Here is a 71,635-nt window from a genome sequence, read left to right on the forward strand (position 1 = left end):
CCACTGCAGCGCAGTACCTGTAATGCCTGCAGCATGTTCTAATCGCTCTAATAGGATATTATGGTCAACAGTATCGAACACTGCACTAAGGTCTAGCAGGACAAGCGCAGAGATGAGTCCACTGTCAGATGCCATAAGAAGATCATTTGTAACCTTCACTAAAGCTGTTTCTGTGCTGTGATGAACTCTGAAACCTGACTGAAACTCTTCAAATAAGCCATTCCTCTGCAGATGATCTGTTAGCTGTTTGACAACTACTCTTTCAAGGATTTTCGATAAGAATGGAAGGTTGGAGATTGGCCTATAATTAGCTAAGACTGCTGGGTCTAGAGATGCTTTTTGAGTAAAAGTTTAACTACAGCCAGCTTGAAGGCCTGTGGTACATAGCTGATTATTAGAGATAGGTTGATCATATTTAAGATCGAATAATTAATTAATTTAATAAAATTTCTTTGAGCAGTTTTGTAGGAATGGGGTCTAAAAGACACGTGGATGGTTTGGAGGAAGTAATTATTGAAGTTAACTCAGAAAGATCAACTGGAGAAAAAGAGTCTAACTTAACATCAATGGTACTAAGAGTAGCTGTAGATAATATTACATCTGTGGGATGATTACTGGTAATTTTTTCTCTAATGATAAAAATGTTATTTGTGAAGAAGTTCATGAAGTCATTACTAGTTAACATTAAAGGGATGGTTGGCTCAAAAGAGCTCTGACCTTTTGTCAGCCTGGCTACAGTGCTGAACAGAAACCTGGGGTTGTTTTTATTTTCTTCAATCAGTGACGAATAGAAGAAGAAATCTGAGAGGAATTGCTCAAGAACCAGAACATCTAAGATATCAGATAACGGCAAAAAAGTTTTAACCCTCTCAGGCTCAAATTAAACTTTTTGTTGCTAATGCACAACCAAGTCCTGCAGTGGTACTTCTGAGTAAAAAAAAACTATGTATGTGGGGTAATCAGGTTGTTAGTTTTCAACTGTTGCAAATCGGCAACGCCTGCCTCGAGAGGGTTAATAACCCAAATAAAACATAAATGTGGTAACATTGACCAGCTACTAAACTATTACCAAATAAACTAAAGCTAACAACCCTTCACAAATCACACAATTAACACAAGTATAAAAATTCAACTTCAATTTCATTTTAAATTCACACTTAGCTCATACAGTAAAGGTAAAATTGCTTTGATTAAATGGCCTTTTTGTAGTATAAAGGATAACAAGAATCCTAAAAAGAAGTACCAGCCATAGTAAAAATAAATTAATTAATTAAATAAAGGAAAGGGTGGAATTCACACTTAAACTGTGCTTGGTTAATCCAACATCATTAAGTTGTTCTCTGTTTTGGTAGGTGCATTTACAGACTGCCTAAATGTGTGCCATTTGAAGAGCACAAGGACCCCAAAGTGCTCTCACTCCCTTGAGTGGAAAGCAGACACCGTTACTCATTTCCTCCTCCGAGAGGAGCAAGCAGCCGTGAGAGCTGAGGTTTGACACTGGGCCACAGGAGACCAGCTACCTTTCCCTCAACAATGACCTCCTAAACCACTGCAGGACTCATGAGGCCGCCCTGTAGTTGGAACACGTGGATGACATTTATTGTGCAGTGGAATTCAGAACTCCATCAGTAATCTCATAAGCTATATACGTGCAGGGATAAAGTTGTGTGTGCATGAGTATGTGAGTGTGTGCAGTTTCAGGTCACTGTCTTTTACAGAGGTGAGCCAGCTTCTGACACATGCTTCATTACTGAAAGAGAAGTCTAGCTTTACAAAGACCCTTTTGAGTAGAGCTGTGCCATTGTGAAAGCTTGTTAACTTTTACTTGTTCCACTCGGTGACTGTGCTTCTCATGCGTCCCGACTGATACAAATACACAGTGTGTGCAAAGGTGATGAAAGCAAGGAACTATTGCAGATAAAGTGATTTTGAGTGAGTGTGTTTGTGCATCTTTGTTTGCCTGTTGTGTGTGCAGAGTAATGACGCACTGTGTCTGATGGGAAAGTCACATCTTAATGATGGATGGTCGATTATAGAGAGATCTTTTGCTCATCCCGGGCCCAATGTGCTCCGTTATTAGCATGCATGTAAATGGATCATACCCAGCAGCCTCTTCGCTCTCACTTGCTGTCGCCATTAGATATGCAGCCCTGTCTCTCCATTAATAAAGCATAGTCACACTGGAAATTAGTGTGTGTACTTGTAGTGCGTCTGTGGATATGTGAATGTGACAGACAACAGCTTTCAGCTCACATTAAATCTTTTGGCTTGATCAAATGTCACAAGAAAAAGAGGGAAAGCATGAGAGATGAGTATTGTGAATATTGTGTTTAATCAGTTTTCTGTCCTTTACATTATTTAGACTCTGTGTGTGTTTGTGTGTCCGTTTAAAAATATCACTAGACATGCACCAGCCATGTTTTAGGTACACCTGTTCAGCTGCCTGTTTATGCAAATATCGAGTCAGCCAGTCATATGGTAGCAACTCAATACATTTAGCTATGCAAACATGTCAAGATTACCTGTTCAGTTCAGTTTGAGGATCAAAATGCAGAAGAAAGGTGATTAAAGTGACTTTGAACGTGGCATGGTTGTTAGTGCTAGATAGAATGAGCTCAGTAGTTCAGAAATTTCCCACCAGCAAATTTTGATTTAGTTTCAGTCATAGTTTTTTGACTTAGTTTTTATTTAGTTTTAGTTGACATGGTCTTTTTCACAGAATGGTCTGAAGCATTAGAAGTCTACACTTGGTGCCACTCCTGCCAGCAAAGAACAGGAAACTGAGACTACAATTTGCAGACAATAGAAGAGAAAATTGTCGCCTGCTCTGATGAATCTCAATTTCTGCTGCAACATTAGGGTGGTGAGACAGGATTTGGTGTAAACAACAGGATTAGTTAATTAGCTTTTAGATGGAGAAATTAAACTCCTGATGGCTCCTACCAGCAGGATAACGTGTCATGTCACAGAGCTCAAATCATCTCAAACTGGTTTCTTCAACAAGACAATGAGTTTGTTGTACTCACATGACCCATATAGTCAGATCCCCTTCCAATAGAGCACCTTTGGGATGTGGTGGAGCAGGAGTTTTGCATCATGAATGCACAGACGACAAATCTACAGCAACTGTGTGATGCTATCATGTTACTATGACCAAAATCTCTGAGCAATGTTTCCAGAACTTGAATCTGTGTATAATAATTCAGGCAGTACTGAAGACAAAAGGGGGTCAGATCTAATAAAGTGTCCAGTGAGTGTATATTGGTGCACAAGTCAGTGATGGAAAATAGTAAGCATGCCTTACAGTGTGCCTGTGTGTGTTTGTGTGAGTGCCTGGATGTAGAGGGTACAGTTTTTGCCAAAAGGCATTTCCTAATTTACTACCTGGCAATCCTCAGTATGGAAGAAGCGTGCCATCCAGAGCCACATAAATCTCTGTAATGTAGAGGTTATTGCAGTTTTTATGTTGAAATTCTGCTTGCCTTTGAATGTGACAAACAATGTTTCCTTTAACAACACAATCTGTTCTACACAACTGCCATTTGTTTTATGGACTATATACATGGAGAGTTACACTTACAAACAGCAGACAGACACCAAGAGCTATTGCTGAGCACAATGAACTCTCTCCCTCCCCGATAATCTACAAAGTGACATCAGCACATTATTTAAGAGGAAAAAAGTGAATCATGTAAAATGTCTGGTAGTATTTACCACCTCATATTGCTATGATAAATCATTAAAGAGCATCATTGAAACTGCTGCAAGAAACAAGAATCTTCCATAAATCTGTGAATAGAATTGTGCGTATACATGTGCGCACACCAGTGCACGTGTATATGGCTGCATTTGCATCATTAGATTACAGCGTAGTCTCCGAAACCCTCCTTAATGATGCTGATGCGTTTCCTTTTGGGGCACTTGCTCCCAGTTTGAGCCAAACTACACATTACTCTACTCTAATAACCTTTTTAACAAGTCATTAGCTGTTTTCTGTGACCAAAAGCAACCAACAGCATCCTCTTTTACGCTTTGATTGAAGTATCTTGCGATAGATCTTCTTTGCCACATAAAGCGCATCCCGGGATGCGCTCTAGAAATACTTGGACTTAAACAAACAACACGAAAATAGAGCCAAAAACATTTTTTTAAACAAACACAAAGTACTTGACAGCAACTTTAGCTCACACTCAGTATCTTTATGTGCAGACTGCAGTATCAGCAGGCGTCATCCAAACGCTTCGTAGCATTTAAGTGAAACATCAGCGTCACGCAGCTGTGGCTTTAACACCATTCTCAGCTGGACGAAAATATGTAACGAGAACATGGCGAGGTGTGCGTTGTTGTAAGCGGCATTCTTTTACACCTTGGGAAATAATGTCGGGGCATATACAGCAGGAAGCTTAAGGCCTCTTTGGTCGGCAGCCACCAGCAGCAGGGAAGGATCCTCTGTTTGGCATTCATGTTAAGTGTGTGCTTTGCCTCCCCCCAACATTTCAACCTAATAGTTTGCGTGTGTCTGCTCATGTGGTGAGGGAACTGCTGTTTTTTAGCATGTGTGTGTGCGTGTGTGTGTGTGTGTGCACATGTGTTGCAGAGTAGAACAGAAGAGAAGAAAAAGGAGAAAGAAGGAGATGGAACGGAGGAATAAGAGGTGGTGAGCATGTTGGAGAGAGGGTGAGAGAAAGGGCAGTAATGGGTTCAGTCCCAAAGGTGAGGGCTATAATCCATCAGTAACCTTTCCTCCCACATGCTCTGCACATCTGCACATGTAAGTACACATAAACTCACTAACTGTGACTAGCTCGTGTAACCCCTACCGTCAAACTCCATCCACCCCACTGTTGGTTGTTTGATGAAAACCAGAATGCCCCACAAGATCACACAAATCCCCCCCCCTTTAACTTTCCAACAACTTTAGCTTCATAGACCAAACTCTGTCTGTGTTGACAATATTTAATGCCCAGGGATTATCTTCAGGGTTCAACAAAGATTTTTAGACCGCTGCTGTCTCACTGAGGGTTTACACAAGCTTTTGATAGATATCCCCAATTCTATTAAGCAGCTGTGTACTGTGGGTTTAGTTGTACCCTCTGGAGTGCTGCATCACTTTTTAGTGCACTGTAGTTTTATGTTAATTGTAGCAGTCTTCGTCTAGGTGCCAGCTGGGAAACCGAGGAATATCCAAAGCTGTCATCGGCACCTTGTTCTTAAGCCCTAAAACACAGAGTGTTCATAGACAGTCATCTTTCCTTTTAAAGGTAAAAATGTTTGTCTCTCTTTGCTCCGGTCGCCAAATAATATGTTTGAAAATTACCCAGGAATGAGAGATCTAAGCCAGCCTACTACATTTTATAAACACTATGATACAAGTGAGGAAGCCAGAAAAAGTGGAAAACCACATGCTTAATTATAACACACAGCTGAAGCAATCCATTTTCCTTTTACCAGTGGAGTAAGTAGAATAACCCAAGATTGCATGATTCTGTTGGAATAATTCATTTTTTGTGGTTGCCACGTTGTTTAAAGGGTGTAGAGGCATTGAAACTTGGCTGGCTTTACAAGTGAGAGAAATGAGAGCTTTCAACCTCCGGCCAGGTTTTGCCTGGAACAAGGCAATCTTCTTCGCTCACAGAGCCTGCATTTTTAATGAGAACATCTGCTCCGGTGGCCCTCTGGTGGAACCGAGGCTTGCTTAATCACACAGTCGAGCCCCTCAAGTCTGTTGCAGTGGGATCTGCTCAGCCCAGTGATCAGACAGAGCTCACCACTTTGCACTAGAGCAAAGTCCTTGCTGGTTGACTGGGTGGAGAAGGTGTTGGAGGGGGCAGAGCAGAGGCACTACATTTGATGCAAACTTTATCCAGGGGAATTGTAGCTGAGACAGTGAAAGATGCAGTCAGAGTAAAAGCCTAGTGCTGCATGTGAGGTCTGTGTGCTATAAGTGGGCTTCTGACTCAGAGGAAATCTGTTTCTCTCATTTGCTCAGTAAAGATCCATTTGAAAAAGGTGTCGTAATCTCACGGGCTTGGAAAATTTACATATTCTATAGGTAATACAGTGGTTAGTGCTGTCACCTGAAGCAAGATAGTGCCAGGATTGAATCCACCAGCTGGTTATGCTCCTTCTATGTGGAGTTTGTATGTTTACCCTGCACGTGTGTGGGTGCTCCCTGCATGCTCAAGCTTTTTTCCGTATACCAGAGATATACATGCTAGGATAATTGGTGATTGTAAATGGCCTGCAAGTGTGAACTTGTTGTCTGTCTTTTTATATTAACTCTGTAATGGACTAAAAGAAAAAAAAAAAAAAAAAAAACTCTGTAATGGACTGGCGATCTGTTCAGGGTGTACTTTGCCCTTTACCCTGTGACAGCTGGGGGCTCCTGAATTCGAGAACTGGATAGGAAAATGGAGGGATGGATAAAACGATGTTGACTGGTACATAAAGTGACAATTTCTTTTTCACTAGTGGTCAAAAAAATATGTTTAGTAAATGAGAACTGTTTCAGAAAGCATCTGCAATAGTGTGAGAGGTTACTATGGAGAATAGAACACAACTTCTCAATATCTTCACCCACCTACGACTATACAACTATACGCAGTTGGCAAAACAATTTTATATTTCAAAAACTAACTCAATTGGGTGGCACAGGTGGTGCACCGGTTAGCATTGTCACTACACAGAAAGAAGATCCTGGATTCAAACCAGTCTTTGAAGGGCCTTTCTGACTTTCTCTCATATTCCAAAGAAATGCATTTTAGGTTAACTGGTGACTCTAAATTGGCTGTAGGTGTGAGAGAGAGTGCGAATGGTTCTCTGTCCAGGGTGTACCCTGCCTTCCCCCCTGTCACAGCTAACATAGCCTCCAGTCCCCCAAGACTTGAAATGGATAAATGGATGTATAATTGTATTTTGTCTCTCATCTAGGATAATAAATCATTATATTTCTATCCATAAATAACTGCATATTATAACTGAAAAACTATCACACATAAGTACATCACTAAAACCGTTGGGCTTTAGCTGTGCCTTTTGAGATTTTTTTTCATCTTCTAAAAGCATCTATTATCCCGTCTGTAGCTACTGTACGAGAGAATTCAGTAGAGACTTTCACAGCCTAGAATAGGTAATTTTAACAATTACTTACAGCAAATTAAATGCAAAATACTGTAAGATATTTTTCAAGTACACTGCAGCATCTTTTGTACTTTATACTCTCTCATGTTAAAGAACAGTAATTAAAGAACACAGTTAAAAAGGAATTGCTTCACTCTTCTTTCTGATGAAGAAAAGCACTATAGTTGCATTAGATCACTGGAGTGCCTGCAGTTGAATGAATCTGAGATGTAGGGTTAGGGTTCGGGATCTGTAAAAGCATGCCTTTTTTAATTTTGGTGTGACTGTGGTGCTGAGTAGATTTGTAGTCACATAACCGTTACATAAAGAGAACATTTTTCTTTATAAATTTTGATATGTCCATGTGCGTTCGCTCACAACACACTTTGTGAATGTGTAAGTTTCGAATGTGTGTCAGTGAGAGAGACCCTCTTAGCACACTGAGTACAGTGAAATATGAGCTGTTGCGATGGTATGAAACTTGTAGCCTCTGGTTGAACCTCCAGTGAGGCCCACCTCTGCCTCCACCACCACCAATTAGGATAGCACACATAATGCAACCTGAAAGATGCACTGAGCCTGGCAGCTTTATAAACATCCTCCCTTGTCTACGGCCAGTGCTCACAGCCCCGTCTTCTCTGCTCAGCTTTGTGCGTGGGTGTGGGTGTAAGTGTGTGCATCAGGCGTGACTGTGTACGTGAGCGCCGAGAGTGATAGATCCTCCCTCCCAGGGATGCACTCCCATCCTGACAGGGGGTGTTATAGTTATTGCTCTCTCTCCCTCTCTCTTGACTACATTATCTTATCTGATTACTCTCTGAGCCAAGATGCGCAGACATGCTGGAGACTGCAGTGTAATATAACATGCCTCTATATGAGTTGTGGTTGCTACATGAGATATGCCACCGCACACATCATACTACCGGTAACATCAGACTTGTCTGCTTGCCTCAGAGACCTGACAGCCTCATTGTTATTAACCATGCACAAAAACTGAAGCACAGACAGCCCAGCATGTCAATGCTGCAACAAACCTGTGTAATTACCCCATAAATCAAAGCAATCTCTGGCCATGCTCTGGCCAATTTATCTGCAAACCTAGATTTAATGTGTACAAGGAGGTTGCCTTGCCCCTTGACTTGTGTGCACTTCACAATTGAATAAGGTGTTCTGCGAGGGCGTTTAAACCACAGCAGTGAATGATGCCTCTTGCTTATGCAGTCTCCATATCTTCAATTGAAAGATAGCTTTCCCAGCTTTGGATAATAAAGCGGCAGTGAAACTGTAGCCTACCATCAGTATACAGCACTATTAAATAATCCACAGTGTTTTCAGTGGCCTGTGGGGACAATGTAGAGGATGGTATAAACATTAGAGTCAGGAACAACCCTCCAGTAAGCTGTTTTTACGGCATGCGAACAGGTGTGATCCCTGCCTCTCTGCTTTCACACAACTGTGAGAAGTAATAAGAGACATCAAGCATAGGATTGTGCTACAGGCTGCAAGAACACATTCTGCTTGAAGTATATCCAAATGATAGTCTTCTTAAAGCGGTATAACAGGGTATGAATACAGTCTGAATATTAAATAAACCAAAAAGCTTTGAGTTTTGTTGCAAGCATGCGGCTGACACACTGGCATACTGCAAGGCCTATCACGTGGTTTCATCAGACGTACCGTAAAGTAGAGGAGTTAACTTTAAATGAGCCACCGTGTTGCACCAATCCATCATTCACGGAGCAGTCTTACTAGTTTGAGGTCAGAGGAAAAGATCAGTTGTTTACGAGAGCAGAAAATCCAGGTCAGACTGAAAAAAGAAGGAGGATGTGAGATTATAGGATTTAAAGTGATAGAAAGACACCTATTTCCACTGACACATACTCACTGCTAGGGTGGTCTTCTACGTAGAAGAGAGACACGCCTTCTTCTCACATTTCTGTAGATGCAGTTAATAAAATATTCTCAATTTCAGACCGTACTTTAAGTGATAATGGCATAATGGCATTCACTCACTCCAGCTTGAAAGCTTGCTTAAAAAGCTGAAACACAGTGACAACTTCAGCATTTTTCATCTTATTTGCATGGTTTGATACTTTGTTTTTTTTATTCTCTATTTCAGTGTCAAAGTAAGCAATGAATGTTGCTTTAGATACTTCCATGAAGTCTTGTAGAACAAAAAGGAAAGATGATGCCAGATTTGGAAGATTGACAGAAAGGGTTTACAAGCAACAGTGAGATTAGATTAGATAGTCCTGCAAAGCGAGGTGGGTGTCTCTAGGCTGACATGGCTTTACCAGAGAAATCCAATGGACCAGTAAATTTTCAAATTAAAGCGCTGCACTATGCATATTAATTATGCCAAGATGGAGAAATATTACCCCAAAGTTTCTTTCTTATTGTTAAATCTCCATTAGTTACTTCAGAGTAAGAGTGATCATCTGGAATTACACCGATGTATCACAGTAGATTATCCTGCTTTATTTTATACTGTTTTCCATTTCCAACAGTCTGCTTCACAGTGGATTGGCTGTCACAGAGATTTCCTCCCATGTTATGAATGCAAGCCTTTGTTGCATGCATCTGTAAGATAGATCTAACCTTTGTAATAGTATCTTTGTCTTTTGTTGCTAGACTTCCTCCAGGGTAACCCAGAGGTCAGTCTTTGTCAAGTGGTTAAGATATTTAAAAACGATTTGAAAACTAAAACTATTGCAACTGATGCCATGCCCTACATGTTAAATGCAAATCCAATTTGAGACCAAACAAAACTAAGTTAACAGCTAAACAGCAAAACCAAGAGTTTAGTAATTACAGAAGAAATACCTTAGAGACATCAGAATGTGGCCCCCCTTGCCTAAATCTGTCATTACTGTAAATACTTCTATATGTGCATATGGAACAAAAGAAACACAGTACACGCAAAGACATAAGACTTTTTTTCTTCAGGCTAGACCTATACAATTTTAAATTAGCTCGACTCCTCCACAGATCCCCTGGAAACATTCCAGAAGATTATTTTTTAAAGACAACAACAAGTCATTAAAATGAAAGATCATTTAATATTCACTGTTTATTCTTCTGTATTGCTGTGCTGTGAGAACGCTTTAAATTAGCCGGAGAAGCGGATACCTTTGGGTGCACTATCGCGTGCGTGTGTGTTGCAAGACTGCCAGTCTTTTGCTCAAATGAGCGTTAATGATACATCAGTCAAAACTACTCCACAACTTAACAGTATAGGGAATTTTAATACGTGTATAGTGTTGAGTTGTAACTATACATTGGCATTTTTACTAATGACTCTTAGGGATACATTTAATAGAAAGATTATACAGAAATGCGAAACCTGTAAAATGTTTAATAGAAAATCCATGGCGTTTAACAAAAAGGATGTAATCCACTCCATATAACTGCTGATATAAATGTCAGGTCAAAACTGTTGTTTAACAATGATGTTTTCAGGCTTTTCATGCTGGTTTATTTAAGTATTTTTTAATACCTAAAAAATACTGACAAAGAAAAAAAATTTTCAGCTAAATTTTGCTGATTTTGCTTTATATTCTGAGCGATTCGGATTTTTAATACCGAAATGAATTTTCTAAGAAGTTCATAAAGTCCTGCAGTTGTCTTTTTAGGCACTACATTAAATCTCTGGCAAGGAAACTTCTCGCAGGAGCATCATACCCACCTCAGTCAGATAAAAACTGGCCACTTTAAGTCAAACATGATGCTGCATCGAATAGGCAGGATTAATCATCTCCCTGCAACAGAGCTGAGCTGCTCCATCTTGGCCCGCAGGAGACATCAAACGTACTCCCCCTGCCCGCCTGCCTACTGTTTCCCCTGGAGAGACAGAGATGGGTTAGAGAGTAGAGACTGGCCTCTGGTAGTGCAACTCTCTGTGGAGTCTATATTGATTACACCTTCCACCAGCGGCTAGCTGGAGCTGTGTACTCTGACAGCTGGCAGCACAGGGCGAGATGGATAACTGCTCGAGTCGGGTTTTAGCCAGCTACATCATCACTTGGCTCTGTAGAGGTAGTTAGGAAAGCAAAAGTTTCTCTTTTTTTTCTTTTTCTATCTACTGTTTTTTTTTTCTTTCTTTCTTTTTACTTCTTTATAGTGTGCTTTACCTTGTTTCTTGTTTCAGTGTTTCTTGGCTTTTCTGTTATGGCACATATTTCATCTCAGGCACGAGGAATCCACTTTCTGTTGTACCTGTGAATGTCTACTTATAAAGTCGTAGAAAACACAAAGCAGGATGAGGCCTTGGCTATTTCATCACAACGTCCTTTCTCCATATCTTATTATACGTATGCTTGACTTCAGAACTTACTCGCTAAAGTTTTCTTTTCAGAGATGGACAGCTTTAAAAGTGAGTAGGTCTTAGATTTATAAAATCATGTCTACTGTTAAACCATACCCCCGAGGACAACTCATTAGACTCTGTTTAGAAGTCAGAAGGATTGAGTTGTGGGAAGAGTTGGGAGGTGAATCCAGAGTAAATCCCTTTTTTCCTGTTAGCTCACTGTCCCTTCAGCTGGCTGCGAGGTATATGGTGTTGATTATGGAGATGAGAGCCATAAACTCAATATTTTCCGTGCTGAAGTGAGAAGACTGTAAAGCAAGCAAACACACTCTCCCTCTCACACGGGCGAGCCAGAGAGTGAGCAAGCTAAATGGGTGTAGAGGGATTCAGATGGCTTAGTCGGGATAGGAACTGGGATCTAGTGGTATGTTTCTCTTATTTGTGTCTCTGCCTCTCTCCCTGCTTTTCTCTCTCTTTTTATCACTGTGCTTTCTCACCCCAAAGGCCTTATTTGCAATCCTTTGCTTCTCACGCTGCAGTCTGTGACAACAGCACAGGTTAAAACATAAGCCTCACCAAAATCTCAGTTATTTCATTTTAAAAAATACACTGACTTAAAACCATTATAAATTAAAGGCAAATTGTTATGTAAATTGCACAGTTTGGTGTACTTTTGCAGAGTTTAGCAAACATTTGCTCTGCTTAATGATTCAGAATTATTCTGATTTTCTTTGTCAGTCTGTGCGTTTGTAATTCCTCACTTCTCCGCGAGTGCAGCTTCCCCCAACCAGCTTCTCTGCTGTTTGCTGATGCCCGACGAAGCAGAAGACATGCCTAAACATTAATGGAACTAAAACAAAAATAAACCATTTTCATGTATAAAGAGAGATGCGCATACAAAGCTGCGTAGAACTTGGCAGTGCTGCCTTTCATTTATTCCTCTGGGGAAGAAGGACGGTGTTTGTATGAAAGAAAACATGGCACACAAGGAACATTCCAAGTTTGCCACAGGAAATCAATTTATTTGAGAGGGCAGCCGGGCTAAAAATAGGGAAGCCCCAAAACAATAGTGTTGGAATTAATTGCCCAGATTTTTGTGAGAAGGCAAGAAGACTCAAGAGAGCCAAAGTTTGTTCTCCGTCTTGTTTTCAAATGTGTGTTATGGAAATATTAGTCTGGTCTAGTTGTCATGTTATTTTGTTTTGGTATATTTCTGCTTGTCTGGAGCTGTCAAACAGAACTGAATCTCAATCATTTTCTTCCCCGACTTACCACTTGTCAACACATCTGCCAGCTGCCTTATTTGACAGGATATGATGATTTATCACAAGTTCTCCGCAGTAAATAGACAATAACTGTTTTGTCACACTCCACCGAGTTCTAACTGGGTTTTTGGGAGTGTGTGAGGGAGTGCTGTAGGGGCCTTATGGGGGCTGATGTGTCGTTTTTAATGAGATCTCACAGCAGTGTTTAAATATTTAACCGTTCCTGGTGAAGCCTCCCCAACAGCCGCCAGGCAAAACTGGTGAGGTTTCATGCAATCATCACAAACTATACTGAACCTATCCCCCGAAAACATCAGAAAATAAGCACAACCTGAATACATAATGGCATTATGAATACACAGCCTGCTGTGCCTAATACCTGCACCTATCGACAGACATGCCGTCTTTGCCTCTGCAAATAAGCAACATGACAAAGGGTGAGCGTGATGATGAAAAGCTGTTGAATTATACATCTGTTTTTTGATGGGATATTTTCAAAACTTTTCTTTCCTCCCCCCCACCCAACAAAGTAATCCCCATTTTGAGCTTTTTCTGTATGTTTCTGAGAAACATTTCACCAGCGATCAGTTCAACTCCTACACTCTTCATGTTTTTACATCCCACCGCCCGTCAGTCACAGAGAATGGTGCTGGGGTGTCTGCCACCACCTGCTGTGTTCAGAGAGACGTTTCGATGGTGTGCTTGCATACGCGGTGTTTGTGTGTACAATAGTGGAAGTGTCTGAAGGGCATGTTATGTTAGGGTGAGTGACTGTTGAGGAGATTGGTCTGGATGGACAAATAATTGTATTAAGATTTAGGGTCAAAAAAGACTAAAAATCAATCTGTTTGTTTTGTTAATCATCTAACTTGGTCTGATGACATAAACTGGGTGATGAAATCAAAATACTTGTCCTTAAAGGTGTTTAAATAGCTCTAAAATATGAGTTTATGAGGCTGTACTCTGATTTAAATTTCCTTATAAATATAATTTGGATTTTTTTTATCACAAATGTAAAATAGGAGACTTTAGTTGGTATTTGAAGCCGCTCGTGTGCTGTATTTGGAGGTGCGAGCAGTAGCAAGGGGAATCTGGAGGGACCTGAGCCCACAGATGGCAGCGTACGCGACATCTCCCATCACTCTCAACACTTCCACCCCCTTTTCCTGCATCCTCTCCTCTTTCCAGTCTTCCCCTAGGCTTCTCTTCCTTCTTTTATCCCTCCCCTCCCCCCACTGTAGACAGCCCATCCCTGCCAGACTTAGCTCTCCCAAAATCCACCACCACTCCATCCGGTTGCTGCTCTGAGGTCTCACTGATTGAAAGGAGCATTATTACCTCCCGCTATCCTGCCCATCCACTGTGGAAAATGTTGCTTATTTGACAGTGGATGCATACAGATATTGCTATAGAGGGTCTTTAGAGTTTGGCAGACACTTGGTGCCAAATCATATGCATGACTCCTCTTGCCATGCCGCTTCATGTGGCTGCCAAATGAGGTTCACTCTGGTTTTTGTCAAGGGACCTAGACTATTATTCAACACCCCCCCACACACACACACACACACACCCCAACAAGCCACACTCCTAACATGCACACACACCCACACACAATATGAAAACCTGTGCTTCCTCAGTGCCCTCTTTCCCTCTCCCAACCTGTACCAGCCCTATGCCCTCCCACTCCCCTCCTGCCTATGCCTTCAGTCTCCATACCACACTCATTATTAATGATCTAAGGGACAGCTTTCATTTGATCTATTACTTAGGACGGGACGGCGGCTGCTGTGCTGCTGCATCCCTGCTGGATCTTTAATTATTTCATGGAGGGCTTTCCTCCTCTCCGCTGCTCCTTCTCTGTTGTGCAGATGAAATATTGAAGTTGAGGAGTGTAGTGCAAAGTGGCCCCATACAGAGTAAGGTGTGTGTCTGTGTGCGTGTCTCCTCTGCTTTTGTAAATGTACAGTGCATTTGTGTGCACAGACATATATCTGTAAGGCCGAGTTTCTGCCGCTCTCAGATGGATCTTAGTTTTTCATTATATGAGGCTCCGACTTTTATCTTGAAACTTTAAGTAGTGAAGTCACAGATTGGAAGCAGATTGCGTTAGTTATTAACTTCTTCCTCGAACTGCAATTCAGCTTTGAAATATTTTCAGTGGGTGAATATGTGAGTTCTTGTTGTTGTCAAGACTCCAGAGTATATTCTGGCTATCTGACAAAAGAAATAGCCACAAATGTTTCCAAAAGGAAAAAGAAAATGCTACGACAAATGTGAACAGAATTATTTCGCTGCATGTGTAATGCGATGTGATTATGGGCCATAAATGTTGTATTACGGCTGTGTTGAGGAGCAGTAATGGCATGATATCACCGCTAACTTTTTGTTGCCAAAAATATCAGCGCTTAACAACATCTGACGGGGAAATGTGGCTGACACTGCTAGCGCACACAGCTTTGCATTCAGGTATGAAATATGGCAGGAGGCCTAATTGGCTTGCTCTCCCAACTTCATACATTTTGGACTCTCTGTGTTAATGGTAATCAAAATTCCACATGGTCTATACTACATTCATTCTGTGCCATACAGAACATCCACTGAGGCACGGGGGAGCTAAGGAGCTTATGAATTCAGCAAACTGTACACAGCTGCCTCATGTAGGAAACCATACTCTATAAACATAATGACTTAATTTTAGTCTGTGTGACGGCATGCGATGGTAAGATTTGCATCCGCAGCACCTCTGCATTCAGTAAAACACTGAATTGCTATAACTGGTAGAAAGAGTGATTCCATGCACTTATGTGGGGGACCAATGAAATGACATTGATATACAGTGCTCCATTAATTGCCATATGAATAGGGTCTGCATTGCTTGGCACTCTGCTGATGCATCGCAGTAAAAGAGATGGGTCACTCTGTCTTCTCCACCCTGCAGCTTTGCCAAGCTCATAATTACTAAAACCCCCAATTAATCTTCCCATCACATAGGCCAAATATACACTTCCTCCCTATATAAATGAGTTACAGTATATGCTCTTAGTAGATGTGCATGATTGTGTGTGTGTGTTTTACAAAAGTAGGCGTGTGTACATTTACGTGTGTCAACTTGAAAATGCCAGTGCTTATGAGAGCATCAAGTACAGATAGTGCCATGTGATCTTAGTGCATCACTTGTGTCAGTATCACACAGCTGAGTTCATGTTCTTGCAAACAGAGCAGGACATTGTGCTCATGTTCATAGCCAGTTATATAAGCAACACAAACATGCAGCTATACACAGTTTGTAGAAGAGAAAACACAAACAGATGTTTAGTGTCATTTTCTTTTAATTCAAAAACTTTTTTTAACAAGTGAAGATATGTTATCCGAAGATAGACTGGGTTCTGCATTTATTTTAACAAGCTAACATTCAACGTACATTTTAAGATTTGTTTTTTCTTATTTGTGCATTTTGATTCAATCTGCAGTAACTCGTCGCCCTTATATAAATGTTCCTATCCACTTTGCGAGCGTCAGTCTGCAAAAAAAAAAAAAGTGCTGCTACAAGGTATCTGGAGGCTACACAGTGTCTAATTTCTGAGAGGTCACAACAGTCGTTAGATGTACACTTCTTCCTGACAATACATTAGTGTGAGTATGTGTGCGTGTGTGTGTGTCTACATGAATATGTATTTCTGATTGTAGCATGCAATTCTGGCCCCTGGCATTCAACCTTTACACGTTATGAATAGAATCTCTTCTCCACACTCCAATCTGCCCACTAGTCTGTCTGCAATCACATTTACGATGCCTTACTGGCACCTAGTGGTGACGGGATGCACTGCATACACTTGATGCTTGACTGCCAGCAGGGGCGATGGAGAGTTGTTTACAAGTGGCATTTGCCCCTAATTAAAAGCAGTACTTGTTGGAGCACTCGGTCTGCAGAAGGACTAGCATCCACAGTAACACAAGCTGGGCCGCTGATCCTCCGATAAGCCTCCTCCACTCTGCGCACACACACACGCAAACATTGGTCAAGGAGTGAAGGAGGCGTGCAGCACAAGACAAATTTTAGTATTGTGATTGCTTACAGCTTTGCTGCACAGTAAGGTATACAATACAGTACATTTTTGAGAAACAACACAGATGGCTCAGAGTTCTGCTATTCCTGTTACCAGTGAAGAATTGTCCTTTTGATAGTGGCGGGCCAAGTCTGCAGAATCCCTCACTCATTCACAGGCTGACTGTCAACTCCCTCCATTTTCTAATTCTGCAGGCCCAACATCTGGCTGTCCCGTGTGGAAAGGCCATTATGTCAGGACAGAAGACGAATGAAAGTAGCCATCGACCTGTCTGTGTAGCAACTAACTAGGCCGGCAGTGCCTGCCAGTTTTGACCAGCTTAATGGAGCACAGCAGCTCAGCAACTAATCACCTACTCTTTCTCATCAGCTGCCTCTCCCATGGGACCGTAATTGATTGTTAAGTGTTTGATGGATCAGACGAAGACTGAGCTGACTTGACTGTGAATCCACAGTCGGGTTTGTACTGATCTTCGCTTTCATGCTCTAACACTCATACTTTTTCTTCTTTTTCTTTAATATAAGTATAACATAGCGGAGCCTTTCATTTTTGTCTGACGTGCCTGACATCACCAAGTCTGGGTACCTAGAATCATCATACTTGTCCTCAATCAGATTAAGAGTGCCAGCAATATGCACAGAGAACTACTTTAAAAGATCCATATTAATGTTATCACAAGTTCACAACCAATTATTTACGCTTTCAGTCTAAATGGGCATTTTCACTTGCTTGATGAGTGTTCTAATGCAAGTATAATGCTAACTGAGTAAATAATACATTATGCATAAGCACTCCAACTACCTGAGTCTGAACAGCTGGTTATGATCCAGCTCTTCCTCTTCATCAGTCTTTCCTTGGCCTCTGTTTCTCAGTCTCCTCTTCCTTTCCTCGGGGTCAAGTGTGAGTAAGACCACCAGGCTGGGCTGAAACAGGTCGCTAGGCCAACAGTACACCTCTGAACCTTCTCCTGGAAGGTTGCACACTGGACCACTCACCGCTGTGGCGATGGCATAGGCCGCTGTGCTGTGCCAAAATCTGGGGACAGGTAATCAGTGGTGAATTGAAAGGTGAATGACAGGTGGAAGTCGCATCAGGTGACTTGGTAGCCACTGAATATTGAGTTGTATAGATCTGGATCTCAGCGGGACCTACAAGTTCTTACAAAAAAAAAAAAAAAGGTCACAAAACAGGCAGACCTCACTCCACCTGCAACATCTCAGCTGTCTTTACCTGTCAACAATGACAGGTGTCTTCGCGCCCTTTAGGCCTATTTGATCTGCTGAGATGTAGTTCCCCAGAGCATAGAAGGCCCTGCGGATGAGGGGTGGCTCCTGATCAAAGCGGGCTCTCCAGGGGGAAAGGCACTCTGGTGGGGATGGCAGAAGAGTGGCCCCCAGTGTATCCTTCAGAGACTCAGTCAGAGTGGTCTTACCTGTGATACAGAGAAGGACAGGAAATAGATTCACCTCAAAACCAAAGAAAACAAAGGTCTGAACATTTTCGAATCACAAAAGGAGGAATTCATCCTTTTTGTTCATATTAAAAGAAACTGCGGTGGCCCTTGAAAAGTTCAACTAAAACTCCCTCTTGAACCACACAGTTGAGGTTTCATGAAGGTTTGAAAATAGTATTAGAGGAGCGAGCTGCACAGTAAACCATTTCAAAGTGATGTAACTTTTCTGAGGTCATGATACATGATATTCCATTAACTGAAGCTCCCTGGCAGATAATGGCTTTAGCGGAGAACAACCAGCCACCACTTTAGGATGACATCTATGCATCAGACTGATCACATATTTATTTATGAGGTAATGGCATTAACCTGTGGCATCCAGGCCCTCTATGACAATAACAGGGAAGTCTGGTTTATTTCTGGCCTCCACCCTGCTGGGCAGCAGCTCCAGCACAGCCTTAGCTTCTGGGATGATGTCACCACACTGCAGAACAGACAAATCAGTTAAGCAGGCAGGAGTGAGTCATAGACTGTGCTGTCAATGAGCGCACACAGTGCTGTGGGCCACCTGGCCCTCCCTGATAGATAAACGTTAGAAGCAAGAGCTCTGGGTCTCTTGGTATAAACTGCTATCCCTACATCCTCCACAAGAGTGCGCCCGTTTGCCAAAATCTTATGCGGTATACTAAAATAAACATAAAACAGTCTTGTAAACATTAAAATGAGAAAATACGTACTTTTTTCATCACGTCATAGGCCTCATCAAAGCTGTAGAATACATCTGAATTGATAATGTTGAGAGTAGATGGGTGATATTCTGGCGCTTCTGAGGGTACCACATAGTATCCCTTTGCCACATCCATCACCTGGCTTGCTGTCTCTGACCACATGTGCTGCGTCCACTGTTGGCCGTCTTCAGCTGGAGAGTACGAACAAACTAACACTGGGTCATGTTGTATTAAATCACTCAAAAGCCGCTCTATCGGGGAGGAAGTGTCAGAATTCCCTTTTAAAAAGTAACCTTTAACGAGAGAATCCCTGACTTTTGGTAGAAATGAAGACATGGGAGACAAGCGACATTCCGGAGGCAAGTCCCTCAGCAGTTTGTCTTTCAGCTCCCCGTAAAACTTCGCCGTTTTGATTCTGTCTCTGCTGCAGTAAACAAGGACAGAGTAGCACTTGTCACGGTTTTGAACTTCTCTGAACACCCTCGGCACGTCTTCTCCCAGGTGCTTTTCCTTAACAGCAAAATAAAAAGGCGCTCCATTTAACTCCACTGAAAAAACACGAGAGCACCACCGTGGAAGAAGAGACATTGCGTGTTTTGACATCTTGTACACCAAATGCCCTTATCTGTTTCCAAAATATGTCCCGAGACGCATCGTGTGAGCTGAAGGGAAAACGATAGTAACGGCGCCAAACGGAGAAAACGAAACTTTTCGTTTACTGTGAAACGCGTTTATTATTGAAGCCAACGCCTCGCAGGGGCAGCTCATTCTTTCCAGGAATCCAAGTTGTGTTTCTTGAACGTGTTTAATGAAAATGAGAGACACCAAGAGACTGGACAAGTAGCGAGGCTGTGAAAACAACTGAATGCACCCAGACTCGAAACAGAAACTGTTTTAACAAAGAAGCATTTATCACTGAAAGTTTGACCATTAGAGCTAAAGATCTATAAGTCCTGCACTATTTAATGGCATATCACTACTGTACATAAAGGTCTCTAATGAAGGTTTAATGGACGAATGACACTGTGAAGAAATGCAAAGAATGCGTTGTCATGACGCGCGTAAATTATTTCTTGCATCTCAGCAGGATGGAACCAGGCTAGGTTTCGTTTTCGTTGTTTGTAAACAGAAACTTTTGAGTCGCTCAGCTGACCGACTCCCCTCACGCTCTATATAACATGAGCCCTGCGGGTTTCGGCTTATGACGCGCCAGCAGCAAGTCTGACAGCACAACTCGTCATTTAAAAAATGGATTTTTCTCCTGCTGTCTCGTCTCCCAGGCTGCTTCTGCGGCGCTTCATCAGCACCATCTACTGCATTTTTGAGATCGCCTTTTCAAAACTCACTTACTGGACAACAGGAGCCTGCAAGGGAACAAACTCATTCGTTGCTGGTGATAAACTGGACCAAAACAAAGACCAAAATCCAACGATCCCAACGAGCGTCAACTACCACTTTACGCGCAAATGTAATTATAGATGTGGATTTTGTTTCCACACTGCAAAAACGTCCTTCGTCCTACCCCTGGAGGAAGCTAAGACGGGGCTTAAACTTCTAAAGGAATCAGGTGATTTGACAAATTAATAACAATAAGCTTTTTTTTTGTCAAATTGCTGTGCATGCTATTAAATTTATGTCTTTTTTTAAGGGATGGAAAAGATCAACTTCTCTGGCGGAGAGCCCTTCCTGCATAATAAGGGAGAGTTTGTTGGGAAATTGGTCCAGTACTGCAAACAGGACCTTCAGCTCCCAAGTGTCAGCATTGTCAGCAATGGAAGCATGATCAAAGAAGAATGGTTCCAGAAATATGGTAATGTAGCTAAGTTATTAACAGCTTCTTTTTTTATGGGTACATTCCAGCTGTGCCATATACCATAAAATAATTTACATTTATGATCTCTTTCATTTTAATTTCCTCTTCTAGGTATCTATCTGGACATTCTAGCTATCTCCTGTGACAGCTTTGATGAAGCAACCAACCAGCTGATTGGCAGAACTCAAGGCAGGAAGAGCCACCTTGACAACCTCTTCAAGATCTGCAGCTGGTGCAAGGAGTATAAAGTGGCACTGAAAATCAACTCCGTCATCAACATCTTCAACTATGACGAAGACATGACACAGCAAATCAATTTGATTAATCCTGTCCGCTGGAAGGTAAAAATGAAAAAATAAGTAAATAAATATGTTTGTACGGGGTAATCATGGATGTACTGAACGTCTCGTTCTTGTTTTCAGGTCTTTCAGTGCCTGCTGATTGACGGGGAAAACGCAGGCGAGACAGCCCTGAGAGAGGCAGAGAGGTTTGTCATCAGTGATCAGCAGTTTCAGGAGTTTCTGGACAGACACAGCAGCGTCTCTTGCCTTGTTCCTGAGTCTAATGAGAAGGTATAATTCTCAGACATGTGCAGCAAGTATGGCAAATATGTTTAATGCAATAACCATAATGTATTCTGTGGGAAACATGTTTTTCATCCTTTTTTTAAATTTTTTGATTTAAGTAAGGGCGTACAATTAGAGCTTGGTATGCCTAGAGTGAATAAAATGTGAATATTATTATAGTAAACACACACAATGCACAGTTAAACAAACAAACTATACAAAAGTTGACTTTTGAACACCACTGTCAGTTAGGAATTTTGATGTTGTTTTCTTGTTGTTGTATAGATGGCCACCAAATATAAGGGGATATTTTGGTATAGACTTTTGGTATAGTTTATAATGCTATGATAACTTCTAGAATATCCATGTTTCATATCTGTGTTGTGCTCATTCTGCATTACTCCTCAATTTTGCAGCACTATGGCATGAAAAGTAGGAACTAAACATATATATTAGGTTGAAACATGAGCTCAGGTCATCCTGCCTAAAATAATTCTTTGTTGTGCTGTAATTAATGGTTGAAAATCCAACGTTAGGATACACAAAAATTAAAATTTGTGGTCTTTTTTGTTTTAATAGATGAGGAACTCCTATCTGATCCTGGATGAATATGTAAGTACTTCAGATTATTACTAACTGGTAGTGCGGCTGAGCCATTTTATCAGATGTTTAAGTAAAAAAATGAACTGTATGTTTGAGTTATATGAATGTGGATTGCTCAAATTAAGTAAAAAGGCTTGAATTTGGTATAATTGTTTAAATTAGTAACTTGCTAGGCATTTTAGCTGAAGGAAACTTACTTCATATGTTGATTTTCTTCCTTTTTTTTGTTACAGATGCGTTTCCTGGACTGTCGAGAGGGACGGAAGGATCCTTCCAAATCCATCCTTGATGTTGGAGTAAAGGAGGCGATTTGCTTCAGCGGCTTCGATGAAAAAATGTTTCTAAAAAGAGGGGGAAAGTATGTGTGGAGCAAAGCTGATATGAAGCTAGAGTGGTAAAACGCTTCTTCAGCTTGTGTTTGATGCTCCTTTGCTAAGTGTTTGCATTGATATGCTCTACAGTATGATCATTTTGCACTAGGAATGTAAATATTCAGATATATCTAGGCGTGTGTGTGTGTGTTCTGGGGGGGTTATTTGAAGGTTACGGTCACCAAATAGAAGGTGATCCAGAAGTATTGTTCTTCTTTATTTTTTATTAAATATCTAAATATCTGTCTTTTATGTTAAGCACTTTGGTATACCGCTGGTTTTTAAATATTCTCTATAAATAAAGATGTATTGTATTGTATTGGAAATATATTGTACTGTTTATGATTGTTGAACAAAGTAACATTGAGTGTTATATTCAAATTATAATTTTACACAACAAATTTAGATTGAAGGACAACTTGTCAATGATGTTGTCATAATTTATTTTTTATGTGGTTAAGTAACAAGGCAAAATAAAGTCATTTTTTCCACAATACAGTGGCTTGCAAAAGTATTTGGCCCCCCTTGAACTTTCCCACATTTTGTCACATTACAGCCACAAACATGAATCCATTTTATTGGAATTCGCTGATCAAAAATGCAGCCAAGAGGCCCATGGTGACTCTGGACCAGCTGCAGAGATCTACAGCTCAGGTGGGGGAATCTGTCCATAGGACAGCTATTAGTCGTGCACTGCACAAAGTTGGCCTTTATGGAGGAGTGGCAAGAAGAAAGCCATTGTTAACAGAAAACCATAAGAAGTCCCGTTTGCAGTTTGCCACAAGCCATGTGGGGGACACAGCAAACATGTGAAGAAGGTGCTCTGGTCAGATGAGACCAAAATGGAACTTCTTGGCCAAAATGCAAAATGTGTGGCGGAAAACTAACACTGCACATCACTCTGAACACACCATCCCCACTGTCAAATATGGTGGTGGCAGCATCATGCTCTGGGGTGCTTCTCTTCAGCAGGGACAGGGAAGCTGGTCAGAGTTGATGGGAAGATGGATGGAGCCAAATACAGGGCAGTCTTGGAAGAAAACCTCTTGGAGTCTGCAAAAGACTTGAGACTGGGGTGGAGGTTCACCTTCCAGCAGGACAACGACCCTAAACATAAAGCCCGGGCAACAATGGGATGGTTTAAAACAAAACATATCCATGTGTTAGAATGGCCCAGTCAAAGTCCAGATCTAAATCCAATCGAGAATCTGTGGCAAGATCTGAAAACTGCTGTTCACAAACGCTGTCCATCTAATCTGACTGAGCTGGAGCTGTTTTGCAAAGAAGAATGGGCAAGAGTTTCAGTCTCTAGATGTGCAAAGCTGGTAGAGACAGACCCTAAAAGACTGGCAGCTGTAATTGCAGCAAAAGGTGGTTCTACAAAGTATTGACTCAGGGGGCTGAATAATTACGCACACCCCACTTTGCAGTTATTTATTTGTAAAAAATGTTTGGAATCATGTATGATTTTCGTTCCACTTCTCACGTGTACACCACTTTGTGTTGGTCTTTCACGTGGAATTCCAAAAAAATTGATTCATGGTTGTGGCTGTAATGTGACAAAATGTGGGAAAGTTCAAGGGGGCCGAATACTTTTGCATGCCACTGTAACTATTTGTCACTGTACATTTTAAACTTTTTTTGATACTATAATTTGTTTTCCTCTTAAGGTAGAACAGAAATAAGAACACACTTTTATGCAAAGTAAGATAAACATGGATAGCGCTGATATGAAAGAACGGTGGTCTCCTCTCAGAGCAAGAGGCCAGACCACGAGGCTAACAACAACAAAGCCACACCATTGTGTGGACCTTCCAGGCCTTGGAAAATTAAGTACACTGATCTTATCTGTTGTATAAACCTAGCAGACTGTAGCTGGTTCCAACAAGATCAGCAATACTTTTCTACTTTCAATTTACTGAAAATGTTGTATAGAAGTTCAAATAGCTTGAATGGTTTCAATATTTCTGTCACTGCCTCTATCTGGATATGGTTTAGTTGTTTTTTTTGTCAAACACATACTTTACAATGTCTGATTTATGTTTTGCAACACTCACACATAGCTGAACTGAAACTAATGTTATTGCAGTTCACTGCAGCTGACTGAGTACTGAGATGTAGGTCACAATTTAGATTGTATAAAAGCTTGTGTATGAAAACACGTTTTTCTATTTGTAATTCTTTTCATTTTTAGGTCTTAAATTTAGGCAAATAAATAAAATTTTGACTGGCAGACAAAAGATTAATGGAAACAAGCATGTATACTAGTTGAAATTAAAAAAAATTTAATTTAAAAAAATGCCATTTTAAGCCACAGCTTTTCTAAATTAACAGCCTTGTCAATTATTAAAATCACTTTTTATGTTACTGTAATGGCTAATGAACCAGTATACACATTTAATGCATTTAATCAAAATGACATTTTTAAAGCTAAAATATAATTACTGTTGTTAAAATGTTGTCAAATTTACTGTTTCACAAAAAGCTGAAAAATAGTGATTCACACTAATAGTCCAATATGCTTGTATAAAAAACGTGAATTCCGTAACAACTGATTAAATCAATTGTTAGTTTTAAAAAGTTCTTGACAAACCGTATTTTCTAATTTTTTACCCAGATAAATGAGTACATAAAAGACATTTGTTAGGCAATGTGTATGCAATGTAGGCTGTAAAGGCAAATGAGAAAACGCTTAAAGGCGACTGCAGTGTTTTGACAGCAGGGGGAGCTGTTATTTGGATAGGTGGCAGGTGCTGAGCTCTCCTCTAAGGGGCACCGTAGGACAGCAGACGGAAAACCTCTCACAAACAAATGGCGTCCCTCCAGTGCGAAGCAGCTGATTTCCTACCGAGCAAGGCAGGAGGAACGGCGGAAAGATAAACAGGGCGCCACCGGATCTCTTCTCAGCAAGGTTGTGTACTGTTTTTTTTTGTACGATTCGTGTGGCAGGGTGACGACTGGATGTTGCGCATTGTTCTGTAATCGAGAGTAAACCGCTGTTCCGGTGTACAAACAATCCTCCTGTCAAGCAAAACAAAAAGAAGAGTGTCAGCTGCGGCTCGTGCTTCCCGCCGTTTGCTTATTTTATCTGCGCTTAGGCTTTTTTATGATTTGACTCGAGGTTTTTTGGTGTCAGTGTTTGACCAGAGCTCGAACTCAGGCGCTGTAGGCGACAGTAGCAGGTCAAATGTGTCCGCCCCGACGTTTCAGGGCTACATATTGAATATGGGCATCACCCCTTCAGAGGTATCATCCTCCTCCTCCTCCTCTACCACCGCCACCTCCTCCGCCTGACTGGTTGGCCGCCTGTTCGTTAATCCAATTCAAGAGATCATCTCTTCAGCCCTTCCTGAGGTTACACTATCAAGACGGCGTTATCTCAGAAAGCCAGGTAAGGTTTTGCGCTTTTACTCAGTGTGAGAGAGCTGCTTGAGCTGTCACTGTCAGCACACGGCTGTCGCATATTTCCGACATTCTCCCTCTCTCTCTTTTTTTTTTTTTTTTTTTTGTTACTGCAAGATATGCTGTAGCTACCTGGCTTACAGCCAGCTGACTGATGCCGATGCCTGACGAGATAGCTCCCCTCTGTGTTAGCGAATTTTGACATAAAGAGTTGTAGTTAGTTGGCAGAGCAGTGGTCCTAAGTAGCTGTTGCTGGCACTTGCTTGGAGTTTGTGTAATTGGGTTGTTTCCCACATCCTTCTGTCATATTCGTCTCCTATGCCACAGCTGCAGGGTGCATAACATGCTCGGAGATGATTGCTCCACTGAGCCCTGAAAAGGTCACTCAGCGCTTGCTATATACACGTAAAGCAGTCCTTTCAGGGTGCAGCTGGATTACATGCATTGCTGTGAAACCAGGCTGCTAGGTAATCAAAGGATTTATGTTGTAATCAAGGCTCTGAAGTGCTAAAATACTCCTTTGCTAATTTCTTTGCTACCTGTACACCTCTCACATGGTGTCATCTCCCCTCTGAGGGCTGTCAGTAAATCTGGGGAAAATCTTTTTTTTCTTAAACAACCATTTTTAGTAACGGAAGTTAGTATTGCCTGTGTTTTATTAACATTATCTGACACATCAATGTGAGGAGAAATTGTTTTACTTCAGCATTGTTTTGTGAAATCAAATTCCATTTTTGACACCAATCCTGTCATAAACAGGCTTTTAGGTGCCCTATCAATGTGCTGGAGAAAAAAATAATAATTTGCTCACTTTCTCCATTATTCTCGGATACAGCTTGCTCCCATCAGGGAATAAAATACATCAAGCTGCTATTCCTCTCTTCTGCAGCAAATTTGTCCAAAGCGAGCTATACTGTAGCTTGCTTTGTACAACACGCTCCTTGGAATGACCGGCAGCTTTCAGCCCACTCCCAGAGGAAAGTGGGGTGCTGAGTTGACTTAAGAGCCAGAAGGAATGAGGTCATGATGTCGAGAACCCAGCCTGCTATTGAAGTCAACAGACTGTCACAAACAACACACCCATGAATGCACATGGAAACCTATACGTAACAGACATGTATGAAGGGCACTTCATACATGTCTTTTTATATAGACAAGGAGGTGTTATGATTGTCCTGTTGTGCTACAAGGGCTTCACACAGGGCAGACACTTTCTTAGAAACGGTTTCGTGTTTATCCAAGCTTTGCAGTGGTCTGTTTGACCTTGGCATTTGCTACGTACTAAAAAATATGCAGCGATCTTAGCAGGATACATCATTGCTGTGCTGCAAATAAGGCAATCTGGGAGACTTGGGAAAGCCCTGGGTTGGGCATTTATGCATTCTTTAAAGAGCATGTCTGCAACGACTCATGGCTGATTATTTGAGCTATATTGAAGGCAATCATATACTAAGGGTAGTGATTCCAGTGTGATCTGTAGGTTGGACCTTCTGGTTTAATAACAGAAGGGTCTCTGGGAAATAAACCTAGGCAGGGCCTTGGTTTTTTTGTTTTGTTTTGTTTTTTGGTGAAACAGTGCTATGCTGTAATCGACATCCTGGAGAGGCTGTTTGTCAGTGCTCTGTCCATCTTTAGGTCACTACAAAAGCACCTAATGTTAAGAAGATTAATTACCTTGAGTTGGACTTGGTGTAGAAGTGAGGCTTTCAGTTTAAATACCCCTAACCAGCGATCAGATCTCAATTACCGTCAGTCCTCCAATGGCAGTAAAGCCTTGTTAGAGAAGTAAGGCTAAATTTAGGGGGACTGACACTGAATGTCAAATGACTGTGCTTAGGTAACTGGACTTTCTAAAGCCTTAGCTGTCTCAGGTATACACTTCATTACTGCAGTCCAGCTTTGTTAAATTACTCCTTTATTCTGGTAACATTTACACTTCCAGAGAAAAAGTCATTTTAGAGTAATCTGATTTCAGGGGTCGTGTTCTGCCTTTGTGCTGCGAGTCCTCCAATGATTATGCAACAGCTTAAATGCCATTTCAGCAGGGTGTTGCTTGGAGTGAGTATTCTGGGTGGTGGTGGTGGTTTCCGTGTGTGTGTGTGCGCGCGTGCGTGGCTGGGGATAGAGTGGATAGTGTACACATTAAACAGGCAATACTGCTGTCAGTTGAGCCCTAAATAGCTCCCGAAAATGATGTTCTCTGCTCCGAGAGCACTTTAGCTCTGTGTGTTATGGCTTGTATCCAGCCAGTTAGGATTATGTTTGGATGAGACAGGGATTGTTATGAGAGTATTATTTGGTGCTTGTGCGCCGTGCTTCTTCCAGACAGCCACTTGGCATTTTGAACTGGTCTCACACGCCCTATTTTTCTCAGACAGGTAGGGCTTTGCAAATTGAGACGCTGTTATGTAACGCATTATCTGCTGACCGGGACACTTTATACGACGGAGTATTTCAGTCTTCTTCATCTTCTGCTTCTTTCGCCTGCTCCCTTTAAGATCGCCGTAGTGGATCATCTGGCTCCATCTCATCCTATCCCTTCCATCCTCTGTCACACCAACCCTCTGCGTGACCTCTTTCGTTACATCCATGAATCTTCTCTGTGGTCTTCCTCTTTTCATTTCAGTTAGTCCTAAAGGCTCAGGATAGTTTCACACAAACAAAGATTAAGAACAAAGAATTTTAGGTGAGGGAGAAGTGAACGCCAGCTAAACATCTGTTTCTTGCATATTAAAGTTTCCCGTGTTCCAGCAGATGTATTTGCACCATCCAGGGATAAAATATTTGACTTTCACTGCAGTTCTAGGTCCATTTTTTTTAATTTTGTCATGCATTTTACTGACTTGTGCAGAAAAGTTTGAATACTGATAATTTATTATCATTATATTTTAGTATTTCCAGCACATCTTTGTAAAGCTTTTATAAAGAGGAGAATTTGGTGTCTCGCATTCACACACCACGTGTTGGTTAATAATTTGGAAAAGAGTCAGGAAGAAACATTTTGTAGGAGGAGATGGAAGTTTTTCCTCCTACAGTACTCTCAGTAGACTATAGTTCAACAACAAATTATGTTTTCTGTTCATTAAAGGGGTACAGCTCACACTTCAGCTACTGGGATTAAGCCAGCCCTTTGGTCCTACTATGTCTGTCTCCATCACTGACGCTCTCCACCTACAGATAAAAGCGGCAAATGGAACACGTTCGGGCTCGCGCTCAGCTGAGAATCATTCGCAGAAATGATGAAAACCGCTAAGTGAAGTAGATGAGCCAAGTGGTAGGCTGGGATCTCGACACCACTGAAGCGAAATGTGGTGCAGCCTGGCATTTTGTAAAGCATAGATTAGTGCCACTGGGGATTGAAAGAGGGAAAAATTACATTGACAATGTGAAAATCCCCTTGTTAGAGGAGATGTGATCACATTACAACTTGGCCTGTTGGGCAGATATCGAAGGTTTTTTCCTGCACCATTCTTGTTTTGGAGTGAATAAGACTTTGCAGCCGTGTCCTTAGTAGCATTAAGCACTAAGCAATAACAACACCAAGTGGTTACTGCAGCTTTAATGATTCCAACTTTCCAATTTAGTGTTCAGACTTGTTTGGATACAAGGCCTTTTAAAATTTAGGCCTGTTTAATCGGGCTACTTTTTCAGTAATCCAGAATGATATTGGAAAGGCAGGCTTATTTAATTAAATCCTAAAGATCCTAACTTTAAGTGGCGTGAACATGTTTGGGAAGCTGTGGTCAATGCAAGTGTTTTTATGAGTAAGTTTTAATCAAGAACATTGCAGAGGGGTTTTCTGTTTCCAGCTTTCCATTTTTTTTCATTCTCTGCAAAAATAATGTGAAAGTCAGAGTTTGTCAGTAACTCTGATCAATTTCTTCCCTTTCTTTCTAATCTCCAGTGTAACAAAAGTATCTGGATCGGTTATGACCAATATGTTATATACATCTAATGCCTGACACATGTCCAAACTACAAATAGGTGAAGCCCAACCCGATAAGGATTGATAGAGAATATATCAAAGTATCAAAAAAGTCCAATGGGGCTTTCTTTTGTCACCAGGGTGTTGTAATATTTTCCCCCATGTAGATACTTTGAGGGCCTTGCTTACCTTTAGTGAGATAGTATCCTCTGGGTTTCTACAACAAACCCAACAACAGGATGCCAGAACATTTCCTAGCATGGGTTTGGGGCTTCCTCCTTCCCATTTCTACGGGAGACCTGTAGACTGGGTTTTCTGTACAGGGTAGCATCCCACAACAGCAAGGAAGGAAAGAGCTGGGAGGCAAAGAGAAAATAATATGCTGTGGTGGTGATTTTTACGTGATACAAGAAAGCACTCTGTACAAGATGATAAGCTGTGATGTCATGGCAGGACTACAGGGAGTATGGAGGGTCAGACTGGGGCATGAGCTCTTGGGGGATCTGACTCTATCCACTCTTCTGTTTTGTCTGCTTTGCAGACTCAGCGATTAGCAAAATTGCTTGTGAATTGTTTAGCCCACTGCTTGGTGAGAGTGCCACTGTATCCCACAGATTAGACTCTGAGTGCCTCTCTGTTGGAGTGCTTCTCACTCCTGTTTTGTCCATGAAAACACTATTGTCCAGTGGAGTGACGGCAGTACTCAGCATGCAAGAGTCACGCTTGTTATTTTAGCCCTTGTTGTGTATTTTCCTCATTAAAATAACTTCAGTGAAAGACTAAAATGGCTGACACGACCCGACTCCACTTAAGTGTCTCGATCAGTACTATTTAGTGGCTTAAAGCTGTGGTGAAAAAGGACACGCAGTTCTTTTTATTATTTCTTACTTCATGTCATCAATTAGCTTTTTTGCCAGATCTTGATATAACCTTCTCAGTTCATTTAGCACAGTGCAGTGGCATAAGGAATTTGTCCCCAGGGCATTTTTTTTTCTAATGAGGGACATGTAGACTATGCCTCGTGTGTGTGTGTGTGTGTGTGTGTGTGATTGGCATATCACACACACTGAGTGTTCAGCCTGACATGTAAAGGGAATCAATGCTATGTGCTAATTTCTGTGTTAACACTCTTTCACCAGTTTAAAGAATATGAGACGTGTGTTTGACATAGTAAATTTTCTCATTTTTTCAAAAGCAAAATTTAAGAAATAATAAATCCTATTTTCCTTGTCACATAGCTCCATTGTCACTTCATGATATGAACACAAGACCTGTTACGGTTTATTTGCCTTAAATCGTCAAACTGATGGGGTGAAGACAGAGTGGCATCACCTCCATTATAAGTCCAAATAAATCAGGAACTGTTCAATATTAGAAAATGCAAACATTACAGACATCTTCTTGCCTTTTTCTTTATTCAGAAACGCAGCCTAATATGTGTAGTTCAGGAACGTTCTATCAGCGTGCGAATACGGGCCTTATTTGTTGTCAGCTGCTGCTCTCAGTGGATGTGTCCTGGCGTTTGTCGGCTGTGTGCGTAACAGTCAAGATTTTGTCCATTTAGTCCATCTCTTCAGCAGCTATTAGTATTTTCTAGCATTTTGATTTGTATTAAAATTCACAAGAGATTCTAATGAGTCTGATTTCAGAGTTAAATTATAATAAATAAATAAATAAAGAACAACCTGGTAGGGAGAAAAAAAAACCCATAAAGAACTTTTACAAGATGAAAGCCAAAAGCGCTGATCAACTAAACAGAGTCTGGAAAGAGAAAAATTCCTGCCAGCTGATATTTGTTGGATTCTGTTTTGGACAGAAGTACAAAGTGAATTCTGGACGCATTTGCATAACAAACTAAAACTAACTTTCCTTCATTAGACAAAGCAGTTCACACAATTTCATACCCAGCTGAGCAGTGTTACGGTATTAGATAAGTGTTCTTTGTCAGCTAAAGCCGGGAGAAGTTTTTCTGCATGATTACAGATATATAAATAAGTCAAAATCGTCCACAATAATGACCTTGGACTTTACCTGTTATTGTCTGCTGTAATTTAGTCAAACCCTACATGTAAACATAAAGACTGAAGATGCAACGCGGTGAGTGACAAGAGATACCCAGCAAAGTCGACCCTTCGCCCAGGCTCTCTCCATCTGTCAATAGAAATGGGCTCAGTGTGGCATGCCTGTCATCTTCACTCAGCTTGCGAGACAATAATGTGTGGCAGCATGGGTTTTTTTGGAGGTGAGAACTAGCTCGCCGTCTCTGGTTACAGCCTCATTTTTAAATTTTTTCTTTTTTATTGCATACTGATTTGGTAAGAAACAAGTATCTCCTGTTACTGTCTCCACAATAACGTCCGTATCTTGTTTATTCTTTGTGCTGTAGAGAACTGTAAGTGTTGTTACCACTGACAATAAGACTCTGTAGGCAAGAACTGGCCCCCTTGCTTTAGCCCCCATCTGACTGTTTTGCTCTGTGTCTGCTGTTCACCATCATGTCATTCAGTATTCAGTCGTACTTTCTTTCTTTTTTTTGTATAAAGGAAAATGGGGTGGGGGAGATCAAATATTAACAAAAAAAGAGCTTTGTGAACTTTATCGATGAGTGTGGCCCAACATCGAGTCGACTTTCTTCAATGTAGGCTCTTTACAACTTGAAGGAAAAAACAAAATGCTACAAAAATCTCATGAATATTTACACTCAGTCATTAAGTACTGCCAAAGCTTCAGCTTGTTTGCCTAATGGTCTAGTTAGGAGGCATAAAAGAAAAGAGCCCTTTTTATTCCAGCTATTTTCTTGTATTTCCTCCAGTCTTTTTTTTTTTTAATGTCACTCTTTCAGTCTGTTTTTACCCATTTCCCTCTTTTTCATGCTCACTCATGCTTTCATCTACATCTTCTTTCCTTCCCTTTTTCTTTTTTGTTTCCCGTCTTGCTAGTCTGCGTCATTCTAGTTTATTTCTCTCTTTTCTCTGAAGGCAGCTCCAGCAGGTGGCATTAACACTGAATGTAATATAGCTTTGCTGTGTTCCCCCAAATTTCCTCTAGCTGTTGACACATTAATGGTAGGTGACAAAGATAATGGCAGTTAAGCCACTGTCACCCCTGAATGGGCTGCAATCTTTCCTTTTTGTCATTCTTGTTAAATTGAAAATTATTGGGGAAAACAAGACCCTACCCTCCTGTTCTTCCATCTGGTCATAGTTATTACCTATATCTAGGGCTGCTCGATTATGGCAAAAATGATAATCACGATTATTTTCACTGAAATTGAGATCACGATTATTTGACGATATTTATTTAACCCTTTAAGACCTAAATGGTAAATGGCCTGTATTTATATAGTGCTTTACTAGTCCCTAAGGACCCCAAAGCGCTTTACATATCCAGTCATCCACCCATTCACACACACATTCACACACTGGTGATGGCAAGCTACATTGTAGCCACAGCCACCCTGGGGCGCACTGACAGAGGCGAGGCTGCCTGACACTGGCGCCACCGGGCCCTCTGACCACCACCAGTAGGCAACGGGTACTATAGAACCAAGTCCACCAGAGCTTATATTATTTTTTTTACATGCTGTAGTGCCATTTGTGGGAGCATTTCAAGTTGCTATACATCAATACAACTGTTATAGCCCATATTTTAATAATATGTATGCATTAAGTCCATAGTAATTACATAAATTGCAAAAAAGTGCAATAAACTACAAAAAATATTGAAAATCGCTTTTGTTTTGTTTACATATATTTCTACTTGGAGAAATTTAAGAGGTTTATCCCTCAAAACTTTAAATACAATAAAGTTGCAAAAAATAGTTTACAACAACAGGAAATTTATTTTGAGTGTCTTCATAGTTTTATTTTGGAGATACAGTTTTTATATACTGCAGGAAAAACAAAAAACAATCCTATGATGCAAATTTGCAAAGAAAACAGCATGTGCATCATTTCACTGTGGGAAGTGTTATGAACAGCTGATGGATCGGCAAAGCGTGTTTCTGGAATATTGTTTTTGTTCCTGCAAGCGCTTTTTATGCAGTTTTTGCAAAGCTTTATGTGGAAGGAAACCGTGACCGAGGACAAGCTGATGGCATCAGATGTAAGTACAACTCCTCCGGTTTCATATGCAAAACAAATTATTGCGCTAGCTTACACGGTTCAGGTTCTACAGGGATTTAAAAATAGTTACACAACACGGAGCGTGCTGCTCTGACCGGATTTAAAGGGTTAACAATGACTTTAAAAAATAATATAAAATAGTGTGCAACACCACTGAAGTTTTTTTACCTCTCTTTTCAACCAACAGCAGTCACTCTCCTCTCCAAATAACTTCTGCTTAGCTTTCCGAGCTTCCCTCGGGTCCTCTTAATCAGCGGTCTCCAACCTTTTTTGCGCCACGGACCGGTTTATGCCCGACAATATTTTCACGGACCGGCCTTTAAGGTGTCGCGGATAAATGAGGGAGGGGCTAATAATCGGCTCAGTCATTTTTAATGATCGTTGAAAGCCCAGATCGTAATCGTGATTAAAATTCGATTAATTGAGCAGCCCTACCTATATCAATAATTGAACTGGAAAATAAACCACAGAAAACAGCATAAACGGACAGGCTGTGGCATTTAAATGGTGTTCAGCTGGTATTAAGGGGACCTACAGTTTGCCAAGAAAATATCTGAAACTTTTAAACTTGCAGCAGTAGCCTGAACTATTGATACAAGGCAGACGCCAAATTCTGACCCTACCATCTGAATGTCACAGCAGAAAACGAAACTCGTCAGGCCAGCAACATTTTTACTTTTACGGCTTCTGTTCGTGCAAATTGTTGGCGAAGTTTCATGTTCTTAGCTGGCAGGAGTGGCACCCAGTGTGGTCTTCTGCTGCTGTGAGATTTATTCAGCATTCAGAGCTGCTTTTCTGCATACCCCGGTTGTGACATCATTTTACTGTTGTCTTTCTGTCAGCGTGAAGCAGTCTGACCATTCTCCTGACTTCTGAGATAAACAAGACATTTTCACCCAGAGAACATAGTTTCTCTTTTTCAGAACATTCTCTGTAAAACTGGGAAAGATCCACTGGGATTTTTCCCAGTGGATCTGCAGTTACTGAAATACTCAGATCAGGCACCAACAACCAAGACATGTTCAAAGCTGCTTAAATTACCATTTCGATACTCAGACTGAAATTCAGCAGGCCGTATTAACCGTATCGACATGCTTGCGTGCACTGAGTTTATATTATATTTAGTTGGGTATTTTTTAATCACCATTTCACTGTCCGTCTGGCCCACACTGCAAGATGGACTTTGACTTGCTAAGCCCACTGACTGACACACACACACACACACACACACACACACACACACACACACACACACACACACACACACAGCATTCACAATGCCAAAATACATTTGGGTGACTGTGTAACTCACTGGGGCATATAAAAACTAGGCCTATCACAACTCTTGGCTCCCCTCCCCCCACCCCACCTCTGTGTCAAGGACAGACGGCGTCTGTCCCCAACCGCTGCCTGTCAAAAAGAGCAAGTCACCTTTCACTTTTAGCAATAGAGCCACCCAAAAATACTCTGTGTGCACTTTGACGTATAAAATGTAGGTTAGCTGCTCTAAAGAATAACCTACGCTGTCATTATATACACGGTAGTGCATTACGGTTATAGCTTCAGCAATCACATTACAGCTCATCAATTATGCCATTACTTTTGCTACATAGGTTTCTGTACTATCTGCATGATGTTGTCTTTGGATGTGCAGTTGCACAATAGTGTATTGCTGTTGTTACATCACTTCTCTTAAATTGTAACTGTGAACAGCTTTCTTTTTGAGGGTTTAAATGACCTATTGCAAAAGGGAACCAGTGTGCGACAGTGAAACTGCTAAGAACAGGAGCAAACACAATATCAATATCAATATCAAGTACCTGCAGAAGCTTACATGCTTACCTCTTTTATACACAGTCTATGATGCCAACACAATGCAATTCTCAAGCAGAGTGTGTGCTGACCCCAACAAAGCAGTTTGACTTTTCAGAAAGCAACAAAAGCACTGATGAACAAGCTCGTAGGATTTTAAAAGCATACCTTCTACAGATACTTATGGAGTTGTGCTTAAATAAGAGTCAACTGACAGAAACCTCACAGCACAGAGGGTTTGGGAACATGGTAATGAGCCAGATGCTCAGTATTTTGAATTAAGAGTAAGATATGTAAATGGTTTGTTTGCTTGCATCTTTTAAGAAATTATTCACGTGAAGCTCAAGTCCAGTGTAATACTGTTTTTCTGCAAATTCACAAGTTAAACTTGAGATGATTTATTATAAAACTTACTTTGAAGCATCTGTGTTGACCCCCCCCCCCCCTCATGGAGCACAGCTGCTTTACAGGATGCTCATCCTCAAGAAGTTTGTATTGTTGTACCTATCTTATCTGCTCAGATTTGTGCGTAGGCTGTGGTTATAAATAAAGCCCGTGGTATGCCTGTTTGTGTGGTTGCCTAGGACAGCGAGTAAAAGCCACAAGCTTGCACCATGAGGTGACAAGTAGAAATATCAGGCAGTAAAGGTAAGCCAAGGGAGGCTGGGAAAAAAAGGCAAAGTTGGCAGATTGCCTGTTGCTCTCTCTCTCCACTGCGTCTTCTTCCTCGCAGAGTTAATATGGCATAAACTTAAAGGCTGCACTAATTGGCCACAATGAGCTGGGCTGGGCTTTTGAGGGAGGGAAGGAAGGAAGTAAATGGGGGGCGGGGGTCAGGGGCAGCAGAGAGCAGGATCACGATGTGGTTATTTCAAACTGACGATCAGTGTGCACACAGCTCAGCCTGGAGTATTTTTTTTTTTCTTTTACTTTTTGTTAATAATTCTTTAAAAACAAACAAATTCCAGTTTCTGTTAACTGTATCGAAATTTCAGAAGATTCAATAACTATTTGTCTGAGCATGGATTCTTGAGTTGCAATGAATCATGCTTCTGTGAAGAGTGATGCATTCCAGCGAAATGCAATTAAAGGACCGAGTCCAATGAGACGACAAGGAAATGATTGTAGCTGTGTGCCAGACAGAAATGTTGCTCAGAAAAGTTGAGAAAGGTCTGTTTTCACCGATAAAGCAAGTCAGAACGAAAACTGTTCGTGACAGCTGGTGTTATATAATTCCTCTAACAATATTCATTTGGCTGTGGCAAATAATCACACGGGCGAGCATCTACTGCACTGGGCCGTTCTCATAATTTACGTAGGACAATATGAGCTGTTTACTGCAGCTGAACACAATTCGGTATTTACTGCGTGTCCTTCATCACACTGTCTCTGGCTCGTCTCATTGGGTGAGAGCAGTTTCTTTCTGAATCAGGCGAAAGACATTTTTGTGCGTGTCCACATTTGTGAGAAGAAAAAGAAAAAATTGGGTTGCTCAAACTTGCAAAGCAGCTGATGGTTGCTGTCTTTCTTTTAATTTCAGATAGGATGCAACGTGAAACTGTGCTCAGTTGAAAACAAAGAGCTGAAATACTGATTCTTTCCGTGCTTGCCCATCTGCATCAAAGCAAATGACACAGTACAGATCGTACACACTGGTGCATTATAACCTGTTATTTGAGGCTGATTCCTAGTGAATGTAAAGGCTTGCATTGTTATTCAGCGTGAGGCTGCTTTTTGAAGCATGTGAAAATGTGCTCTCACTTCTAAAGTCTCTCTGAGGGGGTTCAGGTGAGAATTAGCATTTTAGGATTTTCTTTACAAGCTAGGAAGCAGCATTTATATGAATGCACACTCTGATCAGAAGATAACACTGGGAGCAGTGTATTAATATCGGTCTAGCTTTTTTTTTTTTTTTAAGTAGACTCATTTGTAATTGTTTACTCATAAATGACACACTTTCTGATGCATTAAAGTAGGTTGTTTGGTTTTAATAAGTAAGTAGAAAGAAAGCAATGTTCACAATTCAGGAGGACTTTGACTGGAAAAACACTGTAACTGTTGCGGATTTGTACAAACATTTCCAAGAAAGGAATTTAGAGTACTGCTACTCATTAAAAACACATGTTGACATGTAGTTATTCACCGTTGCTCTTTATGCTCTCCATATTTGTACCCACCTGTCATGGTGATGATGGCATCGCCCAGCTGCTGCAGATTTTCTGTTTCCAAGCTGCTCCATTGGATTGAGTTCTGGTGATATTTGTGTTAACAAGCAGTTCAACAGGTTTATCTGTAAGACGATATACATGAATTCCCCAATAATAAAGAGGCATAATGTTTATATGCTGGTGATGAGTGAGTCTGTGTCTGGTCTTGTATCATAGTCCTCATATGTACCATGAAAACCTTGAAATCGTTGAAGCGAGGTCAGCTTGTGATGTGAGGCTTCGGGCAGTATGCTTTTTGGTTAAGGTTCTGCTGTTACTTGCATGGCTTGTGTGTGTTTGTTTGACTGTGCTTGGGTTTGTGTACTGTGGCTGACCTTTGCTTTACATAACATGATGTAGGTGGAAAAAAAACTTTAATGGGTGGCATCATATGCCTTCTACTGCGGCAAGAAATCCCATTTACTTGTTGTTCCCTGGAGAAGTCAGTCACTCCTCTGTGACTTGTTCCAACCCTGTTATGCAATGGATTGTTAATGCGTGTGTGTCTGTTTGTCTCCTGGATATGGAGTCATTATGGCATGTATGGTGCTGTAGCCGGTTAAGCTGTGAGTGAGGGCTATTTTAGACTGTTGACTGACACATGGTGGACACTGCACAGGAAAGATGTTTGATTTCTGAGTCTCACTTTATTAATCTTTAACTCTCTGACCTGACCTTTTCAGACTTATCGTACTCAGGAAGGCTATATTTGAAAAGATAGCACCAAGTAGTCCATTGCTTTGAATATCCTGTGTACCTGTGTGTGCGCGCGCGTGTTTTTCTCAGTGATAATGGACCATCTAGTTAATAATGCAGCAGAGGGATCGCACTGCACCACCTTTTCTCGTGAAAACTCATTTTCCATTTGCCATTCTATCTCGCTCACCCCCCCTTTCCTCAGGCCATGTCAGGGCTTTACAAAACCATTTCATTTGTCCATATCGACCCAGTCTGTCAGTGTTTGCACAGCCGATATAAAACCTGGGATTAGAGGAAAAGGTTCAAGTATTAAAGTACCCACTGTATTAGGAGATCCTGCTCGTGGAATGTAAATGTATATTAATTAGTAATTTAGACAAAGAGTCAACCCCCACCCCCTCCCCCCTTAATTTCAGTCACCCTGGAATATCTTATCATTCTAGTCATCAGCAAAGCTTTTAGCTTTGTAGTGTTAAGCATCTATCCTGTGAAGTGTCAGTCCACTCCTGCTGGTGGGGTTCAACTCGTATTCAAATCATTTTTAGTGATGCAGTTTGTTGATTGAATGAAACAGTGGCTAAGCTGCTTCTGTTTTTATAGAAGTTCCCACACATTTACTTTATTATTCATTTTTGCATGGTGATCATCCAGGCTGTCTTAAGATGTTTATTTATTTTTTTTTTCCTAAGCTAACAAAAAGGGCTATTACACACCATTACATTAAATTGTCTGGCTGCATTTGCAGTTGTGACATCATTAATATAGTAATTGGTTTCTCTTTTGACTTTTCTTTTTTCTTTTTTCTCCTTTTGGCCTCCAAAGCACACACCTCCACGCACTCCCCCGAGGGTCATTTTTATGAGTTGGCAACACCCTGATAACAAATTGCCATTTAAGCTTTTCTATGAGTTCAGCAGCTACATAAAGGAGCTTCTTCACCACTCAGTGCTTTCTGGTGAGCGTGATGGATGGTGGATAGATGGATGGATGGATGCCAGGCATTTTGAGTGAGTCAGACATGAGCTGCATCTCATTTTTCTAATTTATCTTCTCAGTTTTTCTCACTTTGCAATTTCCTCCTTGGCCCTCCTACTTAAAACACGACAAAGAGATGCAAAACAGGAACAACTAAAGCAGTCCAATTGTAACAAATGAGACATTTGCCCCCAGTCAAGCAGCAAATGAATTAGCATCAATTACTAATAACAGTTTCCCAGCTTGAGAGTTTGAGTTTTTGTTTACACAAACGAGAGTAGTGACACATTTTATGTATTATTGCTTAAACCTGTACTTTCAGATGAGCAGTTTTCCATCTTAATGTACATTTAATCATGACTCTTCTTCCTCCTACTTCTACTAACTTGAGGATGAGGAGGCTGTCTCACAATGTTTGGAAATATTTATAGTGAAAACACTGAAATTATTCCCTTTATCATTTATCAACCCATTCTATCTAAAGAGAACCATTTGTACCAACAATCCAAATATACTTACACCCTTTAATTGGAACACTTGTTCAGTTCCTCTATATTTGACCCCCATTCTGTTGCTTGGTTTGAATGTTAGCAAATTGTCTTTACCATGTCTACAAGCCTAAATGCATTAGGTTGCTGCCATGTGGTTGGTGAAGAAAGGTGATTTAAATGACTTGTTGAACTATGGCATGGTTGTCGTGCAAGATGGGTTTGTCTGAGTATTTTAGAAAATGCCGATCTGCTGATGAGTATTGTTGCTGACCATGTCCACCTCTTTCTGACCTCACTGCTTCCCTATTCTTTGATGGCTGCTTCCAGTAGGAGAACACAGCTGTGTGATGCCATCATGTCAATATGGATCAAAATCGCTGAATGTTTCCAGCACCTCAAAGTGGCCAGTGAACTAAAAGAAGAAACCAGACACAATCCTACAAAGAGATATTTGCCACATTAGCAGATTGTAACTCTTATTATTTTAATATCCTAGCACACATCATCTGTGGATTGACTTTAGCGCTTAATTTACAGCTTAATGAAGTCAGTCAGTGGTGGATGCAATGACCTGCATTTCCCAATCTACTTAGAATGTGTAATGTGTTGTTAAGGAGGAGGATGGGATGTGTGTCTCTCTCATCGCTGACTAGCACATTTAGACAGCACAAGAGTCCATGGATATGAACTCTTCAACCCATCTCGTCCCACTTGCTTCCCTCTTCTGCAAACAGGCAGCTGCACATTGAAGCAGACTGCGACCAGTGAAGGCAAACTGCGAACTCTCCATGTCTCTTTCCCTCTGCCACGTTTCTCCCCCTCCTATCAGCTCACCCTCCACCTTCAAAATCCTCCTTTAGCCAGTTGCTAAGCAGCACGGGGAGAGCTTGACAGTGTTGATGCTGTGTATGTGCGGGAGCACTTCCTGTAAACAGCCGAGTGGGTGCTCTTTGCTCTCAGCTGTAGAGAGAAAGAGAGAGTGAGACGAGATGGCCTAAAATAACCCTTTCTGACTCTCATAAGAGACATGGAATGACGCGCAGTGAAGGAAAAAAAGTGTAACTTCATACCAAGTGAAAATTTCACAGGGAGCTGTGAAAGCTGTTGAAGATAACTACAGGAGCTTCAGAAGCTTTTTGAACCGTGTTTTCTTTAATGCCAGAAAGCATGAGGCCTGAAATAAAAATGAACAGAACTGACAACGGCCATTTAGGCGGCGAGCTAGTGTCATTGTGCATACAGCGAGCCCATTTGTGTGTGCACAATCTCGCTGGACACAATTCGTAAAGCATTGAGTCAGAGCAAATCTTGGACGGGGGATTTATTAAGTGAACAGACAAAAAAAACAATTCGAAGCTACACAGACTCTTTTTTTTTTTTTTTTTTTTTTTCTTATTTATTCTGTCACCAGCAGTATTTGTTTCACTATCTTCCAGGAAACATTGAGCTTAACTAATTGCTTTCTCTCCTCTTCCCTGCTGTGTCTTTTGATGTTTCAGCTCCGTGGCGGTGAAGATGACCACGGCGCGGTACCGTCCCACGTGGGAGCTGGCCGTGGACCCTCTGGTCTCATGTAAGCTGTGCCTTGGAGAGTTCCCTCTGGAGCAGATGACCACCATCACACAGTGCCAATGTGTCTTTTGTACACTGGTAAGTTTTGGGGATTTTTTTTCCCTTTTCTTGTGGCATTGCTGTGGCCTCAGGTACTACTTTAAGGAACCCTGGAGTCCTTTTTGAACCAGAAAAGGAGATGAAGTTAATACCACAGAAGATATTATTCACTGACACCCAGCTTAATCCAAAATTGAATTTAAACCCTTCTTTCTTCTATATAAAGTCCTGAGCGATAAGATTCTATAATCTTTAACAACTTGTAGTACCTTATGATCCCAATAGAGCATTTACTGCAGGCTTACTTGCAGTTTCTTGAGTTCCCAAAAGTACAATGAGAAGCAGAACATCAGCTATTTGCAAGCATCCTCTCTGTTTTTAAGGCTAGGTTTAAAATGTTCCTTTTTGATAAACCTTACACTTATGACTGGATCTGTTGACTCAGAGCTATCACTTATGCTGGGCATACACTGTGCAATTTTGGCCCAATTTTGAGCCGATTTTTCAGTCGTGCGACCGTTTTGGGGATCGGCCCGAGTTTCGCCTTAATCGTGTGTCGTGCATAGTGTAGTATATATGGGGTAACGAGAAGCGATTAACACCTCACGACCAGCTCGCGATCATCAATCGTTTGGTCGTAAGAAGATCAAACCTGTTTGAAAACCTGTCGGCCGTCATGAGGGTGTCACCGCAGCCTCTCACACTGCGCACACGCAAACAAAGAAATGAAAGTGAAAAGACGGAGCAGCACGGCAGTGCAGCATGTCATCTGGACACAAGCGATGGAGGCACAACTTGTAGAACTTTGGCATGCTCATCTGAGCCTTTTCGATGTCACCTCACAAAATTATCACGACTACAACAACCATGGACATTGCTGCTCAATCACAGCTGCCTGATCAATGTTTTTCATTAGCAATTTAGCAAAGTTGATGGTGTGTGTGTGTGTGTGTGTGTGTGTGTGTGTGTGTGTAAGAGGGAGAGACAGATTTTGTGTTATCATCTTCATGTTATGGACGCACAGTGTGAGCACTCAGGTCGCATCAGAGCATCGGGCCGTATTGTGTGAGACCCTGCATCATGACCTACAAACCTCTAACCCCTGCGAGTCAGTCGTACAGTTTGAGCTGAAGCTGAATAACGCGACTGGAAAAATCGCACAGTGTTTGCCCAGCTTTAGTTGTCCTGCTAGGGCTCTTTCCATATTGCACTTAGCACTTCTCCTCCACTCAGCTGAACTTCAGTTGTGTATTTATATACCACTAATATATGTCATTAACTTTTGACTACACTCTCTCGTAGTTTGTGTTTTCGTCCTGTTTGTTGCTTCTCTATGCTCTGGGTACCAGCTGTCCCTCTCTAAATCACATTCTGCCAAAAGTTTCTAACTTTAAAAGGAGCGTTCTTCCTTCCTGCCCCCGCAAAGCTTTTGTTCATAAGGGATGTTGCAATCAATGGGGTTCTACTGTTGTGAACTAGCGCTATATGAATCAGAATCAGAATACTTTATTCATCCCGAGGGAAATTAGGGGTTACAGCAGGCAGCACGCTAATGGCGCATGCGCACTCACAAAGGAACCTCCTGACCAACTTTACACAAACATCACATTGGGCAGACATGTCAGAAGGTAGGCTGATAGGAAAAAAACAACGAAAATACACTACATGAGGTAAGAGGAGGAGAAAAAAAAACTCCACTCAGACTGAGCTCCTAGTGGGAGAACAGTTTGATAAAAGAAAAAACACCTCAGCACAAAAGCACATGACTATCAATACACCATAGAAACACGAGACAAGCAACAGGGCGGGTAAAGGGTAAGAGAGAGCCGGCGTAGACAGCGCATCCGGTCTTGCAGCATCTGTGCTGGTCCAGTTGACTGCTATCATCCCCGGTAGGGCACAAGCATCGAAGGCGTTGGAAAGGGAGGGGGATGAGTAAGTGCTTATCAGTGTAAGTGTGTGTGTGTGCGTGTCCATAGTTTAGCTGAGACAGTGTCCTTCGGCCTATCAGGCTAAGTAAACAGTCCTCCAGCCAATCCAGGTGTCCTTCATGGGGCGGGAAGAATAGTCATCACACAGTCGTTATCAGGGAGTTGTTTTGGTGGGCTCCAGCCTTGGGCCTGCAGCTGGAGCCGTGGTGTCCAAATGTTGAATATTGTTGATTAAAATACATTTTAATTTCTTTTTTTTCCTAAAACTCCAATTCAAACAACATAAATCTTACTATTATTAAACAGGCTACAATTATCTAATAATAGTAAGATTAAGTAAGATCTGCCTCTGCGTTGAAGTACAGTAAATGTAACTTCTGTGTTAAATTTAGACCCAGTAAAAGTCATACACCGAAATGGCTGCAGTATCAGTCTCACATCCCTCCAGTGTAACAGCTGAGGCTAAGAAACGATAACCCCCCCCCCCCCCTCAATTGGTTAGCAGATGTAAACCAATCTTTTCCAGGGATGAGGAAACAATGCTCATGAATGACAACTTAAAAATAGCTGCCATTTCCTAGAACTCAGTCTGGGGTGCAGCCGTAATTGCCAAACTTTCTTTAGCACACTTTATTCCAGAGTGCAAGCGTACTGCAGTCTGTAACTAATAACTCACCATTTCCTTTTTTTTTTTTTTTTTTTTTTCCCTTTTTTTTTGGCTGACATAAAATGAACAGTTTAAAAAAAACAACAACTAGAAAATAGCCAGCCGTGGCACATAGAAGGTTTATGTCGGTGTGTGTCTTTGGTAACACTCAGCTTTGTGAAACTTACTGGCTTCCCTTAAATGACTCATAGAAGTTTCACATGAAAAGCATAATTCATGTGTTTGCGCCAAGAAATGTTATAACATGCTAAAGCAGGGCATCTCTATTACTGTTGTACCATTAGAAAAATAGTTGTGGCTATCATTCAGTCTGATAATTACTTGTCTTTAGCTTTGTTTTGGCTTTTGCATAGTCTGCATATATCTTGACCAGGGAGTGAAGGATGGGCATGTTACAGGTTTTAGGTGAATAGAATTTGTTTTTGGGTTGGGTTTTTTTTGTTTGTTTGTTTTTTTTACAGCACTATCCATTTGATTAATCATTAAAAAACCAGAATGGTGAGTCAAAAGAAGCTGAAAAGCATCACAGACATGCTTTTCACAGACAGATCACTTGGTAGTGTAAAACAATTGATTAGTGCAGCTGTCAGCCTTTCAGAAAAAAGTGCCACCATTTGGTGTACATCTAACATGCATAGTGATCCCAAGACTGGCCACTGTTTGTTTGCCTTATCTGTTGCCGCTGGTTATGCTTTCATTTTTGTTTCATCTTGCTGATTAACTTGAGATTTTACTGGATTTATGTTATACTTGTCTGTTTTTTTTTTTCCTCAGTGCCTGAAGCAGTATGTGGAACTCCTGATTAAAGATGGCCTTGAAACTGCAATTAGCTGTCCGGACTCTGCCTGTCCTAAAAGAGGACACTTGCAAGAAAATGAGGTGCGTTTCCATTATTAGAACGTCTTAGTTCTGCATTGGACATGGGACCACTCAGTCACTCGTTTTCCATTTAGCAGTAGTCATTTTTTAAATTTCTACACAGGCGCAGCACTGTATGTGCAGATGTAGCAGAGTTAATGCACTTTGTGCAACTATTGAGTATATCGGTTAAACCTATATTTCTAAAACAACATTGTCAATTTAAAGCACCATCCTTAACTAAGACGTGCATTTCACTTCACTTTCATGTGTGTATTCAATTACAATGAGCAATCCTGCATGTCTTTTTCCGTAGCAGGTGTCACATTGAGGTCAAACTGCTCCTTCTTCAGGCAGTTTACCATAGGACGCAGCATAGTTTAGCACACAGCAGCATTCAGTTTCTAATTAGCGTCCCTGGCCCTTAATAGAACCAAAGCCACTTTAGCCAGTCAGGCACAGCATGCATCATCCCTTTCCATTCTTGTAATTCTCAAAGCCTGAATGTTTTTCAATGCCCATTAAATGAGTAACCATGTGTGGGCCTGCGTACGCACCTTGGCTGCACTTGGCAATCAATTTCTATTTTACTGTGGGGATGAGATTTAAGGCCCAAACAAATGGCAAGTTCAGGTTTTGTGGAATTTTGATTATGACATTGTTCTGGAAATGAAACTCGCGTGGAGAATTTATAATTGCTTCTTGCAGTTTCTGTCTACAAATGTCCACACTGACCTGCTCATTTCACTCCCACTTCTCTTCTCCTCACTTCCTGCAGATTGAGTGCATGGTGGCCACAGAGATGATGCAGAGATACAAGAAACTTCAGTTTGAAAGGGGTGAGTCAGTACAAGGCAGCTTCAGTACGTCAGTGATCACTTCAGAGTTCACCAGTAGGCGCAGTATGGGCGATGACTATCAAACGGAGTCACATGGACCCGTCTGTCCTGCAGAGATACTACACACAAAAGGATGACAGTCTCATTTTGCATGTGGAGCTAAACTGTTGCTTGCTCTATCTAGACTTAATCATTTTACCCCTGTGGACATTTTCGCTATTGAGTTACACCAGGGGGTGTCTGTGGAAAACTGCTAGAATAGATTTGGAAAATCCTTCTTAGCCCCATAAATTTCACTCTTCAACACTGACAGGTGTTTTCAAGTTTTCTTTGCATACATTTTGTTATGTACAAAATGAAGAACAATTGGATTTCATTCTTGATTCAATTAAATTGAATTTCACTACAAATAGTCATTAGTTTATTGAAATGTGCAAAAATACATGGAAATACAGTAAGCAAAAAGCAATTTTGACAAGCTCCCAAACACCACTGGCTTAAATGCAGCCCCAAATCAAATGAAGAACCTCGATTGTGTTTCACAGCTGTAGACATTCACTGCTCAGACCTTCAGAAAACCTGGGGAGCTATTGTTAAAGACCTCTTTAAAGATTACATGAAAATCTGGCTGCTTAGAAGCGAAGTCTAAAGAATTGAAGGGTGACTTAGTAGTGTACAGTAGTGTACAAGAGAGGGCAGTGTACTAAGCTATTAGCTAAGGCTAGCTAGCTTGGTTAGCAGGGGGCATCGATACAAACTGCATGGCTGGATGAAACTAACAGGTAATGTGCATTAAGGGATTGACCCACTTTTGCAGCCAGCTTCAACTGGCCACTGCAGGAACTACAGTTAATTGGCCTCTTTAGCCTTAGGGATCATCACCATTTGATCCCTTGTATTTTTGTTAAATTCCCATTGTCTCTTTCCCCCGTGTACTTTTAGTGTCAGCAGTTCATTTTCTAATAAATAGCTTGGATCTCAGAGCTGAAAACATGATGGCAGGTCTGTGTCGCTTTGCTTCACACTGTCAGTGTAGACATGCTAATCAGCAATATTTTAGTTCCATCCCTACAAGAGACAGCAGTGACCATGCTGTGCTATCACTCTTTGATGGTACTCACTCTGCAGGTTCTCCGCCTACACAGAGGCACAAACTATACACAGAACATGCAGATCACGCTTGCAGGAATAAATGCATATCCATAAAGACAAACACACATTCATTAACACAGAAGGGACCCTGTAAATTAATAAAAATCCTCAGAAAGAGCTGTTGATTCTGGATAAAAGCAGTGAGCCGTCTCATCAATGTCCCAGTCTAGTCAGGCAGAACAGTTTCTGTAACCGTTCCATATTTCTCAGGCTGAGCCAAAAGTGCAAGTGGAATGTGTGCTCATAGTTCTTGGCAGAGAGGCAAGGAGATGTAAGGACGGGATACAAGGGCAAGTGCATCATGCTATGTACTTAGAATTGGCAGAATCTGTTTTTACCACTTTTAAAAATATTCAAAAGAATTTTTGGAAGCCATGGAAACAAGTTACCAAATAATAGATGCAGTAACACAAGAAATAATTTTTTTTTTTTAAAAACAAAAGAAACATTTCAGTATATAAGAATAAGAACTTTATTGATCCCAGAGGGAAATTCATATGTCTAACATGACTCATCTGCTATTTGTATAAGAATTGAAAATGAAAATGAGTGAAAATGGTTTTGTTTCTCTTCCAGTACTGATGTTTTTTTGTTTGTTTGGTTGGTTTTTTTTGTTGCATAAAGATAAAGTGCAGAGAGCATGATATCAAATTATAAGAAGTTTGCAGAGAGAAACATTATTCTTGAATACATGTATCATTATTTCACACGTAACAGGAAATCCCGGGGCATTAAAAAATCACCAAGCAGCCAGAGAAGGTTCTAGTCTACTGCGCTACATCTTCAGAAATCTGCATCTGAAACTCATTAAATATTTTGGCTCAAATGAGCTAATAAGAGAGCCGGTGTTCATGACCTGGACCTTTTTTGTGTCGTCAGAGGTATTGCTGGACCCGTGCCGAACATGGTGCCCTTCGTCGACCTGCCAGGCGGTGTGCCAGCTAAAGGAAGCGGATTCTCCAGCCCTGCCCCAGCTGGTCCAATGTGCTGTATGTGCCCTCGAGTTCTGCTCAGCCTGCAAGGCCAACTGGCACCCCGGGCAGGCCTGCCAGGAGAACAACCTGCCCATTACGTCCTTCCTACCAGGAGAAAACAGGTGCTGCTTTCTACTTGTATCCACTCACTAGCTTTCACACTTTTAACATTTCATGGACAATAATCCAAAAAATACTTACAGGCTATGAGACATGAAATGAATTCTGAAACCTGTCCTTGTCCTTAAGCAGCGTCCTTAATGAAATCCATAATTATTAAGTCATTAATTATAATTAATTTTTAATTTTTGCTCAAATTTTAACAGGCAATCATTTAAACATGAGCACTTCAGTAAAGTAATAACATTTTGGCATGTGATAGTGCAGCAGGTATAAGGCCTGCTAGAAATACTAGTTTTGTCAATGCTATGTTGCCGTCTTAGCCCATCTGAGTGAAGGTGAGAAAAACCTGGCAGGATTCAGTCAGTGTGTCTTTTTGCTGCCACTTTTTGCTTGAGCATCAGCCAACACTCAAGCACATATTTTGTAGGTAGAGATAAAACAATCTGCTTCAACTAACCTGCAGTAAGGCTGGCTGAAATAGATTAATCGTTAATTTTAAGGGTGCAGCATCTGTCTCCTAAGGTAGAACAGACTTGCTCAGAGATGCATGCAGCTGACCCATTTCTTTGTCTTATCCTCTTACCCTGGAAATGCCATTAGCTCTGCAGAACCTTCTGCTGTCTGCGCAAGAGCTCAGAGGCCACACTGGAGAAGAGGGTTCATAGTTGTAAAGAGCCTTGGTGTTTGAATTACACTTGTTCACCATAAAGATATCTCTAAAAGCATCATTTTCCCTGTGTTTGTTTGTTTTGGTTTTTTTTGGTTTTTTTTTTTTCATTTTGGCTACGCTTATGTTAAACATTAATCTCTCTGCCTGTCACAAGATTATGGTTTCTACAAGTCGTACAAGTGTTTTTCTTTCATGATGCAGAAGAATTTTTTTTTAACACAGTAGAATTTGCTAAACTTGGGAGAGGCAAAAACAAGTCATGTTCTAAATACAGTTCAGTGTTTTCTAGTTTCTAGCTAAAGTGGTGGAGGTGTTGAGACTGTATTGTGTTTCACTCAAACGAACAGTATGACAGATTCATGGAGACCGGCCTGAAAAATCAATGGGCCTGTTTGCTGTCTTCGGATAATTCGCAAAATGACAGAGCGCTGTTCATGCACAGGTTGTCGGAGTCAGCTGTTTAGAAATAATGGGAGAAATGGATACAGATAACCTGACACCGAGAGGACAGGAGAATGTTAGTCTGGGGTTGAGTTCAAGGTCATTTTAGTGACTGGTGACACCTACATATGTATTTATTTAGATGAATCTGATTTAGAACTACATAAAATCCTGTTATGCCACATAGTATGAATATTGAATTGAACACTTAACTTGCGTCTCTTCTCCTCAGCTCTTTTTATAAAAACGAAGAGGATGATGCACCAATCAAGCGCTGTCCTAAATGTAAAGTTTACATTGAGAGGGACGAGGGCTGTGCACAGATGATGTGCAAGAACTGCAAGCATGCCTTCTGCTGGTACTGTCTGGAGTCCCTGGATGTGAGTGGCATCTTTATTCCTCATCCTGTAACGTATTTTCACACTGCTAATTATTTGACTCCATGGAACAACAATATCTCTAATTATCAGAAAATTGTAGCTTTACATTAAGAGTATTTGCAATTTTCATTATTTTGACTGTTCAAAGCGACAGCCTCAGCTGAACTCATATAACTTTGGTGATTAATGAGCTGTGGTGCCCTTATATAATCCTAATTGTGTGAGCATACAGGCGACCGTGCTCCGCAGGTCACTTAAAAAGCAATTTTCTCTGAACGCCCACCCGTATCATTCAGATAGCTGATGGTCAAGTCTTTATCTGTATGTGTGTCATGTGCTAGGATGACTTTCTCCTGATCCACTATGACAAAGGGCCCTGTCGAAACAAACTGGGGCACTCCAGGGCGTCCGTTATCTGGCACAGAACACAGGTGAGAACACCCACCTCCCCATCCGCAAGTCACACTCGGCAACCCACCCCTCCCCCTCTGTCTCCCCCTCTCTTTGCCACGCTGCAGCATGTGGCCTCACACGTGCTCCCTGGCTCTGCTTCTGTCTCTCCTTCGGTGCACACATTCACATACAGTGATGGGCTCGTATTATGGTAACAGCACAAAAGCAAAAGAACAACTCAATCCACATGCAGCGACAAGTGTCTAGTGGTCAGTGTCCTGCTGTTTAAGGCTTTAAAAAAAAAAAAAAGTTTACATAACCAAGGTCTCTCTTTACCTGGCGATAATCCAATAAAGCTACACATTGCATATAAAGGATTAGATTTCCTCATGATACAACATATTGAAGTGCTTAATTCATAGACTGAGCTCCCAAATGCCCTCTCAGTATCACTTATTAGCCAAAAAATCTATTCATAGCTTAGCACATCCCTTTGTTCAGCATATTTGCTATTTTCCCAGTATTAGCATACACATTGGCATCTGTTGCCTAGTAGGGCAGGCTGAGTCATATGATTACAGTTCAGCTGGTGGAGGCCAGCTATAGCTTCAGTGTTGTATGTGTCTCTTTTCTCTGTCTCGCTCTCCTCATTTCACACCCGTTTGGGCTTTCACATATATGCAAGCCTCCCTTTCGCTTGCTTTATAAAGCCAAGGTGTATCAGAGCAAAGCATCTTCTGTTGTAGCCACGTACCATCGTTCTGAAGCAATGTCACATGCTATGCTTCAAAGTGCCACAACGATCTGTTAATAAGAAGACCCTGTACTTGATACTTTTTGTTTGTTTTTCACTACACAAGGCCTTTTCGCTGAAAAAATAACAGTTAATGCATTAGCCAACGCTCAGTTAATGCAGGGTTTTTTTTTTTTTTGTTGTTGTTATTTATTTTAAAAGAACCCTGCATGCAAGCAATCTTGCAAAATATATTTTCCCAAATAAACTGGTGGAAGAAAAAACCCATTGTGCTATTATAAGTCACTGTTGCATGTGACAGCCGATTATGTATTCTATCATGCTGTGTGAATTTCCTGGAGTTTGGCTCCCCCATGTGGTGGATTACTTAAGTTGCCTGGCTACCAACAAAACAAAGCTGGATTTTACCAACATGTAACTCCACAGTTCTTAAATCTAGAACTGTGTTGGTAACTCCTAAAAACCATCTCCTTAGTAGAACACTTGCATAACTTCCACACAAAATGGTTCTGCTGGAAAATAAGCATCCTTTGTGCCACTTGATTGGAGAAGTACATAATTATGTAACTGAATGTGTGACTTTGCTATGTACAGTCTCACTATGTGACAAAATCATGATGTCCTTAGATTTTTATTTTTTTGTGGGAGTAAGAACATTTTACTAAAGGCTTTCTGTCTTTATGTACTGCAGTATAGAACTTATTTTAATGATATAAAATGGCATCTCCACTGTTTGATATCCTTTTTTTCCCTCTGAGTAAAAAAAAAAAAAAAAAAAAAAAAAAAGTGAAGTGAAGGGCTTGCCCAATTATGAAAATATAGATTGTAAAACTGGAATAAAACCGATCATTCTTAACATGTTGAGAAAAAAAAAAGATCATTTTAAAGCACTTGGTGACATCCACTGGTGAACATGTGTTACTGCAGAAATCGTGCTCATAGTTTGGGACACTTGGGAAACAGTATATGCACAGTTGCTCAAAAAAATATCGGTAACTTATATGACACATACTGAAGAGAAAATCAGCAATAAAACTTTCAGAAATGACCTTGAAAGCTGTTAACGCTACTTGAATTGCAGGATTAATAGATTAAATGCATGGCTGCTTGTATGTTTAAAAGAGTGCTGCATTTATTTAAATAATGTTTTTTTTGTTGTTGTTGTTGTTTTATTTAATGTCTCGCTGCTGTGTCCCTGCAGGTTGTGGGAATCTTTGCTGGCTTTGGCCTTCTCCTGCTGGTTGCCTCTCCCTTCCTCCTCCTGGCCACTCCCATCGTACTCTGCTGCAAGTGCAAGTGCAGCAAAGGCGATGATGACCCATTGCCAACCTAAAAAACACCATCTGAGTTGGCACAGGGAGCCGCTTCAAGGATGGGCCCATCTATTTTTGTCCTTTTTCACCCCTTTTACATTTTTTTTCCCCATCCCACCAGCTTTGAAAGCTTTCTTCTTTTTTGGGCTCAACCTGCACCAGCCCAAGCCGCTTGGGGATCCATTGCTCTGCATGAGGGAGGCATGGCAGAAAAGCGACCCTACATGTTTATCTCAAGGGAGAGAGGTGCAGGGGTCAAAGGTTAGTGGACATGAGACTCGTTGAGGGACTACTGTGTCCAAATGTATGAGAAGTTGCCAGACTGGGGACATGGAGGATGACTGCACCACTTCAGCTGCCCCCCCCCCCCCCCCTCCCCCCTCTCCTCTCCTGAGGTGTGGGTTAATTTGTTGTTGCACTTTGGTGGGTAATTGCAAGTGAAGGAGGGGGAAAAAAATCAACATTAAGAAACGATTTTTTTTTCTTTATTATTATTCTTGTATGGACCATGTCATGCAGGAGCCACCTTAGAAAGAACTCTTACTTCATCGCTCTGTTTTGTCGGTTTGTTATGCGCAACAAAAGCTTTTCCCTCACCACCACACTCGATGTAGCTCTACAGATTCAGTCAGTAGCATAATAGAGTTACACCACAGATGTTTGGTGTTCACTCGATTTGCGCACAGAACATGATTTCTTTGTCATGTCTGCGACTGAGGTAGAGATGGGAGGCTAGCGTCACTCTCAGCTCAGTGTATAGCACGTCCTCTTGATGATGTCAATGTTTTATAATCCTGCGCTTTTAATAGAACTGTGCTCAAAGTAGTGTCTATGTGTTGTACTTTACAGTGTTTTTCCAACTGTTAGGCAAACATATTAAAGGGGACTGCCTCTCAACTACATTAAAAGGAAAAAAAAAAACAGTTTTTCCTGTGATAAAATGATAATCGCGTCTTGTTTTGGTTAACTATCACCTTACTTTCTTTTACTGTCTTTGCATTCTACATTAAATTCACAAATGTCACAAATTGAGCGGCACTCCCCTTTAGCATTAAATTAAACTCTATCAAAGGACCTCGTATCCACGTGCTGTGGAGTTGTTTTAATTTAATTCACTAAAAGAGATGTCACTCCTGTATTTCTCAGTCCCTAGGCGGCAGTCTAGCCAAATAGAAATGAATGGCCTTAAATTAAAAGTAGTGAAAATCAGGCAAGCCCCCCATGCACTAAAAGAACAAGTCAGATCCAAATGATCCCAGGGAAAGCATGTTTTAAGGACTAGTCAGTGAAGCCCTTTATATCCAGACGATTCTATGATGTCATTCATATGCCACTCTGTTAATAGCCATACTGTTAAAAAAAGAAAAACAAAAAAACCGAGGATATCTCTCTCTACATATAATATAAACAATTGTTCTCAAATGGTGTTCTTTGTGATCTAGGCCCTGTATTTTCTGAGCCTCTTTAAGCAGGAGAGCGATCAATCCAGCTATGGTTGTGAATGATCTCAAGATCAACTCAGATCTCCCACTTTTTGAGTCTTAACAAATACCCGCTGGCTCAAACTGCAAACTTGCATATGTTAGTGGTCCGAGTGTCTGTTTTGTTTTGTTGGTAGTTAGACCTCCAACAAAAAGCAGCTATTCCTTGCAGGAATGTCAGAAAAGCCTATAGAATAAATTTAAAAAGCATGTTAACTCTTTGGGCACATGAATATCAAGCTGCTCTATACTATATCACTTTATCTATGCAAGTTTGTGCATTACCGTAATGATAAGGTTATTGATTGGCCATGATTAATTGTATGGAAGTATTGTGTAATGAGAGCTGCAGAATGTCAGCATATCGTCGCTTTAATTTAATCAGGGAATCATCTGGAAAATATCCATTTTATGATCATTATATACAGTGCATTGGGTTTTTTTGTTTGGTTTTTTTGTCCTTAGGCTAGTTTTAAGGTTTCCAGAGAAGAAATTTGTCTTCTCTGGAAACCTGAAGTTGCAGTCTTCAGAAAGAAGTTGCAGTCTTTCTGAAGACTGCAACTTCTTTGCAGTCTTCAGAAAAATGAAATGACCTTTTTACAAAAACAATCTTACCTGGTTATAATCACGGTACGCCAACTGTCAGTTCGGAGGTTTTTCAGACCAGGACATAATAAAAGAAAATATTTGGTCCTCTGGGTCCAGTGGAGGAATATTGGCATGCTTATTTTTCAGTGTTGCTTTAATTTATTTAGGTTTTTGTGCAATTATCTATGCACAGCTCTCTTAGTGTCTCATCACGGTATTTCAGTTGGGTTGATGTCTGGATTTTGACTGTGTCATTGCAACACCTTGATTTGCCGTCCCACCCCACCCTTTTTTCCCCCTCTTTTCAGCCATTCTGTTGTAGATTTGCTGGTGTGTTTTGGATAATTGTCCTGGTCAGCTATGGACAGGTGTTCTCACATTTAACTCTAGAATACTTTGGCTTACAGATGAGTGCATGGTCAACTCAAAGATTGCAAGTTGTCCTGTGGCTCGAAATCAAGCCCCAATCATCACCCCTCTATCACCGTGCTTGATAGTTGGTCTGAGGGGTCTGTGTTGACTTGGTGAAAACCAAACACAGCATAAGTGGCATTAGGCTTTATAGCCTAACGTCTCCACTTTGGTCTCATCTATGTTGTTCCAGAAGCCTTGCAAGTTGTTCAGATTCAGCTTTGCAAACCTAAGGAGTCCTTTATAGAGAGAAGAGACGTTGTCCTGGTAACACTTCCAAACAAGCCATACTTGTTTGTTTTTCTCTTTTTTCTAATTGTACTGTCATCTTTAACATTTAATATCCTAACTGAGGCCTGGAGAGTCTTGAGATGTAGTTAATGGGTTTTTGCAGTTAGCACTGTTCCCTCACAGCGGTTGCCTAACAGCAAGAAGGTGCTGAGTTCGACTCCACCATCTAGCCTTAACCATCTCCCTTTCTCCAGGGAGTTTGCATGTTCTTCCTGTGTCTGCGTGGGTTCTCTCAGAGTACTCCAGCTTCCTCCCACAGTCCAAAGACCTGCAGTTAGAGGAGTTAGGTTAACTGGTGAGTCTAAATTGCCCATAGGTGTTAATGTGAGTAGTGGTTGTCTGTCTCTCTGCGTTAGCCCTACGACAGACTGACGACCTATCCAGTGTGTACCCCGCCTCTCACCCTATGATAGCTGGGATATTCTCCAGCCCCCCACAACCCCAGTAAGGATAGAAGAGAATGATTGGATGGATGTGAAAAATCTTTCACTGTAAAATAGTTTGGAGAAGGCCTTCCACGATTGATGGGCAGCAGCGGTCGCTCTTTAAGATCATTGCCGAGGTCTTCCCTCATTAAAAGCCACCTGAGTGCTCCAGACCAGCAAACTGACGCCTGCTTTTATAGAGCTGGTCACACTAGCACATGATCAGTTAAACAAGTGCATTTGATTAGCAGCATCTGGCTGCTATTGTCCCCTCTTATTTCCTATGGAAGCAGTAAGTCTGCACTGAAGTTTTTCACCCACGGTTTCTGCATTTTATCTCAGTTTTTGTTAAATAAATATTGAAGCAGTGTGACACATCATGTTTTGTTAATCATCTGAGGTGGTATTTACCCAATTTAAGACCTTCTAAAGACCAACTGATTTTCTTTTATTATGTCCCAACACGTAAAGCCTGCAATTGAAAGAGATTGTGCTTTTTTTTGTTTGTTTGTTTGTTTCTTTACCAAAACTGTAAGTCAGTTTAGGAAAAAAGTAGAAACCTTTCAGTTTAAAATGGAGACATTTAATTTATACTCTCATAGCACCTGCATGTCTTCGGAGTGTGGCAGGAAACCAGAGCACCTGAAGAAAAACCACACAGGCGCAGAAGGAAAAACATGTGAACTCCACACAGAAAAGACCAGAGTTGAACATCAGGTTCGAGCTTTGAGGCGACAGTGCTAACCACTGTGCCAACCTGTCATAGCCATTCCAGTGTTTTAATAAGCCATTCGGTTTCTCGCTTCCCTTCTGGTGCAATTCATCAGTGTTCATGTAGCATTTCATTAAAAGTGTGGCTACAGTTGCCAATAAAGGGGTTAACAAGAGTAGCTAATACTGTATAAGCTAAACAGTAGCTGATCACCTGCACCTCCCACCAGTTTTCACCTGTTTTTAACTCTTATATAAAATTTTAGAAAAAACATTGTTATTATTAGTAGCCTTCAGGTTTGAATGCGTTACCTGTAGCTTGGGTTGCTTTCATTGGCCTTGCCTTCTGTAGGAGCATGATCATTTGACACTGAATTCGGTTAAATTTACTACCTTTCAAAGCAACATTTCTTCGCTGCAAATCATTTAAATTGCTGAAACTCTCATTGTTTTAATGACAATCGTGCCAAGCAGATTTCCCAGAAGGCAAAAGGAAGCTGAGCTGTGTGTGCATTTTGATCACGTCTTTGTAATGTATTAACAGTTTTTACAGGGTTGAAATGATTGCTTCTTTATGTAAGCGCTGCACTGTATAATATGGATTTTATCGTTTTACTTCTTGCTATGATCTGTGACGTGCGTGATATGGTGCCTGCTTTGTTTTACTGGAAGAGTTTAGCAGCTAAAATGAACTCTATGGAAAAGTCGATGCAGATGATCACAAATGTTTGTTTGGTTTGTTAAATTTGTTTTTTAGGGGTTTTAACAGTTTGAGGAACAGCAGGAGGGGGCTGATACCACTAGTAAACATTTAAGTCCAAAAACTAAAAGTCCATCAAATTCTTGAAAGGCACAAAGTAACAAATCATGGACACTTTGTTTCTTTTCTTTTTCAAACTCAACATTCTTCTTTACCAATGTCTGCTGGCATTAATAAACAGGTAGATACTGTATTATGCAACAAACATAAGGGCAGCATAATTACTTGTTTTTTCAGGGCTCGACATAAAGGCCTACAGAGTACAACCACTTCACGCAGATGATTCATCAGCACAGGTGCTGGAGAATAGGATGACCTGAGTAAGGGCTTGCTTGTCATTACTTGGGGCCCTGAATGGAAAGAGTATTTTACAAAGGCTCAAAATCAACTTTGTAACTATCAGATCAAGTTTGGTTACGAGCAGCAGTCTATATTTTATAACTTGTTGTGTCAAGAGATGAAGCTGCATGAGTTTTCTTTGACTTCTACATGGTAAATATAATATTGTAGCCTCTAAAGAGCTTTCATATGGTGGCACTGATAAAGTCGTCATCCTGTTTTGGGTTTTTTTTTTTTTTCTTCTTCTTCTTTCGTTTAGAAAATGCACTTTGATGTTCAGCCATAAAATATGTTGGTCAGCCTTCCTATATTTAGTAGATGGCCTTCATGTGTCTGTTACTTTTTTCTTTTTTTATGTTTTGTACACTTGTTACATCAGTTTGTGTATTTGTATTATCCGTTTATATAGAGGGATTTTTCGCCCCTTTATTGGTCGTATATTAATTATAATGAGTTACAATTATCGGTCACTCCCGTAGGTGGGTTATTTTCAAAGAAACTGCTTTGCATACACAGGACTATGAGAAAACAATGTCTCTAGTTCACTGAGTAATTAAAGGTTAAATGATAACAAAGCTATGACCATTGTAAAATTGCATTAAATCCATTCTGTACAACTTTAGAATTGGCATCTTAATATATCTACAGTTCCACTAACACTGTGACACCAGGTATTAAAGGTTGTTGTTTTCGTGATTGTGTCCTCTTCTTTCACTGATGCCAGTGGTTCTCAAACTGGAGCTGCTTACAAATAGGTGAAAAATGTAACCTAGAGACGTCTTTTACAGTTGTGATTAATTTCAGTTCGTATTTAAGTGTGGCATGCAGGGGAAATGAATCTCTATGGAAGCCCATTTCCGCCACTTAAAAAAAAAAAAAAGGATCCATAACTTGAAATTTTGAGTTATTTTCTCGAAATTTTGAGTTATTTTCTCGAAATTTTGAGTTATTTTCTCGAAATTTTGAGTTATTTTCTCGAAATTTTGAGTTATTTTCTCAAAATTTTGAGTTATTTTCTCGAAATTTTGAGTTAATAAGTTGAAATTTCGAGTTAGCAGTGCCGATCAGTAATCTACGTGAATGCCGTCATTTCCTTGTTACCCGGAAGCTGAAGCCCTCAGGTACAAATGCTACAGCTAAGCTACCGGCATTACATCCAGTCATGAATGCACAGATTGCAGAGTATTTTCAGCGTGACTTCAAAAATGATGAAATCCTTGTGTTATTAGCTGAATCACATGGCGTTACTATCAGCAAACGTACTCGCGAAATCGCCAATTTGTTGCGATCCGGTTTTGAGTGCGCGTTACTCTGCGCCATATGCTTCCGGGTAACAAGAAAGTGACCTCATTACTGATTGGCAGAGCTAACTCGAAATTTCAAGTTATTAATTTGAGAAAAGTTTCTTGTAATTTCACGTTATGTTTAGAAATTTCGAGTTATGGATACTTGTTTTTTGTTTTTGGTTTTTTTAGTGGCAGAAACGGGCTTCCATAAATCTCTTAACATGTCTCAAAGACGCCTTTTGGCTCATGCAATTGTCAAATAGCTCCCTCTAGTGTTCCAAATGTGTAATTTTCTATTAAGAGATACCTGAAGTCCAAAGTGACTTAAAGAGAGAAGAGAGTAACAGATCTGACAAAAAGCTAATTTTGTCACCTTTCACAGGTTTATTTTATTTTCTTTAATTTATTCTAACCCTCCTGTCTGGTTCATTTAATAACTTGTATAAAAAAATGACTTTGAATCATATAGACAATAATATTTCGATTAGTCCTTATTTAACTTGCACCAAGCATCTTTCCTTCTTATTCACTGCGGCTCTTTCTGTTCCACTGCATCTCTTTGTGTTCATCAAAGATGTATCGGCCTTTTGTTAAGGTCTGCCAAAGAACAGGTTGTTCTCTCCTTCTCTCTTCCTTTGTTTCTATTTCCTGCCAGATGCTGGATCGGGAGCATTAACAAGACAATCCTGAAAATGAAAGTGCAAACGCTCGGTGATATATCATCCCTCACCAGCTGTTCTCTGTTTGGAAGTCGCTCCACCAATCACTAGGCAGGACCACAGGAAGTTGCCATCTGTGGGCACCATGGTGACAAGGTTTGTGGATGGGCGCTGAAGCTGATGTGTTATCTGGAGCAAATGAAGTATGATGCAGGGAGAGAGTGCCAGGAGGTGCGGGGATGGACGGAGAGACAGAGATGAGTGTATCACCTGCGAGACAAAGAGCTGCACCTCAGAGAAACTGGAAACCGAGAGCCAAGCCCCGGCACTGAAAGAGGGGCTGGATGGGAAGAGAAGAGACGAGGCCTTTGCACCTGCTCTGTTACAGAACACAAGATTCTGCTATCACACGTGTGTTGGCTGCCAGCCCATCAGGCTGGTCTGTTCTGGCTTTACCTTCCAACACTCTGCTGCCAAGTCGTCATCCTGCTCCCCATCAACACCCCCCTCATCTGCTGCTCTGTACTTACAATATCAACAATGCTCTTAAGCTTTAAGCTTTCAAAATTGAGAAGTGAGAATTGAAAGTCTTAAAATAGTCAGAAGCCTTTTATTTACTTTTTAATTTAAACTGAATATACAATGCATGTGAACCTAGTGTGTCTAATGCATGAAATACAAATTGAACTATCTTAACGGTGCTTTGCATGATCTGTCTGCTCGACCTGTTAGTAGTTGAATATTCAGAGCAGGGACTCAAAATCTTCTGGACTTCGATTCCCAGTCACTGAAGCAACAGTTCAAGTCTTTAAACCACTAACACTTCAGCAGATTTTACCTTATCAAACAGCTTTATTTTTGCATGATTTATGTCATGACCTCATGTAGAGCTATTGACAAATTGGGAACCACTCATGTGAGAGCAGAAAAGACAGATTTAAAGACCGCAGTAAAACACACACTGAATTAGAGAGTACTTAAAAATGCCTGTCTGATTTTGGTCAATGTGTTTATGTAGATATTCACTTCTCTCAGTCTCAAAAGGTTTCAGTTAAATGTTTGCAGCTATAAATGTTTTCTTTAGATTTTCTTTGAGTGACCAGAAATCAGTAGAAACATCCATATGAGCCATCCAGTCCATAAGGTGCGCCAGTGGGACGTAATCGATAGTGCTGAAAGCAATATTCACCATTCACTCGAAATTAACCATAAATCCATTTGCCAGAAGAGGGAACTAGAGTGCTATGAAAAACATCCCATTGTGTTTGTGAGTAGTGGCACACAGTGGCTTTAAATATATCAAATATTAAGTGATGTGTTCAGTGCAGAATGGTTAAGATGTTTTTCTTTTTCCACCTATTTTTCGATCCTGCAACACATTTTTTCAAATTAGCTGGGGATAAATAAACCACACATTCATTCTGTTCACCTATTTGTTTGCACATGTGTCACTTAGGAAACACTGGTAGGTGCAGAATACAACAATACAACCGTTCAGTATTTTCTGTCCCACTGAGCTTTCACACCCATTCTGACTTTCCTTTCTTTCACTCTCACGTGTCACTCTGATGGAGACTTCCACTAAGGAAAGAATGCCGTAAACACACATTGACATTATGAGCTAAGAGCTCCCTGCTAGCTCCCAATGGAGGTTAAGGTTTAATATTAGACATGTGTATTTGCTCATACTTGCACAGAGGGCTCTAATTGTGACCAGGGGCCATTGTACATCAGCTGGTGATTGACATACGGTGACAGGGTTCCGCCTCTGATCTATTTTATCCCAGCGTGGAGCTGTACTGCTCATTGTCCCTCAAGGCTGTGACACCTATTAGCTCTCATTAGATTCCTGTGGTTCAGCAAGATGGGCTCAAAAAAAGAATGGATAGTCTTAAAATTTTTTTTAAGTGGATGTCGCAAAATATCAATGCTGAAAGTTGGATAAGAAAACTGATACTGCTGAACATCTTACCGACCAACATGTTTTTCTTAGCCTGCAGAAAACTACAAGGTTTTGGCATAGAAGAAACTTCAGGACATCACAGTTATGTGCAAAAAATAGTCTGTAGTTTCTTTTTAAAAACTTGTTCCTCTCACAGGGTTCACTTGCTTCTCTCCTCTGGACAGATCCAGGACAGCTGTTTTCCCTAGCTTCCATTCTTTATGCTAAGCTAAGCTGCTGACTGTAGTTTCACATTTATTCCAACTGCATAGCTGTTTTTTAGATTAGTTAAACACTCAGATGAGTATTCCCATTCAAATTGGACAAGAAAGTGAATAAAAGTACTGGAATTCATTCAAACACAGCAGAGTTTGGTGAAGAAAAATCACTTTTATGTGAAGTTAAAATAAGAATATGTATTTTCCTGGACTAATCCATGATGAAAAAAAATGTGTATTCTGCATTTTTGTTGATTTCATGTGTCATCGGCATCCTCTCCCTTTGCACCGAGTTTTGTTTGACTTAGCCTCCTGCGATTGCACCTCATTGCCTCATCGCCTAAACCCATTTCTTTCTCTAAACTACTCCTGTTTTTTCCAACTCCACTTGCCTCCTGTCTCATTCCCCAACATCCCTCCTTTCTCTCGATTTTTATCTGCGAGAAGTTTGCCTTGGGGCATTCACCTGAGCCTCCTCACCTGGCCTCTGAAAAGCCTGCCGGGACAGCAGGCCTGCCTGGTGAGGATAACAGTTGCCGATTGCCGGAAGAAATCTTAACAAATTCTGTTTTCTGTCAAGATGACGCACTGGTGAGGATCTTACGGAGTCGGGTTTGCCATAAACGCAAAGGCAAAAACAAACGCACTCAAGTTAATGAGGATATTGCCAGGTGGAAAATGAACTGCAGGGAAATCAATCATGGAAGGATGCTCCAGTTCAGTTTATATTTGGTTTAGGAAGAAAATTATCTGAAGCTCACAAATTGATTTTTTTTTTATAATACCCGAGGCTAGAGTGGGGAAAAAATATTTTCCTTTGCGAGTTTAAGAGGAAGTTTGTAAAACGGAGCTGGATCGATTTCCATCCCGCTGCTCTTTATGAAATGTCAGTCATGTGTCTTTTAGTCACTGGCAGTTGATGTGCGTTTGATTAGTGGGACTGGAATCATCAGTTATCAGGAATGACGTACTCTACCGAGCCCCTACTGCTCCGACCACCACCACAGCTTCCAGCCATGCACCTGTTCCCTCAGCCTGCTCCATCTCTCACTCACTCAGACGCACACGTCTGTGCCTGTGGTTCCAACTTGGCTTTTTCTCATTAAAGACTCAGTGAAGTGACAGGTTTTGACAGTGAAGGCTTCCACATCGAGCCTGCCATAGTGACAGATATCCGACAGCTTGACGATAACTGGTGCTTTATTGCAGAAACACAGGTGTCCCTCACGTCTGACGACAATAGGCAGCTCTGAGTGATGGGCAGGTTTGATGAAAAGTTACAGAGCCGGAACACGAGCAGAGCGTGCGCGCTGGGATGAAAACAAGCTGGAGATGGTGAACTTCTGTGGTCACTTTTAAACTCGCTTAGTAGTAATGATCAGATTAAATGGTTTGATGTTGACTAGATGTAAATTTCCAGTATTACTATTCTGGATGCAAGCACATTAATGAGCATACCCAACCCCATCCTTCTTTAGCACCTACTCCTTTGCCGCCTCCTCCTCCTCAGCCTGTAAATCAGCTCCTTAGCGCTGCTTCTAATACTGCTTGAGTGTGCAATCTTTTTAGCATGCCCCAGTGTTCACTCCTCTCACGTGCCCTCTGTCAACAGTAAACTTTCTGAAAAGCGAGCTTAACAGGCCGTGAAAGGGCGGCACAGATGGCTACATCCTAGGTGGTAATTATCAACCACTTCCTCCCAACAAGAAAAAAAAAAAGAAGAGAAAAAAAATGTAGAAGAAACAAGCGAAGGTGTTGCAGACAGGTCAACTGATGCCGCTGACACATTTGTAGGCTCTCTGGCAGAGAGCTCAAAGAGATGTACAGGAAAGGGCCTTCTGGAGCCCAGACAGCGCGTTGACAGTGTCAGAGGTCAAGCATAGCCATAAGAGGATGATTTTTGGCTTCAGTGCACATCAGCCTGAAGGAGATCTATATTAAAACACAACTCCAGTTGGCCAGAAAAACTGCAGTTTTTCTCAATATCATCCAGCATGCATTGATTTTTTTTTTTTTTTTTTTTTAACTTAAGTTGAGAAGTTTTAGAAGTTCTTTAATTGCACTCTAATAGGTTAGTGATGAGGTGCAATGTACAGGAGACAGGCAATAAGAGCCAATTAGTCCAAAAGTGTTTCAGTCTTCACTAGCTATAGGTAATAGCAGCATTTATATGCACACTAAACAAACAAGGGGATGTTTTTCTTTAAAGAGATTAAGCATTTATTTAGTTGTAGCTCTATTAAAATTGAAGGTGACAGCTAATTTAAAATCCTCTTTAATTTGGGGGAAATTTAATACACTACAAGGTGATAGGTGAGGCTCCCCCTACCTCCGTACAAGCCGCACGCCACATGCAAAAATATGTAAATGCCGCTCGTATTAGAATCTTTGTCTGGTTGTCATTCTCACATGGGGCACATCAAAGCCATATGACCTGATTTTGCACCTGCTGTTTAATTAAATTTACAAGACAGACACAGTCTCCACTCCCGGTGATATACAAATCTGGCTTTATTACCCCGGCACTGTAATTTACAAGGCAATTTACTGCTGGGCTGTAATGGTGCCTGCCAAAGTGTTCCCTCTGAAAAGATACACAAACATGCACAACAACAAGTTATCCCATTTCCTTGCCTGAAGATGGGACCAAGAATGCCAAGACCACTCTGTAAAATGTAACCACAGGACGAACGTGCGTGTTGTCGAGGGCCACAAGGCATGTACTGCGCAACACATTTCAACGCTCCCCTCGCCGAGGAGTCCAATACTAAATTACTAAACTTCATTTTAGGGTTATGGATTTGTTTATTTTAGGGGAAAAAATCTGGATGAGTGTCCCTTTTTTTTTTTTTTTTTTTTTTTTTTTTTCTAAATGACATCAGAAACAGCAGTATGCGACATTACGTGATGGCAGAGCTTCAGTTCATCCTTTGTCATTTTTTTTCTTTTTTTTCTTTTTTTTTTTTTTAATAAATAGGACAGGGGGAATGAATGAGAGAAAGAGGGGGAGAGAAAGAAAGAAAACCAAAGGGGAGAAGAGACGGTGAGAAGGGGGGGGGAAGAGAGAGAAAAAAAAAAAAGAACTCCTGGGTCACCTGTATGGAGAGAAAAAAAACAAACAAACAAAAAAAACAAACAGAGGAGACAGCAAACAACAAAGAGCAACATAATAATAGAGAAAACAAAGCACCATCACAATAAACTAGCTAGTCATAGATATCAATATTTACTAAATAATAAACGATATTGTGCAGCACGCAAGATAGACAGCGCACAGTGTGCTTTGAGGCAGCAGCCAAGAAAGCTTTAGTCCGCGTCTGTGAATACCCATGTGTGCATACCTGTGTGGATCAGCATGCTTGCATTCCAAAGGTTTCTCCATGTAATGATCTGCTAGGGAGTGTGGGGGGGCCACAGCCCCGTCCTCCAGGGTGTGAAGCGGGTATGGAGGAGATCAAAACTCCAGACATCCAGAGGCCCCCAGAACACAAGAGACCATGGAAGACCAACAGAGGGGCAGCCGCGCCACTGTTCCAGTAAGAGCTGAGGAGAGTCCCAGATGAGGGCTCGCCCAGCAGCCGCGGAGCAGAAGTCAGGGGGAGTTGCAGTGACGCGCCCGTGAGCTCCGCCGGCCCCCAGCTGTGCCTGAGTGACCGAGCCCCAGGCCGAGAGGCCGGGGGCACCCCACCTCCAAAGGGGCCCGAGCGAGCCCCAGGCCCCGACAAGCGGCCGCCAAGGAGTGAGCCGGTGTGTACCCGGACGCCCACCCCCAGACACAAAGAACCACCAACACACCGACACCTGAGGGAGTCCGCCACCGGCAGGGGAAGTGGTGGTGGGTGGAGATAGGCCTCCAAACCTTGGAGGGCCTGAGGTGTCCCCAGAGAGGTGGCGTCTGATACCCAACCTGACATATAGACACAGACATACAGGCACACACAGACACAAACATCCATTCCCACCCTCATACTCTCATATGCACTCACTCCACACTCAACCAACGTGGAGACAGACATAAAGAGACGCTGTACACACAATCACACTCCCCAAGCGTACTCTACAAACCGGGTCTAGGTACCCTTGCCCCTGGAGGGGGGAATTGCACCCAGACCCAGGTGGTGTTACCCTTTTCCCTGCGGTGGGGAGAGGCAGACCACCCCGACTCCGCAGCAGCAGGGAGGCCCCACACCCCAGACCGCAGTCTGGGGTGTGGGGCACTGGATGAGGACACACTGGATGAGTGTCCTAAGTGTCAGTAAGACAAAAAGGTAAGTGATAAATTTGCTAAAAAGCTGCACTAAACAAAAAAAGAAGTAACATCGTGTCTTCGGTGTCAAGACTTGCCAATCAGCACCAGCAAACACAAAGATCAGGATTTGAGGAGGAGGGTAATGAACTTAGACCACATTAGAGGGCCAACCTGTTTTATAGCAGCTTCACATGGCTGCAATCACAGTTGGGGTGAGCAGTGTCCCATCGCAGAGAGCGGACAACTGCACCATTTTCAGAGAGTGTCTTAATGAAGGCATTTATTTGGCATTTAGTTATAAACACAAAACCTAGAACCTAAACCTTGCTTTTAAGCTCTACTCACCTGGAAAATAACAGCAAAAAGTGAGTGTAAGTAATTCCAGTATGTGAACAGTCTGGGTGGAGGGAATTCCTAGTATACACAAATGTCAGAGATGTACAGATGAAGCCTGCAGGTTGGTGGGTTGGGTAAGTTTGATGCTTAGGAAGACCTACTTGCAAGTAGCAAAAGATTGCATGAAGCAAAGTAAAAATAAGTTTAATTTGATCCTTTTTTTCTATAAACTGCATATAGTGTATTTATGTCCATAATTGTTTTGGACAGTGACACATTTTAAAATTTTGCCCTAATCCACAGCCACTGTGGATTTTAAATCAAACAATCTGCAGGGTTTCAGCTTTAATTTAAAGGGTTTAATGAAAGAAAGAAATCAACTTTTTAGGTATTACAGTCATTGTTATACGTAGTCTCCCATTTTCTAGGCTAAAAGTAATAACTGACTTAAAAGGATATTCATGGACAAATGAGCCCCGTCCCCTTTTTCTTCCATGACTAAGCAGAAAAAATATTTTGTGTTGATTTCAAGGTCTGAACTCATCTTTGGGAGCTTTTCACTTGGACTCTTAATATGAGGTCCAAAGATATTAAAAATGTAAATAAATCTATCAGAGAACAAAAACACTTCAGGAGCAGGCAAAGAATGTGATTAAGTATTAAAAAGACTCAATGCACCGACCAGCTCATTAACACTAAAAGACCATAAAGATTTCAAAATTCTTCCTGTGGTGATGAAAAACAACTTCACAACATCTAACCAAAGTCAAGGACACTTTCAAGGATGTCGGCACATCATTGTCAAAGTCCATAATCAAGAGACGCCTTGAATGGAAATACAGGGTTTACAACAAGGGTGTCCAACTCCAGGCCTCAAGGGAGGGTGTCCTGCAGGTTTTAGATGTGTTTGATCCAACACAGTTGATTTAAATGGCTAAATTACCTCCTCAACATGTCTTGAAGTTGGCCTGGTAATGAACTAATCATTTGATTCAGGTGTGTTAACCCAGGGTGATATCTAAAACCTCCAGGACACCGGCCCTTGAGACCTGGAGTTGGATACTCCTGGTTTACAACAAGGTGCAAGCCACTAGTTACACTCAAGAATATGAAACCCCATTACACTTTGACACAAAGTATCTAAAAACAAAAAGGCTTGCCCATTTCTAGAATAATAAATTATTTGGATGATGAAAGCAAGATCAACTTGTGTCATAATGATGAGAATTGAAAAGAATGGAGAAGGAATGAAACAGCTTATGATCTCAAGCTCATCTTTCAAGCATGGTGGCAGCATTGTTATGGCATGGGCATGCATGGCCGTCAGTCTGTTAGAGGACCACTGGTGTTTATTGATGATGTGACTGCTGATAAAAGTAGCAGGATGAATTATGAAGTGTACTTGGGCTAATGCTGTGAAACTGATCAGACAGCATTTCACAGTGCAGATGGAAAATAACCCAAAGTATACTGCAACAGCAACCCAAGAGTTTCTCAAGGCAAAGATATGGAATGTTCTTGAACAGGACATATTTAAAAAGGAAAAATCTGAACCCATGATACTGAGTTCTCTTTTATGCATTGTGCAGGCATGGTTTGGGCCCATTTGTTCTCTGAGAGTTATTCCGAGTGAATAAATGATAAAACGGTCTGAGAAGGCCTTGGTTTGACGATTATAAAAAAAGACGATACTGTGGCCTTCAACGTTTTCAAGATCACAACCCAGAACTTGAATATTTCAGATGTTCAAATGCGGAAACATATTTTAGAAGAATGGTGGTCCATCCCTTTAAAACAACTCAAAAGACTTGCAGAAAGCGTGATATTGAAAGTTTTCTGGCAGAACATAGTGACCCAATACCTTAAGACAATTTTTGGCTTTTGTCAGGGCTTTTTTTATTTTTATTTTTTACATGGAGTAAGCTTGTATCGTGCATTATTAACATAAAGTATGAAGGGAATATAGCATCTATCATTTTCTAAGTAACGGCTGACTGTAGCAATTGTTCTGCCGTTTGGCAAAAAAGCAGCAGTAACCATGGCAGGGAATCTAAGATCTAGGGAATTGGGATGGATTAACTAAAAACATGAATCTGAGCTGCAGGAGCTTAAAAAAGAAGATAGCAGCTTGATACATTTAACTAATTATGACATAAAGCCTTCACATATTTACCTGAATTGAGGTGCAAATCAGCAAAACTTTGCACCCTTAGAGATAACTTCTAATGAGATTTCAGCAGCCTATCAACAAGGACAATATATTTTCTAGACTCTAATCCTTTGTGAATCAAGAAGTCACACCTATATACATTTTTATTTATGTCCTCATGGCTCGCTGTCACAATACTAATACACCAAGTTAATCCAGCAGTCGCCCACTTACAGTTAAATTGTCTTGATTGCCTAACATCTGGCACGAATGCTAATGTGGGTGGTTTTTTTTCTGGTTTTTATATGTGAAGTGGTTCTTTCAGCTGTTTAGTTGCACTTAAAGAATCATTGTTTGCGTGGACACATTTCTGTGTTGAAAAATGCAACAATTCATTTCACCTTAAGGTTCTGTCTGGAAGTTGAAACTTTCTGACGTTGGCACATCTTACTCATGATAAGTTAAGGATTAATATTCAAGCCACATACTGTACATGTACGCAATAAAGAAAACACGAATGCCAATTGTTTTGGTAACAGAAGTAGATTTTTATCAATGATGTGGCGTCCTGTATCATAGGTAGTACTGAAGGTGCAGTTTAACCTTTTAGGTTCTGTTTAGATAGACTTTAGAGGTTTGACATGCACCACCAAAGCGGATCTCAAGTTGCACATGTGAGTGTGCATGAGTGTGCACAGAAATTTGTTAGTGCACGTGAATCTGAGACATGCCCCTGGTTGCAGTAGAGTGTGCATCTCAGGCAATCCATAATAGATGATGAAATTTGGCAAGCAGTCCAGCCTTATGGTCCTTTCCTCCTCCTGCAGCTGCTTGTTTTCCCAGAACTCATCTGTGCTGCTGACCAAGAGTTGTGTGCGCATGTGTATCAGAGAGAGTGAGAGAGAGTCCGTATGTCACTGTCTTTGCCCACAAGCACTCCACGAGCATCTTTCCATTGCTCAATATGTCAGACTTGAATATGAAAATGGGCAACTTTTTCATCACTCACCCACCATGTGCACATAAGGCCACAACGCTAATGGTGAATGTCAAAGTTGAGCGGAAAGGCCAAGGACCAGTGACAAAGCACCACAGACTATAAATACATGCTGTACTCTGGTGATGGACACAGATCACAGTCTAGGTTTGGCCACTCCAATAATCAGTCTAATGTTAAAGGAGATCAATTCACAGATGTAATGACGGCAAAAAATCTGCCAGTGGGTATTGCAAGTACAAGTAACAAGTACAAGCTGCTTCATATGAGAAGTGTGTATGTATATGAACTTGTAACTCTCTGTAACAAAGCAAAGAACTAATCCTTAAATTACTGAGTTCTATGGAAGCAACAATGCATTTTCCCCATTTAAAAACTCATTTTTCAGGTTAACTCACCTGAGGCGAGTTGACCTAAATGATGTGTTTTAGCTCAAACTGTAACACTGCAGCCATATGTGAAAAATAGTTTTCACAGAAGTACAATCTTACTGTTTCCATAGGAATTGAAAGGGTACGTTGCAGCCAGGTGCTGCTAATCAAAAGCATTGATCAACTGCTCATTAGGAAGTGTGAGCACCTCTATAAAAATAGATTTCTTTGGCAGTTTGTTGCTCTGGAACGTTCAGGTGCCACACACAATGCCGCAATATTTCCAGGAGTTGATGTCCCAGCTATTTCACTCCAATGTCTAACCCCTCTCAGATTCAGTTATCATATTAAATGTTAAAATTCCTGACAGTGCACTTAGAAGAAGGCTGAACAAGTGTGGCTTGTTTGCAAGGGATGCCAGGAAAATGCTTCTTTTCTCTATGAAGAATGTGACAGACATACTGCACAGTGCCACGTCTAAAAGAAACCCAAACACAACACCTCATACCAACTGTCGAGCAAGGTGGTAGAGGGATGATGATTTGGGCTTGTTTTGCAGCCAGAGGACCAGGATCTATATACCAAAGTATTCTAGAGTCAGATGTGAGGCCAGCTGTGTGACAGCTAAAACTTGACTGAAACTGTGCCATGCAACAGGACAATGATCCCAAGCACTGCAACATCTCTACGGCTGAAAGTCTGAAAAAGAAAAGAATCAAGGTTTTCAGACCTTAACTGGTTGAAATGCTGTAATGAGACCATAAATATGAACAAATGCCTGCAAACCTCAATGAACTAAAGCAATGTGGTAATGAAGAGCGTTCCTAAATATCTATACAATGATGTGAGAGACTAATAAAATCTGGCAAAAAACTTATTACTTCAAGTTACTGCTATTAAAGATGCTTCAACAACCTATTGAATCATGAGGTGTACTTTAACTTGAGGTCTGCACAAAGTCCCATGACAGAACTTGTTGGGACCTGAAATCCCAACATTTTAAGAAATGCAGTTGAAATGCTGCTTGATCAGCTCACCACTGTTGTCAGTAACTTTGGTTCAGGAATGGGAGCAGGCATGTTTTCAGATCTCTGCAGTTACTTTAGTAACTACATTTTGTTCATTACTAAAAGAAACAATGGCCTAAATTGTCAAAGTAAACCACATCTTGTTATAAACCTTCATGATCTTGTTCATATTAATATATGTATAATTATTAATAATCACTGTGCCTTGTTTGAGTAGTTCGCTTCAACCAAGAGATGCTGAGGATGGTCAGGGAAGTATTGTCGTGATTTCTGAAACATTTAAAGCTGGAACAGCGGCCTTAGGCCTCCTGGATAAGTTCTTTCAGAGTTATTGACCCACAAAGTTCCAAGTTTCTCCCTTTCTAGCACACTTGCATTCATACAAGCAGGGGTAAGCAGTGTGCCATGATTGATGGGATAGATTGGGCTGGTAAGGGGGGATGCCTGTGTGCAGGCTGTAGAGCAGCTGTTTTCTCTGAGTTCGAGGAGAGCGAAGACAGAGAGAGTATGTGCGAAAGTGAGAGAGAGGAAAGAAAGAGAGAGAGGTCGAATAGAAAGTGAAGGGAGGGCAGAAGGAGGGAGAAGAGAGAGAGAGCAAGCGTGCCTTCCTCGTGCCCTTCAGGCAGACCAGGTGTCTACAGCTCCACGCTGAGTCGTACCACAGAACCTGGCACGGCAGTTCTCAAACAGGTCCTACTCATCGTTCCCCCTTTCCCCAAGGATGGCTGCAATTAACACACACACAGAGTGCACAGTGTAGAGAAAACATGCCGAAAATGACAACGCCCCAAGCCACAGCACATGGAAAGGAAAGGGAGAGAGAGAGGGAGGGAGAAAGAGAGAAATGAGGGAAACAAAAACAGAGAGAGGGAGCCAGAGAGACACACCGGAGAGCTTGTTTTATAAAGGTGCAGGTGCAGGATTTGAGTGACTGCCAGGTTGCACTCTCCTTTTCATTCCATATTAACGTTGTCAGCTTTTTACCTCCCCTCTCCTCACCTGCACTGCTCCATACCTCACCATGTTCTGTTGTCTGCTCATTACTAAGGGCTCCCCTCACACCCAGACGCTACACGATCCACAGAGGTGCAAGAAAGTTTGGCAAAAAACTTTCGGCTTTGCAGAGTTGTAATATTTTCTGAACCCTTTCGTGTGACAAGGCGTTCTCAAATCAAAGCAATGCATATATTTAAAAACGTCATTCTTTCTGAAAGAGTGAAGATTTTTTTTAAATGAGTGACAGATGTCACTCAGTAAACGGGGACGTGGTGTCACTGTGTGGCAAAGCTGCAAGGATACAATATATGAGCAAGTCCTGACTTTCCCATGATTTTAATTGTATGCGTCTGAGTCATATGACAG

At 41.2% G+C, this 71,635-nt stretch overlaps 3 protein-coding genes across 3 annotated transcripts; 2 read left to right on the forward strand and 1 right to left on the reverse strand.

Annotated features, from left to right (window-relative positions):
* Nucleotides 1-16,178: 16,178 nt before the first annotated feature.
* On the reverse strand, nucleotides 16,179-19,624 carry cmpk2 (cytidine monophosphate (UMP-CMP) kinase 2, mitochondrial). Its single transcript, XM_085343158.1, has 5 exons — nucleotides 18,948-19,624; nucleotides 18,580-18,694; nucleotides 17,988-18,189; nucleotides 17,559-17,792; nucleotides 16,179-16,682 (listed from the first exon to the last, which is right to left on the reverse strand). The coding sequence occupies exons 1-5, from the start codon at nucleotides 19,539-19,541 to the stop codon at nucleotides 16,562-16,564; spliced, it is 1,266 nt and encodes a 421-aa protein (XP_085199284.1). The 5' UTR covers nucleotides 19,542-19,624; the 3' UTR covers nucleotides 16,179-16,561.
* A 532-nt stretch (nucleotides 19,625-20,156) lies between these two features.
* rsad2 (radical S-adenosyl methionine domain containing 2) lies at nucleotides 20,157-22,318 on the forward strand. Its single transcript, XM_085379208.1, has 6 exons — nucleotides 20,157-20,505; nucleotides 20,587-20,748; nucleotides 20,863-21,092; nucleotides 21,174-21,323; nucleotides 21,897-21,929; nucleotides 22,154-22,318. The coding sequence occupies exons 1-6, from the start codon at nucleotides 20,187-20,189 to the stop codon at nucleotides 22,316-22,318; spliced, it is 1,059 nt and encodes a 352-aa protein (XP_085235334.1). The 5' UTR covers nucleotides 20,157-20,186.
* Nucleotides 22,319-25,112: 2,794 nt separating this feature from the next.
* On the forward strand, nucleotides 25,113-57,703 carry rnf144aa (ring finger protein 144aa). Its single transcript, XM_085342991.1, has 8 exons — nucleotides 25,113-25,682; nucleotides 41,426-41,576; nucleotides 44,910-45,014; nucleotides 45,772-45,832; nucleotides 47,864-48,080; nucleotides 49,425-49,572; nucleotides 49,914-50,003; nucleotides 51,921-57,703. Exons 2-8 carry the CDS (start codon nucleotides 41,442-41,444, stop codon nucleotides 52,050-52,052), a joined length of 888 nt encoding a protein of 295 aa, XP_085199117.1. The 5' UTR covers nucleotides 25,113-25,682; nucleotides 41,426-41,441; the 3' UTR covers nucleotides 52,053-57,703.
* Nucleotides 57,704-71,635: the final 13,932 nt, after the last annotated feature.

Source organism: Diplotaxodon limnothrissa, linkage group LG19 (assembly GCF_057381915.1).
Source record: "Diplotaxodon limnothrissa isolate DT_005_m linkage group LG19, D_limnothrissa_male_GT1.1, whole genome shotgun sequence".
In the NCBI taxonomy this organism is placed as follows: Eukaryota; Metazoa; Chordata; class Actinopteri; order Cichliformes; family Cichlidae; genus Diplotaxodon; species Diplotaxodon limnothrissa.

Coding starts and splice junctions, on each gene's coding strand:
- rsad2 (XM_085379208.1), top strand. CDS start 20,187: ATGGATTTTTCTCCTGCTGTCTCGTCTCCCAGGCTGCTTCTGCGGCGC. Junction 21,093..21,173: donor TTAATCCTGTCCGCTGGAAG/GTAAAAATGAAA, acceptor TCTTGTTTTCAG/GTCTTTCAGTGCCTGCTGAT. Junction 21,324..21,896: donor TTCCTGAGTCTAATGAGAAG/GTATAATTCTCA, acceptor TTGTTTTAATAG/ATGAGGAACTCCTATCTGAT.
- rnf144aa (XM_085342991.1), top strand. CDS start 41,442: ATGACCACGGCGCGGTACCGTCCCACGTGGGAGCTGGCCGTGGACCCT. Junction 45,015..45,771: donor GACACTTGCAAGAAAATGAG/GTGCGTTTCCAT, acceptor CACTTCCTGCAG/ATTGAGTGCATGGTGGCCAC. Junction 50,004..51,920: donor TTATCTGGCACAGAACACAG/GTGAGAACACCC, acceptor GTGTCCCTGCAG/GTTGTGGGAATCTTTGCTGG.
- cmpk2 (XM_085343158.1), bottom strand. CDS start 19,541: ATGTCAAAACACGCAATGTCTCTTCTTCCACGGTGGTGCTCTCGTGTT. Junction 18,190..18,579: donor AGAGGGCCTGGATGCCACAG/GTTAATGCCATT, acceptor TCTGTATCACAG/GTAAGACCACTCTGACTGAG. Junction 16,683..17,558: donor AACCAGCTGTTCAGACTCAG/GTAGTTGGAGTG, acceptor GTGTGTGCGCAG/AGTGGAGGAGGCTTATCGGA.